Below are 72,089 nucleotides of genomic sequence, written 5' to 3' on the forward strand. Positions count from 1 at the left end.
CCATAAAATGAGTGTCTTGCAATTACGGGCCCCTCATTTACACAAGACCAGTAGTAGTACATATAATGAAGTGCTAATACAGCGAGTTTGAAAAAGTTTGTATGGGGGGATAATATTTTTATAATGGCCCAAACATGGCCCGATAATCAATTTTTGATAGAAATGGCAAAAAGACCTACTTTGCCCCAAAAAATGAGTGTCTTGCAATTACGGGCCCCTCATTTACACAAGACCAGTAGTAGTACATATAATAAAGTGTTAATACAGCGAGTTTGAAAAAGTTTGTATGGGGGGAAGATATTTTTATAGTCGCTTAAACATGGCCCGATAGTCAACTTTTGATAGAAATGGCAAAAAGACCTATTTTGCCCCAAAAAATGAGTGTCTTGCAGTTATGGGCCCCTCATTTACACAAGACCAGTAGTAGTACATATAATAAATGGCTAATACAGCGAGTTTGAAATAGTTTGTATGGGGGGAAGATATTTTTATAATCGCTTAAACATGGCCCGATAGTCAATTTTTGATAAAAAATGGCAAAAAGACCTAGTTTCCCCATAAAATGAGTGTCTTGCAATTACGGGCCCCTCATTTACACAAGACCAGTAGTAGTACATATAATAAAGTGTTAATACAGCGAGTTTGAAAAAGTTTGTATGGGGGGAAGATATTTTTATAATCGTATAAACATGGCCCGATAGTAAATTTTTGATAAAAAAAATGGCAAAAAGACCTACTTTGCCCCAAAAAATGAGTGTCTTGCAGTTATGGGCCCCACATTTACAAAACACCAGTAGTAGTACATATATTAAAGTGTTAATACAGCGAGTTTGAAAAAGTTTGTATGGGGGGAAAATATTTTTATAATGGCTTAAACATGGCCCGATAATCACTTTTTGATAGAAATGGCAAAATGACCTCTTTTGCCCCAAAAAATGAGTGTCTTGCAGTTATGGGCCCCTCATTTACACAAGACCAGTAGTAGTACATATAATAAAGTGTTAATACAGCGAGTTTGAAAAAGTTTGTATGGGGGGATAATATTTTTATAATCGTATAAACATGGCCCGATAGTAAATTTTTGATAAAAAAAATGGCAATAAGACCTACTTTGCCCCAAAAAATGAGTGTCTTGCAGTTATGGGCCCCACATTTACAAAACACCAGTAGTAGTACATATATTAAAGTGTTAATACAGCGAGTTTGAAAAAGTTTGTATGGGGGGAAGATATTTTTATTATCGCATAAATATGGTCCGATAGTCAATTTATAAGAAAAATGGCAAAAAGACCTCTTTTGCCCCAAAAAATGAGTGCTTGGCAGTTATAGGCCCCACATTTACAAAACACCAGTAGTAGTACATATAATAAAGTGCTAATACAGCGAGTTTGAAAAAGTTTGTATGGGGGGAAGATATTTTTATAATCGCTTAAACATGGCCCGATAGTCAATTTTTGATAAAAATAGCAAAAAGACCTAGTTTCCCCTTGAAATGAGTGTCTTGCAATCACGGGCCCCTCATTTACACAAAACCAGTAGTAGTACATTTAATAAAGTGTTTATACAACGAGTTTCAAAAAGTTTGTATGGGGGGAAGATATTTTTATTCTCGTTTAAACATGACCCGCTTGACAATTTATGATAGAAATGGCAAAAAGACCTCTTTTGCTCCAAAAAATGAGTGTCTTGCAATTACGGGCCCCACATTTACAAACGACCAGTAGTAGTACATATAATATAATGTTAATACAGCGAGTTTGAAAAAGTTTGTATGGGGGGAAAATATTTTTATAATGGCTTAAACATGGCCCGATAATCACTTTTTGATAGAAATGGCAAAATGACCTCTTTTGCCCCAAAAAATGAGTGTCTTGCAGTTATGGGCCCCTCATTTACACAAGACCAGTAGTAGTACATATAATAAAGTGTTATTACAGCGAGTTTGAAAAAGTTTGTATGGGGGGATAATATTTTTATAATCGTATAAACATGGCCCGATAGTAAATTTTTGATAAAAAAAATGGCAAAAAGACCTACTTTGCCCCAAAAAATGAGTGTCTTGCAGTTATGGGCCCTTCATTTACACAAGACCAGTAGTAGTACATATAATAAAGTGCTAATACAGCGAGTTTGAAAAAGTTTGTATGGGGGGAAGATATTTTTATAATCGCTTAAACATGGCCCGATAGTCAATTTTTGATAAAAAATGGCAAAAAGACCTAGTTTCCCCTTAAAATGAGTGTCTTGCAATTACGGGCCCTTCATTTACACAAGACCAGTAGTAGTACATATAATAAAGTGCTAATACAGCGAGTTTGAAAAAGTTTGTATGGGGGGATAATATTTTTATAATGGCCCAAACATGGCCCGATAGTCAATTTTTGATAGAAATGGCAAAAAGACCTCTTTTGCCCCAAAAAATGAGTGTCTTGCAGTTATGGGCCCCTCATTTACACAAGACCAGTAGTAGTACATATAATAAAGTGCTAATACAGCAAGTTTGAAAAAGTTTGTATGGGGGGAAGATATTTTTATAATCGCTTAAACATGGCCCGATAGTCAATTTTTGATAAAAAATGGCAAAAAGACCTAGTTTCCCCTTAAAATGAGTGTCTTGCAATTACGGGCCCTTCATTTACACAAGACCAGTAGTAGTACATATAATAAAGTGCTAATACAGCGAGTTTGAAAAAGTTTGTATGGGGGGATAATATTTTTATAATGGCCCAAACATGGCCCGATAGTCAATTTTTGATAGAAATGGCAAAAAGACCTCTTTTGCCCCAAAAAATGAGTGTCTTGCAGTTATGGGCCCCTCATTTACACAAGACCAGTAGTAGTACATATAATAAAGTGCTAATACAGCGAGTTTGAAAAAGTTTGTATGGGGGGAAGATATTTTTATAATCGCTTAAACATGGCCCGATAGTCAATTTTTGATAAAAAATGGCAAAAAGACCTAGTTTCCCCATAAAATGAGTGTCTTGCAATTACGGGCCCCTCATTTACACAAGACCAGTAGTAGTACATATAATGAAGTGCTAATACAGCGAGTTTGAAAAAGTTTGTATGGGGGGATAATATTTTTATAATGGCCCAAACATGGCCCGATAATCAATTTTTGATAGAAATGGCAAAAAGACCTACTTTGCCCCAAAAAATGAGTGTCTTGCAATTACGGGCCCCTCATTTACACAAGACCAGTAGTAGTACATATAATAAAGTGTTAATACAGCGAGTTTGAAAAAGTTTGTATGGGGGGAAGATATATTTATAATCGCTTAAACATGGCCCGATAGTTAATTTTTGATAGAAATGGCAAAAAGACCTAGTTTCCCCATAAAATGAGTGTCTTGCAATTACGGGCCCCTCATTTACACAAGACCAGTAGTAGTACATATAATGAAGTGCTAATACAGCGAGTTTGAAAAAGTTTGTATGGGGGGATAATATTTTTATAATGGCCCAAACATGGCCCGATAATCAATTTTTGATAGAAATGGCAAAAAGACCTACTTTGCCCCAAAAAATGAGTGTCTTGCAATTACGGGCCCCTCATTTACACAAGACCAGTAGTAGTACATATAATAAAGTGTTAATACAGCGAGTTTGAAAAAGTTTGTATGGGGGGAAGATATTTTTATAGTCGCTTAAACATGGCCCGATAGTCAATTTTTGATAGAAATGGCAAAAAGACCTATTTTGCCCCAAAAAATGAGTGTCTTGCAGTTATGGGCCCCTCATTTACACAAGACCAGTAGTAGTACATATAATAAATGGCTAATACAGCGAGTTTGAAATAGTTTGTATGGGGGGAAGATATTTTTATAATCGCTTAAACATGGCCCGATAGTCAATTTTTGATAAAAAATGGCAAAAAGACCTAGTTTCCCCATAAAATGAGTGTCTTGCAATTACGGGCCCCTCATTTACACAAGACCAGTAGTAGTACATATAATAAAGTGCTAATACAGCGAGTTTGAAAAAGTTTGTATGGGGGGAAGATATATTTATAATCGCTTAAACATGGCCCAATAGTCAATTTTTGATAGAAATGGCAAAAAGACCTATTTTGCCCCAAAAAATGAGTGTCTTGTATTACGGGCCCCACATTTACAAAACACCAGTAGTAGTACATATAATAAAGTGTTAATACAGCGAGTTTGAAAAAGTTTGTATGGGAGGAAGATATTTTTATAATCGTATAAACATGGCCCGATAGTCAATTTTTGATAAAAAATGGCAAAAAGACCTACTTTGCCCCAAAAAATGAGTGTCTTGCAATTACGGGCCCCTTAATTTACACAAGACCAGTAGTAGTACATATAATAAAGTGTTAATACAGCGAGTTTGAAAAAGTTTGTATGGGGGGAAGATACTTTAATTATCGTTTAAACATGGCCCGCTAGTCAATTAATGATAGAAATATACTGCTATCAGATACAAATATACGCAAAAATTGTTCGGATGGCCGCACGGAATGTATCAGCATGACGGCTTTGGACCACCCTGGTCTACCTCATTGAAAAACTCCCGACTTCGCTGACCACTGGATCGTTGAAATGCGATCGCGGAATTGTTCATTAGTCCAATACTTGAAAAGGGGCAAAAAGCGATAGAAAAAGGGTTTGAATCTCGGGATCCCAACCCCATTTGTAATAGCTAAAAAAAACTCAAGAAAGTTCCTCCATTAGATACAAATATACGCTAAAATTGTTGTGTGAGCCGCACAGAATGTATCAGCATGACAGAGTTTGGACCACTCTGGTGTATCTTATTAAAAAACTCCCGACTTCACTGACCACTTGATCGCCGCGTCACATAGTGTAAATAGTTCATTGGTCCAATTGTTGAAGGGCAAAATTTTTTTTTAAAACAAATATGCAGCAACAAGGAGAATACTAGAAAGAAAAAACAACAACAATTTAAGAAAACGACTCATTGGCCCATTTCGTGTCCAGTAAATAAGTTTCAGTGTTTCTTTTTAATTTAGAAGGTTAATATGATACTTGCATATGTCCAACGTTGACTTTGAAATATTGAGCTCCAATACCAATTTCCGAAGGGATTGGTTCACATCGGACATTATAAATACCGCATCGCTGATTTTGTCATCGCAGTACCCGAATGCTGACGGCCTTCAAAGCACGACACTTTATACCACAATATCTGGCCCAAAGGTCTACGCTCCTTTCAAAAAGTTTATTCAAATTTTGTTCGTGCATGATAATCACTGGGTAGCTGCGTCAAACATATTTTCTTTCAATCAGAATACCATTCAAATCTATGATAGTTCGTACTTGAAATACACAGAAAATGACAAATATGCTATTTCGCTTCTCATGCGGCCAACATTAGGAACAAACAAACTACAGATTGAATTTCCTCCCGTCCAGCAACAAACGTTAGGTGCATCTTGCGGACCATTTGCAATAAGTTTTTGCATAGCTTTATGCGCAAGAATTAGACCAGAGGATATAGTTTTCGATGAGATAAATCTGCGAAAAAATATTTATGATGGCATAAGTTCTAAACGATTCTCACCAAATTTTAATATCGGCCGAAACCACAATAAAACCAATACGAAATTTATGGATATTCAGATATTTTGTAACTGCCGACTGCCCTACATACAAAATCAGACTATGATAGAATGCACTTCATGTTTGGAATGGTACCACCCGGAATGTTGCAATACTCCTGTGCCAACTGAGGCACTGGAAGATTGCAAAATTGAATGGCATTGCGAGAAGTGCAATCGATGCTAAATTTTTTCGTTATATATTCACCATATGCCTAACTCCAATTATTTTTCAGATCCATCGGCTTCATGGACACACAAATGATCAGTCTATTTTACCTTTTGCAATATATGCCAAAGTTAAGGGTTTTCTCTCTCGATCGTCGCCAGTTTTGAGATGAAAACCATCACGATAGTTGGCACCTTGACGTGGTGTGGTGGCTTACTACTAAGACCAACTAATTATCCAATGCAATAAGTGTGTCTACTACCCAAAGTGTAAATGGGGGACCCTGATTATAAGACATATTTTTTAAGGGCGAACTATGTCATTTTGCCATTTCTATCGTAAATTGACTAGCGGGCCATGTTTAAGCGATTATAAAAATATTTTCCCCCCCCCCATACAAATTTTTCAAACTAGCTGTATTAACACTTTATTATATGTACTACTGCTGGTCTTGTGTAAATGAGGGGCTCGTAATTGTAAGATACTCATTTTTTGAGACAAATTAGTTTTTTTTACCATTTCTATCATTAATTGACTAGCGGGCCATGTTTAACCGATTATAAAAATATCTTCCCCCCATTCAAACTTTTTCAAACTCGCTGTATTAACACTTTATTATATGTACTACTACTGGTCTTGTGTAAATGAGGGGCCCATAACTGCAAGACACTCATTTTTTGGGGCAAAAGAGGTCTTTTTGCCATTTTTCTCATAAATTGACTATCGGGCCATGTTTATGCGATAATAAAAATATCTTCCCCCCATACAAACTTTTTCAAACTCGCTGTATTAACACTTTATTATATGTACTACTACTGGTGTTTTGTAAATGTGGGGCCCATAACTGCAAGATACTCATTTTTTGGGGCAAAAGAGGTCTTTTTGCCATTTTTCTCATAAATTGACTATCGGGCCATGTTTATGCGATAATAAAAATATCTTCCCCCCATACAAACTTTTTCAAACTCGCTGTATTAACACTTTATTATATGTACTACTACTGGTGTTTTGTAAATGTGGGGCCCATAACTGCAAGACACTCATTTTTTGGGGCAAAAGAGGTCTTTTTGCCATTTTTCTCATAAATTGACTATCGGGCCATGTTTTACCGATTATAAAAATATCTTCCCCCCATACAAACTTTTTCAAACTCGCTGTATTAACACTTTATTATATGTACTACTACTGGTCTTGTGTAAATGAGGGGCCCATAACTGCAAGACACTCATTTTTTGGGGCAAAAGAGGTCTTTTTGCCATTTTTCTCATAAATTGACTATCGGGCCATGTTTATGCGATAATAAAAATATCTTCCCCCCATACAAACTTTTTCAAACTCGCTGTATTAACACTTTATTATATGTACTACTACTGGTGTTTTGTAAATGTGGGGCCCATAACTGCAAGACACTCATTTTTTGGGGCAAAAGAGGTCTTTTTGCCATTTTTCTCATAAATTGACTATCGGGCCATGTTTTACCGATTATAAAAATATCTTCCCCCCATTCAAACTTTTTCAAACTTGCTGTATTAACACTTTATTATATGTACTACTACTGGTCTTTTGTAAATGTGGGGACCGTAATTACAAGACACTCTTTTTTTGGAGCAAAGATGTCTTTTTGCCATTTCTATCATAAATTGACAAGCGGGTCATGTTTAAACGAGAATAGAAATATCTTCCCCCCATACAAACTTTTTGAAACTCGTTGTATAAACACTTTATTAAATGTACTACTGTTGTTTATGTATAAATGGAGAGTTATGATTGTAAGACACATCTTTTTGGAGGCAAAGTAGGTCTTTTTACCAATTTTATTAAAAATTGACGACTGGGACAGGTTTAAACGATAGTAAGTATCTCTTCCATCTATCCAATATTTGTCAAACTCGTTGTGTTTACTTCCCATTATAAACACTTATACTTGTCTTTCTTATACTAAGCGGATATATTTGTGAGACACTTATATTTTGGGGAGAACTGTGATTTTTTGGCATTTATTCACAGTTTTTATGATTAATCTGGCAACGCATAAAGCATCAGCTGATTTTGCATCGATGCCTTTTTCGTAAACTCTCGCATCGCTCAATTGAAATCTGAGTTCTGGCAACAGTGATCGGGGCGTTCAAAAACGAGAGAGATGTCTGCTGAGAGATGTCTGCTAGGGTAACTTTGGTCTCATTGGTTAGGGTTAGGACAAAATTTTGTTCTGATTTTTCACATAGTTCTATTATGAGTTCGGGGACTGTCTGTGTTAGCCAAGTGAATAGTCCCTTTGCACAACTTGATGGGCCGCGGCCCGTAGCCTGATGGGCGAGGCCCAATTCGATGGGCAGTGGCCCCGGCCCATGGGCCGTAGAGGAGTCACCACTTCCACTCCCATCATGCGCACTGCTGCAATGTGCACCCTTTTATTAGATTGGCATCAGGATTTCGATTTTAGCAGTTCAGTGGTTGATAAACAAATTATATGACAGTGCAACATCAACGGAACAGATTTAATTCAAGGAAAACATTGGTTACCGTACTGTATCGTACCGTAGGCGTACCGGTAGCGTAGCGTAAATAACTACGGTACAGAACTAACTATTGGGCGAATACGGTACCAAACACTTACACGGTACCGGTATCGAATCATGTGTTTTCGTGATAGCCGATAGGACATCGCCGATAGAAAGGAACATGTTTGAATATACAGATATATTGTAAAATATCGCGGTATTAAGTAGACTAATACTGTAATAATGTTACATTGTTAAGAGTTAAGACTTCAACAACTATTACTGCATTAATTTATGTGGGTCACGGTACAGCGGTATGTAATGAAGCAGTTTTTGAAATGCATTCAATTCAAGTGTTAATGATGAGAATTTTTAAAACTCATGCAGTCATGCATGGCAGCATGGCAAGGAGAAGTAATGAAAAATTGAGAAACAATCTTACTGGCTTATGACTTAGCCTACAGACTTATTATGTTATTTTTGTTGACAAGGCCATAACTGAATAAATAAAAATAGGCCTATAGGCTATGTGCATTGACTTGTATGGCAGTATAGTGGAATCAATTCGGCAAACACAATGGAATTTGCATATTTATAATGGATGTAGGCCTATATCATTTGATTTTTAAGTAGGCCCAATCAACATTCAGACATTGTGAAAATAAAAGGATAACAGAAGCATGACATAGTGAATCTCAGCTGACTCTGTAACTATACAGACAGCAAGGGCAGAAGGGTGATTCAAAGTTGTACACCAGATCCATAATTTACACAGTTATATGAGTAGGCTATATCAGTCCTGCAGCATATAGATACCAACATTATAATCTTATAATAAACAGGTTGTTTATTTCTAAAGATTAAGATTTTTATCTTGATATCAAAAACAGCAGCCAGACAGAATGCTCAAGATAATCCTACAATTAGCAACCATTGTTTATATCTGTGCAAGATGTTCGGGAATGAATAATGGAGTTGCACGTACACCTCCTATGGGCTGGTTGGCATGGGAAAGATTTCGATGTGTCATAGATTGCAAAACATATCCTGACTCTTGTATAAGTGAAAAGCTCTTCACAGACATGGCAGACAGGTTAATAATTTGTTTATAGCATTTCGGAGATGAGTTCTATACATTTTATGAAGAAAGACTCCCTTGAAATTTCAAATCCAATTTTCAAATTTTCTGATTTGAAATTTATGCTGGGATGTGCACTAGACGTCAGGCAATTTTTGGGAATGCTTTGGGAATAATAAACAGTTCAGCATTGAATTATGATTAACCCTGTATTCGGTATGATGCGCGATGGCTTATTGGTTGAAGTACTATAGCCTACTTAACTGGGTTGGCATCTCAGGTTCGAATTCCATGTCCACCACATCACCCAGGGTGTAATAAATTGTGTAGGCAATGCTGAAAATAATAGCTCCTGACTCGGGCTGGGAATTTCAGGGACATTTTAATAACCGTTAACCGGGTAAAATTACCCAGCCCTACTCCTGACACATTGTTAGATATCATATTAGATATATATGCTCGTACAAGGCTCTGTACTGCTACAGGAGTGGTGACTCCTCTACGGCCCATGGGCCGGGGCCACGGCCCATCTAATTGGGCCACATGGGCCATGGCCCAAAGCTTGATGGGCCGCGGCCCATCAGGAAAAATTCAATTATCTTAACAAAATTTTCAATTTTTACCAAATTGTCAATATTCGAACCAAAAAAATATACTCCTGTAGTATGTGTACCAGGTTAGGGTTAGGACAAAAAAAATTCAGATTTTTTACATTATAGTTCTATTATGAGTTCGGGTACTGTCTGTGTTAGCCAAGTGAATAGTTTCTTTACACAACTTGATGGGCCGCGGCCCATAGCCTGATGGGCCGAGGCCCAATTCGATGGGCCGGGGCCCCGGGCCATGGGCCGCAGAGGAGTCACCACTCCCACTCCTGTACTGAGCATATATAAGCATTGAAAAAAAATGGGGCGTACTTTATTCTATTCGATAAACTAACAACGAAGTTTGTTTATCTAGGTTGGTGGAAGATGGTTGGAAGGATGTTGGATATAAACTTGTCAATATAGATGATTGTTGGTCGTCTAAGCAAAGAAATGACGTAAATGAATTGGAGCCTGATCCTGAGAGATTTCCATCTGGAATTCCATATCTAGCAAATTATATGCATATGAGGGTATAATCTTCATATTTTTAAAGAAATTGGAAGTGAATTCATTTGTATAACATTTTATCAGTAATGTAAGACCCATCTCAAATCTCTCTTGTATGAGTGGTTATGTTTTGTTAAAATGAGCATTAGATCTGTGTCATTGCAAGCATTTAAAGTTTAAAAACAGTTGAATCGAATTTGTAGATTGGCCTGGACTGTCTAAAAATTAAGTTGAACAAAACCAAATTCAAAATTATAGTTGTTCATAGGAATTATTTTGCATCCATCGAGGGTTACAGTTACTGTTTCATCCAATTAAAAAATTCAGCCTTACCGTATGTTTATTATGGTGCAAGCTAGTTCTATTTGAATTATTTGAGAAATATTTGGTGATAATCAAAGGTCGAACCTCTCAGTAGAAATTTAAAAAGCATTAATTTGACTGATCATTTTCAACAGCCAATTAAAAAAAGCTTTTATATGTCAAAGTTTTTGTTTTGCTTGTCTTTCAAAACTGGAGTCAAGAGCTAAAATTTCCTTAAACCTGGTCCAATTTTTGGAATGGTTATTGATTCCGCTAGAGCCACATGCAAATGTGGACTCCACATTCCTGTATCCATTGTTAGTACACAAAAAGCTACTTTGCACTAGACAGCCCTAAGTATAAAATTGTTGCTCTAATATATCCCACAGATGGCATTACTAAAGCATTCTTATATTTTTTCAGGGATTGCAGTTAGGTATTTATGGTGATTATGGTACTCTCACTTGTGGTGGTTACCCGGGATCTATGGGTTATGAAAAAGTTGATGCTCAAACGTTTGCAAGATGGGGTGTCGATATGTTGAAGTTTGATGGCTGCTATTCAAATTCAACTCAGCAAGAGATTGGTTATCCTCTCATGAGTAAAGAATTAAATATGACTGGTCGTCATATGATATACTCTTGTAGTTGGCCTGCCTACCAAGGTGGTTTGCCTCCTAAGGTATTTTATTAGAATTGAATTGGTATACTGTTTTTTGTTTTCAAAACATACTTGTTGCGTCATATTGAATTGTTTGTTTATAAAAAGTACCGTACTTATTGTGTGATACAGAAGATCGTGTCAGATTTAAATATTGCGTTTTAAAAAATCAATTTGTATTTATTTATCAATCCAGGTTGATTACAAACTTCTAGGAGAAATTTGCAATCTCTGGCGAAATTATGGTGACATTCAGGATTCTTTTGAGTCAGTAATGACGATTATAAATTGGTGGGGCGATAATCAAGATGTTCTTATACCTGCTGCCGGACCTGGAATGTGGAACGATCCAGATATGTTAATTGGTGGTGACTTTTCCCTTAGTTATGATGAAGCTAGACTTCAGTTTGGTAAGTACCATTAAATTTCAAGGTTTTAGTTCTTGATTGTAGGCGTGTGTGCCTTACAAAGATACAGTTGCTCTTTTTTCCCTGCGCCTGTGTGTTAGTGGATTCGTACTGCAAGGATCAGTTCGGCTATGATGACTAGTTAACTTTTTAAGAATATTAGATTGATCGAATGACGCATTTGAGAATATATCAAATCATATCACATTTGAGAATATAGCAAATATAAAGATATATAAATAGTGCTCAATTGGTACTTATAATCTTATGTAAACATCAGTTATATATTAAAGCATTCTGCTTTGTATTTGCTAAATCCCGATGACAAAGCACAATCTCATTTCCTTTTTACACATTACTCATTGAATGCACCTCAGCTGTGAATTCTCGGAAGTCATATTTAATTGATAATGCTATATGTCGAGTTGCAATCTGCAACCAAAAAAATGTAGCGTTGTTTCACAGTCAGCAGAACCAATAACAATGCATTAACTAACTTGTCAGCATTTACTTGCCATCCGACCTTTTTAATTTACAGATATCTCATTATGGTGTTACACATGATAGATATTTTTTAGAACAATTATGGAGCTATAATCAAAGGCTCCATTTCACATTTGTAACATTATAGTGCTTTAACAATGGAGTTTCTATCATTATTGCTATAATAGGTAATAGCTTTATTCTTATCCTGCTGCTCTAAGTTAGCCCACTCAATTTATGAATGCTAAATGTACAGCACTTGTTAAAATTTGAAAAAGAAATATGCAAGTATTTCAGATATCAGTGAATGGATTTTTTTTACAGGAATGTGGGCGATTATAGCTGCACCATTGTTTATTTCTGTCGACCTACGTACAATGGATCCAAAATTTAGAAGCATGTTGCAAAATGAACAGGTTATATCTGTGAATCAGGATCCTCTTGGTATTCAGGGTCGAAGAGTGAAAATGGATAAAACTAATGTACAGGTTGGAATAAGGACGATTTTATTAATATTTAGATTGTAGAATAAAATAACGGACCTCCTGAAGTATGCGCACCAAGATGGCGCACTACCTGAACCCAAGTTGTGTACCAGTTTAGGGTTCAGGTTGTGCGACATCTTGGTGCGCATACTTCAGGAGCACCAAAATGTCAGTATGTGTACCAGGAGTGTGGAGTCTGTGGTAATTTACACTCAACCCCAGCCACATATTCATTCAAAAACAAATTCGACTTCAGCTTTGAGAAGCCAAATTTTTGAAAACTTTGATTTCCTCATTTGTCTGTTGGGAATGCGTAGTCAACTCAAAGTTTTTTGAATTTCTGTGAGAAATTTTTATTATCCTAATTAAAAGTCCGAAACCCTGACTTTTGACTCCGCAAATTTGCAATTCTGATTCTGTGAAGATGAAAACACAACCCTGGCTTATTGCGAGAATAAGCTTTGCAATTCAAATCTCGTTTTTTCAACTACTTTGGAGAATCATTCCTGTCCAAAATAGGAGTTAGACTATGATCTAATGAAAGCTCATAAATATACTTGATATTTCATGGAAAAAGATTGTTATTCTTATTTATCTTTATAATATTATCTCAGTCAAGCATCCTTGAGGTAACTGACACATACGGGTACGAAGTAGAAAGTAAACAAGGAGAAAGAACTTGCATTGCAGTTCAATACACAATACCCTAGTACACCCCTCATAATTATTGTCTGCAAATGAGACCGCACTAATTTTGTTTTATTATTGTTATGCTTTCATGAACCTACTTTTGTTTCAGCTCTGGGTGAGACCTTTGGTTGGCGAAGAGCAGGCTATAGCAATATTTAGCACAAGAACAGATGGTGTTCCATATGAATACTACTTCACATTGTCAGATCTTGGTATTCAAAAGCCAGCTTCTGAGTACTTGATGACAGATATTTTAGATGGAACAGAGCAAAAAGTTGTTGAATATACTGACACATTATCAGCTGACGTTAATCCAAACGGGATTAGAATGTTCCGTGCTATTCCGTTAAAGTGAAATTCTTGACCGCTTTCATATTACGATTGTATATTAGGAAATATGGATGACCAAAACTAATCGCTTGAATCGATTCAAAATTATTTGTTATTAATAATTGAGAAATGTTTCATTTCAAAAATTTGCTTCATTCATTTTTTGAAACCATTAAAAATAAAGCATTGATCAAATCACTGTTTTTCTTAAATTCCAAATCCAACCCATGCTTAAAGCGTATTTCACACGCACTCACTCAGAAATAAAAGACATTGATCTCTGAGCGAAATTACCGACAATCACAAGTGCCAATAGCTACTGAGTACTGAGGCTAAAAAGAATTACAGTGTAGAATCGTGCATTAGTGAATACTCATTCCCATAAGACTTACAACAGTTGGTGTCGATTCCACATGACTGAATTTTTTTAGAAAATACTTTAATACCTAAAAAATGCAAGTGCCCAAATAAACTTTGATTTTTTTCCAGTATTGTGCAATACTAAAATATTTTTCATGCGAGTAATTATAAGTTCATGCAACATGCTTTGAAATTGTCTATTTCAATGTTCTTCGTTAGTTCTGCATTGTTCAACTGTATCTAAAAGTGTAGTTGAATTTAATCTGTACTGGAATCCTATTTTTGATTCTCCGCTGTTCAAACATATGTTATATTGCAGGTATTTACAGCTCAAATTGTAGTTATTGTTATTATTTTGTAGTTTTCCAATATTCGTTCAAGGTCAAAAATTATTTGAAATGATGAAATTGCAGGTTTCGCAACAATATCAAAATCTTGATGTCATAAAATTTGCAATATTTTTTTGATTTGCCATATGTTGCTAGTTGTGCTACCTTTTTATATTATTTGAGTAGGTTTAGATATTTGAGACAAGAGGAACACTAAATTGTATAACTATGGATTTTCCTAGTTAAATATTAACAATGTGGATCACATGAGGATTCAGGACGAATAAGCGGCACAAGCTGGTACCAGGAATGCTTTTATAGCTTATATTGTATTTATTAGTAATTACGGTATTTATACAAATATATATTTGTATTTGTCAAAGGGACTGTCATATTACTGTTACAGATTATAAAAACTGACTATTGCTATCAGTTGAGTGCAATTTGGACTCGCCGTCATTTGTTATAAAAATGTTTTTATGAAGTCTGTAGTGAATCAAGTATGGTTTGTGTTATGTTCATGTGAAGTATGACAGTTTGAAGCATATGTCAAGGATGTCATTACTGAATTTGATACATTTTTGTTGTTCAGTTCTATCGAAGTGTATTTATTTTTAAAATAATAAGAGTTTGCTTACAGCAATAAAATTTTACTTTCAAGTAGAATTTATAGAATGCCTGTAATGGAATAAGTAAATTTTGCTCTGTCATTTTTAAACTTGATTTGGGTTAGGTATTATACTTGTTGCCTGGTTTATTTAAATCAAAATTATAGTACAAATGCCTAATTTCTTATCAATAAGCTCAAATCAGAAAACATTGATAGATTCGTTTCTAAACCATTGTTATTCATTTTTGTTTCTCAATTTTTTTGCTTTTGAGAGTGGTCTAATGCAGCAAAATTATTATTCATTTAAATTACAGTAAAAAAATTCTAGGTATCCGTATTAGAAAAAAAACAACTTTAGAATGATAAACTTTCAGAATTATGTAACACCAATTTTATGCAATTGATTTTTGTATTCGATTTATTGCTAGTTATATTTTGCAGTATGACATATGGGAATAATAAAAAAATTTTGATTTTCATATTAAGATTATTTTGAGAGTAGGAGTCAATATGGCTTTATCTCATATAATTATTATAACTTCAATGTTGCTCTGTGCACATGTATCTGCATTGGAAAATGGCTTAGCACGTACTCCACCCATGGGCTGGCTGGCATGGGAAAGATTCAGATGTAATACTAACTGTGCTGCATACCCTGATAATTGTGTAGGCGAAAAATTGTTCATGGAAATGGCTGATGTGTAAGTATATGGAATCCATTTTATGTATATTGCTTGTACTATTCTATAAATTCGTAAAGTCATTTTCAAATCAAAATTGTTTTGTGTCCCATTATTACTATCAGCAATTTAACAAGGCTGATCCAAAATTTGTTTATATTCAAAACTGCATATATTTTTCTAGGACAAAACATACTATCCTAATATTTGGAGGCAAACTTTCTGGAAATGTTCAATCGTATAATTTAATTTCACAGATTGGCCATATTTTATGCAAAAATATTCTCATATACTGTACATCTGATGATATTATTAATTTCCAAATTTAGTTTGTTTGGTCTCAACATGCCATTTTGTTACGCATTCAGTTTCATGTGTTCCACATCGAACACTCTTTGTATTATATATTTTTTAAAATAATGTTGAAGCTCTAGATAAGCAGATATATAGAATTACTTGTTTCTATTTCACTGTATTCTGGTGTTGGTCAGAAAGATGTTCAGGAATCAAGCTTCCATCCCTCGGAGATTTATCATCATTGGCAGTGATACAGATTGAATCCCTTCTGTCTTAGATTGCTGGAGTCCTTGCTGTCGTAAGGTGGTCCTTTCATCTGAGACCAATAATTGATCAGGGTAACTATTCGAATTCCCAGCCTAAACTGATAAATGGACGAGAGGCTTCAGTTTGCTGTATGATTAAGTTGACTCATCATTGGCTTTCCGCTCCCCTGGGATAAATATGACAAATCCTATTCTAGATAACAATCTTTCTCATGACAGAATGGTAAGTGGTGGATGGAAAGATGCCGGGTATAAACAAGTGAATATGGATGATTGTTGGATGGCAAAACAAAGAAATTCTCAAGGTGAAATATATGCCGACCCTGGAAGATTTCCTAGTGGAATAAAGGTTCTGGCAGATTATTTACATGCAAAGGTATTCAAATTTCTTGCCCTTGAACACACGTCTAGTTAGGTGCTGTAGAACTCTAACCATGACTGAAGTCATACATTGTCTTGAAATCTAACTTCTCAGCTTGACTTGGGCAATTTATTATATTCGGAATGTATCTTTTTTTGTCTAGTCTTGATCTACTTCATGCTTTGTTAAAAGGCCAAATAGCTTCTTGCAATAGCTTTATTGGCAACTCGCAACTCTGGCTCATGACTCTGACTTTGAATCGAAAAGAAAATTTGTGCTGTGACACCAATACCACATTCCACATTAGGAAAAATTTTATATGAATGGAAACACTTGTTAGTGAAATGTTCATTTCTGAATCCAAATGGGTTTAAAAACTTTATTTTATCATACCAGGATCTTAAACTTGGAATTTACGCTGATTTTGGCAACTACACTTGCTCTGGTTATCCAGGGACCATGGGCCATGAAAAAGATGACGCACAAACTTTTGCTGCATGGGGTGTAGACATGTTGAAATTTGATGGTTGCTCATCAACTAGTGATGAAAAGAAAGTTGGATATCCTCTTATGAGTAAAGAGTTAAATGAAACTGGAAGACCAATTATATTTTCATGCAGTTGGCCTGCTGAAGATGGTCATGTTCCACCAAAGGTAAGTAATAGTAGTGTTTTCAGTAGGTTTAGATATGGCTTTGGATACACAATGCCAATACAAAACATTAAAAGTAGCATTTGGTTATGTTTTGTCATTTTTATGGGGCACTCCACACTTTATGTACTGACTTTTTAGGAGGACCAGATTCTTTGTTGGTGGGTGTTAAGTTTGAGCTTGAGTTTGAATAACATATCAATTATAGTTTTTCGTTTGTTTTAGATGACATTTTACACTTTTCCTCCTAACTAGGTTTTGGACAAATTGTCTCACTAAATGTGCAAAGCTCCAGAATATTTGGTTCTTGGTTGGTATAGTCTGTCCAATTTGTTATATACTAGGGTGGTATGATATGAGTATAAACCTTATTTTTTAAACAGCATTTTTATCATGCTTTTTGCTCAGAACAAAGCTCAGTACATGCATCAACTAATATAAAAAGAGATGATATTTTGTGAAATGTCCATAATCTATTTTTCTGTTTTGGTATTGTCTACCCAATTTATCACGGTCTGTGTGCGCTGGTTGGCAAGAGGATTGAAAACCTGCGAAGTAAAAAGTTAATTTCAACAATTTACCTAACCAATATAATAGAATGCTGATAGTCGTCTTGATAATGTGGTGAAGAACAATAAAATATTTTGAGATATTTAATTATCATACTCAGCTGCATATCAGAACAATTTTTTTTATTTTACAGATCAATTTCACACTAATGGCAGAGATTTGTAATCTTTGGAGAAATTATGATGACATTGGAGATAATTTTGAGGATGTGATCAAGATAATTAACTGGTTTGCTGACAATCAAGACGTTCTAATACCTGCTGCAGGACCAGGACATTGGAATGATCCTGATATGCTTATTGGTGGAAATTTTGCTCTGAGTCCTGACCAAGCTAAGCTACAGTTTGGTAAGTTTTGTTATTACAACAAACAGCAGTTTTTTTAAATTGTTATTGCATTATTGAAGGCAAAGCCATTGAGATATTATTATCTTACAGTTATGTTTAAACACGGACAAGTGGCATATAAAAAAGTATTGTGAAATTAGAATCACTTTTGCAAATATTAAATTGGATTACAAATTTTTTCTGACGACTACAGTGTTTTATAGTAGCATTATTACTTATCGATCTTAAGAGGATAATTATGTCGTATAATTAGCGAGTTAGTAATTAATTAGGGATGGGACACGCAGTGTCACTATAGAGTCATGAATCGAAACCGCAGTTTCGGCCAATAAGTCTTCGGGCTCCGACCGATATTCTCGTTTCATACTTGTGAACTCATGAGTCATGATCAATACATAAAAGGTAATAATCGCCCAGTTTAATGCAATATAAGTTAGGACTGAAGCAAATAAACGCCAGATCATTGTATACTGTATGTGCACACTAAATGATGAGATCTATTACTTCAGGATTATTTGGATGGGGATCATTGCAAAATTGTTTCAAATTTGTTTCATCATCGGTGTGATATTCAAATTAATGAAACCTGTAGTATATATATTTTTGTATTATTACTGAGGCTTACGCCTATTTCAACATGATTAATGCATAGTAAACCTTCTTAGAACAATTGAAATCAACTGAATCCACTCATCAATAGGCTACATTTCCATTTACACAGGTATGTGGGCTATGTTAGCTGCACCATTATTTCTTTCCGCTGATCTGAGAGCAATTGCTCCAGAATATGTGAAAATATTACAGAACAGGCAAATTATACAAATCAATCAAGATCCACTTGGTATGCAAGGTCGCAGGGTTAAAACTTCAGGACCATTCCAGGTATGTTTTTTATTCAAACCACAGATTCTATGAATCATTATCTCCTATTTAGAAAATCATGCGTATCTCATCTATTGATCAGCAAATATGCTTTTCTCTCTCTTTATCTGCTGGACCAATTGTTTTCAAGTTTTCCATATATCGAAGCGCCCGGGATATGCTTTCATATTTCCCCTTGCCTTTCTGGGATGTCATTGTTTCTCAATTAAAAAAGTTACTAGTAATGAGGCTTTTCGCTCATGCTCAGTTGATCACTTCCATGCATATCTTTTTGCCTAGTTATAGTATTTTTTCACTTACGCAGCTATGGGTTCGCCCTATGTGGGGAGCAGAACAAGCGATTGCTGTTTTCAGCACATCAACTGGTGGTGATGTGGAACACTTCAGTTTTACAATGGCAGGCTTGGGCATTGATAAACCAGCATCAAAGTATGAAATCTACAATATTGATAACGAATTTGAAACAAAGGTTGTCGGTCTCAATGATATGATCACTGTCGCAGTAAATCCTCAAGGCATTACGATCTATAGGGCAAAACCAGGAACAACTAAGATTCCTCATTTTGAGTATGAAGTAAAAGAAGAATTGACCTTCGATATACTTTAAAAGTTCGTTCACAACATATATGCAAATTCTCTCAGCAATTCTTCATTGTTTAATGCCACCATGCTGTTGATATGTCTTATACTTCAAAAAGTTTTCAAGTTCTTTGTTTACCAGACATTTTCTGAGATTTATAATCAAGCATTATTTAGTTCGTTTATAGCCTTTTTGGAATCATGACAATGGTGCTTATATTTTTGATTGAAAGAAGCATTAATTTTAACAAAGCTTTCTGACAGTCTGTAATAATGTGTCATGAGCGCTTGGACTCATTCAACTCAACATGTTCCAAACAAGTGGCAACTCAAAAGTACCATAATCCTAATGAGAAATTTCTTCATTGTGTTTGTTGTATGATAAGACTATCAACTAATTGTTTTCCACTTTGATTTAACGTATATGCACGAAATTTTTTCACTCATGCTGTATTATGTTTACCAATAATATGATTTGACTAAGCATAGATATTTTCGAGTCTTGTCTTTTTTTGTGTGCCAAGCGAAACATAATAAGAAGAACTGTCAGTCAAGTAAAATTGGGTGTGATAAGTTATCACTGATAAGATGGGAGTCCAAAAAAATCTGAGGAGGACTTAGAGTTTGTTGAGGTCATTAGACTTGGATGATGGAAGCGAAGTCATGCCGCAGTGTCTAGCGATCTTACTGCACACTATCACTTACTTAGGTTATTCTGCAGTACTAATGATCTATTTACCTATCAACATTTTGCTAGTAGCCGATTAGAAGAGCAGATTGCTGGGCATCGGGGCAGTGCTGTAGTCTCACACTGAGAATGCTGCAAGGTGTTCTGAATCTTTAATGCCTTATGCCGATGTTTAGGCTTAACATAACATCGGACAATTTCATGAAATACATTTATTTAGTATTTGATTAACATATAAGCAACCACAAACATTTAACATGTACTAAATATACTTACTCTAATAATGAAAACATCTGTTCTGAACCACTTTGTGAATAATAATAATACATTATGTTAGTTTAAATTAAGCAGCACGTTTGCTAGGAAATTTTGATGAATAGCATTTTCAAATACAAACTAAGAATGAAGAAATAAGCCGTATGAAATTTGAGATGAAAAGATTCGTTATTATAAGAGCATCCCCTAACCCTATAAACGTAACTGTTTTAATCACAAATACTTGTTTTTACAGCAAAAAGCTCAAGCTCTTTCCTATACATGGTAATGACTATCGTAAACAACTAATATGGTGTCCACCTCAGAAACTCGATAGGTGTCCAATTTTTAAAGTAAATAGCACAAGAAAAAAAAAGATACAGATGGCAGCTCAAAAACAAATAACTTTCATCAATATTTAGTTTCCAATGGTAAAAATTATCACCATGCGTAAAATTATAACTTGTTTCTATAGTTCATCATCAACTCGAACCAGGCACTAGATGTCTGGTCAGAAAATACATGAATACTGGTTGCACAAATGATATTGCAAGAGTAAGATAAAGTCGTCGTTTTCCACCGTGGCCTTGCGTGAAGTCATCAGTGGAAGCAGTATGCGGTAATATTTTCAATCGAAGAGTCTTCACCTGGAATTATTACATAAAGTTGTTGATGTAAATTCATGCATAAAGTAGACGCCTAAACCAAGAAATCTCGAAGTATCAGAGACGCATTTGAAGAATATAGAACCTATTTAACTACTGAAATCTCTTTGGTAAATAGATAACATGAAAAGTTAGATGTAGCAGGCTCCCAATGAGCTAGTTAATCAGGTGTGAGATGGGGCTGAATTGAAGTCTCTAATTTGAGTTCCAACAACACTCTTAGATTAGACTATTCTCTTTTCATTACTCCAGCAAAAAACTGCTGGTTTACCCAATGTTTGCACTACTTTTGCTATATCTTCTGTCACTTACCAAAAAATAAGCTATGGAGAGACTCATATAGCCCAGTGCAGCCCAATAACCAGCCGATCTAAACACCAATCCAGCAGCCATTATTACAATCATCCTGAAGAAGAAATAGAATATGTGAAGCAATCAGTTTTGAATTGCTTTTTATAAAAACGTTGAGCATAAACAATGACAGATGTAGATAAATGTAATCTTAATCACAGTAACACTGTTTATGGTCAGTTCCAATAAATAAAGTTTCATGGCGAAAGTCATTTTCCAAGATCTTATTAAGCATGTATGACTACATCAGAACTGTTTTCTTCATGGTATTGACTTGATCTGCTTCTTCGTACTAATCTGCATTTGCTGGCATGTAATGCACTACCATGAATATATTAGTTCCAGGAGCTCGGGGCATTCAAGTGGTCACTCACTACCTGCTCAGAGATGAGTCTCCTTAATTACTGAGGGAGTGTGTGCGACCTTGCTTTGCCCAAATTCAATTAAAAAGTGACACAATGGATTGCAAAACGAAAGAAAAATAGGACGAAACAACACTGGACAGCCTACCACGCCTCTCTTATATTTCACTGCAAGATCCATATAAATTTTCGAAAGAATTCAATAAACAATACCCAAAATATTTGTATCCACAAAATGAAACAACATCCCATGTGCCGAGGTCTGTTCGAACATTAACGAGATACAAACTGAACATGATCAATGCTATTTCAATAGCCAACCACACAAAGGCACTACTAGCTTGAATACCCAATTCTTCTGGACTGAACCTAAAATAATAAAAATGTGTAATCTTGATTTGGTACTCCTGAAATGTGTACCAGGTAAGGTTTAGCCAGACAATGAATTAGGGATTTCAGATATGCCATAAAAACAATAGAAACAGTGTAATTCATGTATCGACAATATCAGCAATATAAGGACACACAATATTATGATGTTTTAAAAAGCATTAGGTCCATAGAAAACTTGAAATATCAAGCCGAAAAAACAACATCCTTATGATAAAAACACAAACTTACTTGTCCAAAATACCTAAGGAAATTCCAGAAAAGAGAATGTAGGTGATATATGCCATGACTGAAAAAGAAACACAAGAGTAAATTAGCAAAAACTATGGATGAAAAACAAAAAGGGAAAATTTTACTAAAGAACAACATACCAGGAATGTATAAATCTGGAGCATTGATATCAAAACGAGGTGCGACAGGAGTGTCTTGTTGATATTGCACTCCCCATTCCTGAAATTGTGTGAAATAATAGTAATTTGTAGCAATGGCTTATAAATTTGCAAGTTAGTGTTATTCATAGAAATCGAATTTTATGTTTAGGTTCAAATAAATGTTTGTTTACATTGTCAGAAGCTAGATGGAGTCTAGCCAAAACTATTGAAATTTCCAAATGAAAATATTTCAAATTATTCTTTAAAGAATAGTTCCCAAATTTAATATATATACAATTCGTTTTAGATTTCACGAAAATAACAAAATTAGCATTTCGACATACCTGATGAGTGAATGGGAAAGAAAGAAGGGCAAGTTTTTTGGCAACATATGTTGTATCAACAGCAAAGTAATATTTGAGTTTCGACACGGAGATGTAACGATCAACCTGTATATATGAACTTTATTTAATGAAAATGATATCAAATTAGCTAGACTGAAAAAATACTTTCAGAACTCAGACTTACAAAATAGGTGTGTATAGGACAGGGGGTGTGCAACATGTTCTGTTGGCGGGCCATACAAAAGTTTAGTTTCTCAGTGTACACATAGTCATATAGTCATAGTCAAGTTTATTTTTTCCAACCAGTAAAATAATGAATGATGCAAAAAATAAGCAAAAATTCAAGAACATAATTTTACTGGGGAAGGGAAGCCGTGGGGAACCAAAGTTGGTTATCTAGCAGCGGCACCCAAGATTCAACTATCTAATTAACATATAATTTTAGTAGATCAATATAGCATAGTATAGTTTAGCCGTAAATATATACTAATACGGTTTTAACGAGAAATGGTGAGAGCCACGCAATACATCAGATAGTAATTTGGGGTATTCCCCGTTTCGTAGCTTACAGGCAGTGAATAAAAGCGTGTTATGGGGAAATATTCGGGAAATTGTAGTGGCTCAGTTATCACAACCAAATTATGATAATCATCAGTTGTAGTGGACTGGACAACGGGAGACAATGAAGAAAGAACAGGTATAAATGACATAAATCTATTGAAGCAGATGTTTAACATGCCGCACAGTACCGTACCGGTACTCGAATATGAAATACCGTACGGTACCGGTAACGTGATGAATAATATTCTATCGTCTGTACAGACGCACTGGACTGCACAATATAACAAAAAAGAAACAATGTGACTAGGTGTTGAAGTGTCATTTCAAGTGTGTAATAAAAAAAGTTACTTTCAACAACTTTGCAATATATCTGTATATATATAATACAAAGTTCATAGCTACTGAACTACAGCAATGACCTGAGAACCCATATCTAGTTCAAGTTAAGGGGAGTGGGAATCAAATGAAACGAGTATATTTCGGTAAATCTGGCATGAGATTGACATGTTGTAAAAAAAATAAATAAACACAAATAGTGTTAAAAATTTGTTAGACAATGAACCATCAGAAGTACATACTAATATTATGGACCGAGTTAATAGCTCATATTATGTTGAATTGATTTCAGGGTTTGGAAAGACCTCAAGGAATATGAATTAACTATTGTCATCATTCGAGATACTTGGACCAAAGAAATGCGAACAGCGAATTTATTATTACGTCACAATATAATGTGGTAAACAAGCGTTATTAAAGTCTGCAGCAATGAAATTAGGGAGTAGGGACATCCAGATAAAAAGAGGATGCGGCTATTGCTTGAATTAACTATTGTCATCATTCGAGATACTTGGACCAAACAAATGCGAACAGCGAATTTATTATTACGTCAAAATATAATGTGGTAAACAAGCGTTATTAAAGTCTGCAGCAATGAGATTAGGGAGTAGGGACATCCAGATAAAAAGAGCATGCGGCTATTGCTTGGCCTTAAAGTAATAAAGACGCCAAGCAAAACGGTGAAAGATTGAACGCAGTGACAAGAGCAAAAAAACAATTATGTACAATATTTTTACCCACGTGAACGCCTTTTTAAACATAAACTTTCAGATTAGGATATTTTGCTTGATGGGGATAAATCTGAGTGTTGACAACGGGCACTCTAAATGGCTTGCCGCCTGTTCTGCCACCGCTAGTTACGAGGGATGCTATAGTTTGGAGTACCCCGAATTTTTCCATTCAGACATTGCCTAATGCTTACCAAATTTACTACACCATGGGAATGAGATTTGAACCAGCGATGTCATCATAATTAAGTCTCAACGCTTTGACCAAAAAATAAATGAACTGACATTTTTCTCGAGTAATTCTTTTCCTTGTCCAGCCAGATTTTGGCCATATTGCATCGCCATGTTCGCCATTGGATCAGCGAGGATATTGGCCCCAGGAAACTGTTGTTGAGGGTTCATTCCATATGGGGCTTGTTGTGGAGGCATCATTTGAGGACCGCCGTATTGAGCATAACCCTGTCCTGCTCCACTTGTATCCTCAAACAGCGGCATTTCTTGTTGTTGTTGATTCCTTTGTCTATTCTTTGAACCTGAAGAAGAAATTTCAATATGGGGATTAAATGGTCTTTAAACAAATTTGATTTTGCCTTAAATGTCAGAATATCAAAATGAAATTAATTTTATCTAAATTGTAATTAAAATTTCTGAAATGAAACAATTTGTCATTCAAATATGTTAATAACTCGTATATTAGATGAAATATCAGAATTCAGTTCAATAACATTCATGATCAAGTTTCACCAATCAAATATATTGAGTAATCTTAAAAATATCATTGTTTACCTATGTTATATGAAAAATAAATAAAAATATCAGATTTTGATTTAAAGTGTTCGACAACAATCTAAAAAAAAAAGATTTACCTTTTCGGAAATGGCCTTGACCCTCCATTTTATACAAAGCGAGTTTGACAACAAATAGAGAAAGATATTATAAATACGAATATACTTTTAATATATCTATTATATAACAATTTTACAACAATCTGTAGAAAACAAGAGTAACAGAAAAATAATTAAAAAAAAAGTAAAAGGCATGATTGATATAATGAATTTTTTGGGATTTTCACAACAACAAAATACCATATCAAGGTCGTTCTCTAAATCGTAACAACGTTATTCTATCAGTGTTACAACATAATTCAAACTGATAAGTATCATATAGCAGACAATGAAATTACGTAATCAAGTAGCTAAGTAACACTAAAACTGACATAATGAGTTGAAGTGTGTCATTTCAGTGATTGCAAATACATCATATATATTGGAATGAATTTCTACATGGGTTGCATTTTGCTTGAATAGGCAATTTATAATGTTCTGACATTTTTTCAATCCAAATAGGCTCGTACTGTCGGTTAAATATTTCAAATTCCAATCTCAAATGCAAATAAGTAGGTTACACTGTGCCATAGAAATTTGACGTCGTTAGGTTCCTGTGGAGCAGAAGAAGTAAAAACCGTGAACATTATGAATATTTAAACTGTTTCAATGTAAATATACAGCTCCGAATAATGGAATATATCAATACATGAATCCACAGGAAATTCGACTATCAACAAGTCTATCAATTTTCAATACATTATTGAAATACCCACAATGTAGAGAACCAATTCACTTTTTCTTTTACCCATCTATACAAAGATGTATGGAATACAGGAACATGCCCTAATGCAATGCCATGCAGCAAATTCCTTGTTTATGTGATCTACACTTCTATTTACGTATTAGTGACAAACAAATGATGGAAAGTATGTCAGAAGGTTAATACTAGAAATCTCAGGCATTGTCAATCTTGTGTTTTGACAAATAGTTGTGAAAAGTAAAACCTTAAACAATCAAATTGCCCTGCTTTTTATATTGTAATTTGTAGTCACTAGTATAAACTTTCGAACTACATTGTTTCACAGCTAACAAATGGATTTTGAATATTCCTATGGATGGCATTACAAAGATCCTTTACAACGGGTACATAACAAAGTCCTGGCAAATACAGATTACTCAAATGTTAATCGAATCAAGAGACTCCCAGCTTATTCAGTTCGTCAAGAATAGAAGAACTTTGAAGCGATAAAATTCGAAGAATATTGTCGGGAATCTTTGTGGGCGCTATTAACTAGTGGATAAAGCATTTGACCTAAGTGTGTTGTCATTGCAGGATCACTTAGGTTCAAATTCCATGCCTGGCAGTCCACTAAGATGTAATAAATTAGGTAGGCAATGCAGAACCAAAAAGAATAGTGGCCCCTTAGATATCAGTAGATGCTCAGAGCCAATTTTTCCATCAAATGATTACATTATGTATATCACTGCACTATACATATTGCTCAAAAAACATTAGTCTGAATCAGATCCAGATGAGTCACTTTCACTTCCAAATATTTCTTGAGCTTGACGATTCTCTCCTTCCTCTTCTCCTTGTTCATTTTCATCACTTGAAGAAGCTGATGATGATTCTGCCTTCTTTTCTTCAACTTCCTCTTCACTGTGCTCACTTGCATCTTCTTCCTCTTCATCTTGTGTAGTGGTTTCTTTTTTATCTTCACTTTCTGATTCCGAGGATCCTGCTGCTTCTTCTTCTTCTTCACCCTCTTCTCCACCTTCCTCTTGAGATTCTTTCTCTCCCTCTTCAGCTGAAGATTCTCCTTCTAATTTTTCATCTCCATCTTCTTCTTCCAGTTCATCATCCTGTTTCTCATCAAAATCTTCATCAGCTTCTAATGGTTCCAACTGCATCCTTCGCATTTCTTGAGCTGCAAGTTCTTGGTCGTTTAGTTCACGATGGTGGACAGCAAGGACTGCATTTGTAGCAGATTGCAGTCCACCTCCTCCCTTTGCTCTTCGTTTACTAAGTCGCACTCTCGTTTCTAATTCATTGTAAAACACACCATCTTCTCTCATTACAAAATAATAGTTTTCTTCGTAACCTTTTGATGCTTTATTTTTAACATTCCAGTTATATTCCCTTGCAAGTTTATAATCGTAGAGCTCTTCTGGATTGTAATCCATGCCTTCTTCATTGTCTTGTTCTCGTTTTTTCAGAGTACCACTCGTTGGCAAGAAATAAGCGACAAATTGATCTCCTTCTTCATCTACCATACCTCTGATCATAGCCTGTGACATTTCTTGGATTTGCTGCTGCGGAGAACTACCTTTTACAGCAGGATCAGTATCAAATATAACTTGTGCACTGGGATGTTGCCACATTTTGAAATCTGGATAAATAGGAAGAACGTCAACAGGATATACATTCGGCTTACTATAATGCTTTTTGATATCAGTTTTTGCATCTTCAAACGTTTTCTGAATAGCCGCAATTTGACTATCCCTGTCTTTATACAAATCATCGTCTTTAAAGAGTTCCTTTATACCGGCCCCTAGCCGCGTTTCCACATTAGTGTTATTGGCTCCGTATCGATTAAACTCTTGTGAAATGTACTCACTTCTTCTCAACCAAGAAACATTGATGCTGTGTTGTTTAGAACGTTTTGAATCCTGTGGAGCCGGAAGATCTTCTTCCAGCAAAGCCTCATCAGCTGGATCAAGAGTATCTTTCAAATCAACTTTATATGTATCGGGGTTTATTAAATCAATCATCACACCCAAGTCATGATCAGTATGAAGATCAATTTTATGAAGTTTTTCTAGTGTTGTTGGTTTGTATTCAACGAATCTATTTGCTTCAAACGGGTAGCATATGAATTTGGGATCAAAAGGAATATCTGGTAAATTGTTACAATATTTAACTCTTGTAACCAGTCCAGTTCTTTCTATTGTTCCACCACGCCCACTTCTTCCATCCTGCTTTCCCTTCTGATTCTGAATAGTAGGCACTGGAGCCATTATGTTATTGTTACAACATATCGATATAAGGAAAACGTAGATGGCTGTATAATATAAAACCATGACAAAATTTTAGTGAATAATACAGTATCATAGTCCTAATATTTTCTGACTGTACTTTATTAGTAATATTTTTTATTTTTTTTTGTATAGGATGGAATAGTATTTTCATATTTATGCAACAAAAAGTGAAGATGATAGGCTTACTGTGATAAGATGGCTTAATCATACAGAAGACCACAGCCCTTGTACAGTTGTACTTTATGGTTGTCAATTACTGAAATAAGGTCAGGTATGGGGAATAGGTATGGCATGTATGGTAATTCAGTAATTATTTCCACAAGATTTCAACCTTACAAAATATGTTTTCGATGAATTAAAGATAAATATTTCATTAATTTCCATCTCCTATTACTCTATTAAATTTCCAATCAAATCAATTCAAACAATAAAATATTGAAAACTTCATAATAGGGCTTACATATCAATACAAATATTATGTTATTCCACTATATTATTACAACTGCAAAAATTCTGAAATTAGGACTGATAAAAATCATACCAATAGCTGAATTCTGCAACACCATTCAGTTAACATAATCCAGAATGTTCATAAAAAAAAGGTAATGCATTCAGGCGCCATTCAGTCATTGGCGCACTGCACTGCGCATGCAAGTCATGATAATATTCACAAATGCAGAAATACTTGAATCTGTGAATGGCTATATGAAGATACCCAAGTAGTCTACTGAAGTAGGCAAACTTCACTAGTTAAAGGGTCCCTCATCCCGTTTTTCACTTACAGACTTGGGATATTCTATGCAGCTATAAGATTGACATTACAATGTCTGAATGTACGGTACCGGTAGCCTAGCGGCGGTGTGGCTCAACGGGCTAAGCGTTAGGAATACGCTCGCCACCGCACCTCCAATTCGCAGGTTCGAATCCCATGCAGGGATGGTGGTATGTGCGAGAGGATTGCTGGACTCCTCGCTGTCGTTGGGTGGTTCACGTAACCGCTGGTCGGTTACGGCTTCCTCCACCACCAAACCACTGTGAATCCAGCGGAATTTCAGCGGAAAAATATTCTGCAGTTTTCAACCAGTTCCCATGCGGAAAATAATCTCTTATTACAATATTTATAAGGGATAAATGGATCCTATTTGAAATAATATGTTCCGAAGGGAACAACTCAGACTAAAATATAAGTTTAAGCACATTTAGCAGGTAGTGGTAATTACAACATACATAACTGTATATCACATAAAACAGAAAAACTAAAACGTATTAGAATATAATTGCAGAATGAAAAAAAATACAAAATAAAAATAGGCTACATTTGATGGGAACACAAAAATATCGGACAATATTTTTTTCAATTTTACATGCAAACTCTAGGGTTCGAGACCAAATGCGAATATGATCCGCAAAGTGCCGACAATTTTTAACAGTAATTTTGATTAGTACCAATAGTGATGAGTATTATATACAAAAGTTGAAGGTAACAAAGCGGGACTTTATGATTATTGGGGCTTCAAATACAGGCCAAAAACAAGATTTTCTAAAATTTGATGTGTACTCGACATATCAATGCCGAATTCGAATATGATCCGCAAAGTGCCGACAATTTTTAACAGTAATTTTGAATAGTAATATTAGTGATAAGTATTATATATAAAAGTTGAAGGGAACAAAGCGGGACTTTATGATTTATGGGGCTCCAAATACAGGCCAAAAACGAGATTTTCCGAAATTTAAGGCGTACTCGATATATCGAGGCCGAATTCGAATAGGTTGCTCAATATGCCGACAACTTTTGACAACAATTTCGATCACATGTATAAATCAAGTGTCTAACACCAAAGTATGATCAACAGCGGAACAAAACTTAACAAAATATCGCCCTTCAAAAATAGACGAAAAATTTGATTTTGCTGATTTTCGTGCGAACTCAATGATTCGATGCCGAATTCGAATATGATCCGCAAAGTGCCGACAACTTTTAACAGTAAATTCGAATAGTACCAATAGTGAAAAGTATTATATATAAAAGTTGAAGAGAACAAAGCGGGACTTTATGATTTATGGGGCTCCAAATACAGGCCAAAAACGAGATTTTCTGAAATTTTATGCGTACTCGATATATCGAGGCCGAATTCGAATATGTTGCTTTATATGCCGACAACTTTTGACAACGATTTCGATCACATGTATAAGTCAAGTGTCTAACACCAAAGTATGATCAACAGCGGAACAAAACTTAACAAAATATGGCCCTTCAAAAACTGACGAAAAAACAAATTTTGCTGTATTTCGTGCGAACTCAATGATTCGATGCCGAATTCGAATATGATCCGCAAAGTGCCGACAACTTTTAACAGTAATTTTGAATAGTAATAATAGTGAAAAGTATTATATATAAAAGTTGAAGGGAACAAAGCGTGACTTTATGATTTATGGGGCTCCAAATACAGGCCAAAAACGAGATTTTCCGAAATTAAGGCTTACTCGATATATCGAGGCCGAATTCGAATATGTTGCTTAATACACCGACAACTTTTGACAACGATTTCGATCACATGTATAAGTCAAGTGTCTAACGCCAAAGTATGATCAAAACCGGAACAAAACTTAACAAAATATGGCTCTTCAAAAATTGACAAAAAATCAGATTTTGCTGTATTTCGTGCGAACTCAATGATTCGATGCCGATTTCGAATATGATCCGCAAAGTGCCGACAACTTTTAACAGTAATTTTGAATAGTACCAATAGTGAAAAGTATTATATATAAAAGTTGAAGGGAACAAAGCGGGACTTTATGATTTATGGGGCTCCAAATACAGGCCAAAAACGTGATTTTCCGAAATTTGAGGCGTACTCGATATATCGAGGCCGAATTCGAATATGTTGCCTAATATGCCGACAACTTTTGACAACGATTTCGATCACATGTATAAGTCAAGTGTCTAACACCAAAGTATGATCAACAGCGGAACAAAACTTAACAAAATATGGCCCTTCAAAAATTGACAAAAAATCATAATTTGCTATATTTCGTGCGAACTTAATAATTCGATGCCGAATACGAATATGATCCGCAATATGCCGACAACTTTTAACAGTAATTTTGAATAGTACCAATAGTGAAAAGTATTATATATAAAAGTTGAAGGGAACAAAGCGGGACTTAATGATTTATGGGGCTCCAAATACAGGCCAAAAACAAGATTTTCTGAAATTTGATGCGAACTCGATATATCGAGGCCGAATTCGAATATGTTGCTTTATATGCCGACAACTTTTGACAACGATTTCGATCACATGTTTAAGTCAAGTGTCTAACACCAAAGTATGATCAACAGCGGAACAAAACTTAAAAAAATATGTACCTTCAAAAATTAACAAAAAGACAGAATTTGCTATATTTCGTGCGAACCTTATAATTCGATGCCAAATTCGAATATGATCCGCAATATGCCGACAACTTTCAACAGTAATTTTGAATAGTATCCATAGTGAAAAGTATTATATATAAAAGTTGAAGGGAACAAAGCGGGAATTTATGATTTATGGGGCTTCGAATACAGGCCAAAAACAAGATTTTCTGAAATTTGATGCGAACTCGATACATCGAGGCCAAATTCGAGAATGTTGCTTTATTTGCCAACAACTTTTGACAACGATTTCGATCACATGTTACAACTTAATAATTCGATGCCAAATACGAATATGATCCGCAATATGCCGACAACTTTTAACAGTAATTTTGAATAGTACCAATAGTGAAAAGTATTTTATATAAAAGTTGAAGGGAACAAAGCGGGACTTAATGATTTATGAGGCTCCAAATACAGGCCAAAAACAAGATTTTCTGAAATTTGATGCGAACTCGATATATCGAGGCCGAATTCGAATATGTTGCTTTATATGCCGACAACTTTTGACAACGATTTCGATCACATGTTTAAGTCAAGTGTCTAACACCAAAGTATGATCAACAGCGGAACAAAACTTAAAAAAATATGTACCTTCAAAAATTAACAAAAAGACAGAATTTGCTATATTTCGTGCGAACCTAATAATTCGATGCCAAATTCGAATATGATCCGCAATATGCCGACAACTTTCAACAGTAATTTTGAATAGTATCCATAGTGAAAAGTATTATATATAAAAGTTGAAGGGAACAAAGCGGGAATTTATGATTTATGGGGCTTCAAATACAGGCCAAAAACAAGATTTTCTGAAATTTGATGCGAACTCGATATATCGAGGCCAAATTCGAGAATGTTGCTTTATTTGCCAACAACTTTTGACAACGATTTCGATCACATGTACAAGTCAAGTGTCTAACACCAAAGTATGATCAACAGCGGAACAAAACTTAACAAAATATGGCCCTTCAAAAATTGACAAAAAATCAGATTTTGCTGTATTTTGTGCGAACTCAATGATTAAATGCCGAATTTGAATATGTTATTTTATTTCCCGACAATTTTTGACAAGATTTCGTTTACACGTATAACCTAAGTATCCAACAACAAAGTAGGATCACCAGCGGAATGAAAATTGAAAAAATAATGCCTTTCAAAATTGATGAAAATCAGATTTTGTCATATTTATTGTGATCAACTATTCGACCCCGAATTCGAATATGTTATTTTATTTTCCGACAATTTTTGACTATGATTTCGTTTATATGTATACCTCAAGTCTCCAACAACAAAGTATGATGACCAGCGGAATTAAAATTGAATAATTATGGGCCTTCAAAAATTGATAAAAATCTGATTTTGTCATATTTGGTGCGATAACGATTATTCGACCCCGAATTCGAATATGTCATTCTTTGTTCCGACAACTTTTGACAACGATTTCGTAGACATGTATAACTAAAGTGTTCACCAACAAAGTATGATCACCAGCGGAATGCAAATTAAAAAAATACGGGACTTCAAAAATGGGTAATAATCAGATTTTGCCATATTTTGTGCTATATCAATTATTCGACGCCAAATTCGAATATGTTAATCTATTTTCCGACAACTTTTGACAACGATTTCGTGAACATGTATAACTAAAGTGTCCACCAACAAAGTATGATCACCAGCAGAATGAAAATCCAAAAAATGTGGGCTTCAAAAGTTGTTTGAAAATCAAATTTTGTCAAATTTGGTGCGATATCGATTCTTCGACGCCAAATTCGAATATGTTATTCTAGTTTCCGAAAACTTTTGATAATGATTTCGTTTACATGTATGACTCAAGTGGTCAGCACCAGAGTGTGATCACCAGCGGAAATTTTTTTAAATTGACTTGATAAACGTATAGCATGTATATATAATTCTAGAGTGTTAACGGATTAAGCCGTTATTTCAAAATATCAGCCAACTGTGGGCTCGGTGATGTTCGCCTGGGATCGATTTATAATTGATAATTACACGGAAGCAGAATTTGAATTATTTAAATATGAATAAGTAACTTCTTAGTATATATTTTTTTTATATTATATTAGTATATTAGGTAGAAAGAAAGAACATTTGTAGTTTTCAAGCAGATTTTAAAAGCATACTATGTCGCTATTTGTTCTGCTAATTCTGTTCCGCATTTGTATTAGAAGGTTCATGACGAGTAAAACAACATAAAAATTCAAAGTCGCTGTATGAATCGAATCATTGAGTTCGCACAAAATAAAGCAAAATCTGATTTTTCGTCAATTTATGAAGGTCCATATTTTGTTAAGTTTTGTTCCGCTGTTGATCATACTTTGGTATTAGACACTTGACTTATACATGTGATCGAAATCGTTGTCAAAAGTTGTCGGCATATAAAGCAACATATTCGAATTCGGCATCGATATATCGAGTACGCATCAAATTTCAGAAAATCTTGTTTTGGGCCTGTATTTGAAGCCCCATAAATCATAAAGTCCCGCTTTGTTCCCTTCAACTTTTATATATAAAACTTTTCACTATTGGTACTATTCTAAATTACTGTTAAAAGTTGTCGGCATATTGCGGATCATATTCGTATTCGGCATCGAATTATTAAGTTCGCACGAAATATAGCAAATTATGATTTTTTGTCAATTTTTGAAGGGCCATATTTTGTTAAGTTTTGTTCCGCTGTTGATCATACTTTGGTGTTAGACACTTGTCTTGTACATGTCATTGAAATCGTTGTCAAAAGTTGTCGGCAAATAAAGCAACATGTTCGAATTCGGCCTCGATATATCGAGTTCGCATCAAATTTCAGAAAATCTTGTTTTTGGCCTGTATTTGAAGCCCCATAAATCATAAAGTCCCGCTTTGTTCCCTTCAACTTTTATATATAATACTTTTCACTATTGGTACTATTCAAAATTACTGTTAAAAGTTGTCGGCACTTTGCGGATCATATTCGAATTCGGCATCGAATTATTGAGTTCGCACAAAATACAGCAAAATCGGACTTTTCGTCAATTTTGAAGGGCCATAATTTGTTAAGTTTTGTTCCGCTGTTGATCATACTTTGGTGTTAGACACTTGACTTATACATGTGATCGAAATCGTTGTCAAAAGTTGTCGGCATATTAAGCAACATATTCGAATTCGGCCTCGATATATCGAGTACGCCTCAAATTTCGGAAAATCACGTTTTTGGCCTGTATTTGGAGCCCCATAAATCACAAAGTCCCGCTTTGTTCCCTTCAACTTTTATATATAATACTTTTTACTATTGGTACTATTCAAAATTACTGTTAAAAGTTGTCGGCACTTTGCGGATCATATTCGAATTTGGCATCGAATCATTGAGTTCGCACAAAATACAGCAAAATCTGATTTTTCGTCAATTTTTGAAGGCCCATATTTTGTTAAGTTTTGTTCCGCTGTTGATCATACTTTGGTGTTAGACACTTGACTTATACATGTGATCGAAATGGTTGTCAAAAGTTGTCGGCATATAAAACAACATATTCGAATTCGGCCTCGATATATCGAGTACGCATCAAATTTCAGAAAATCTTGTTTTGGGCCTGTATTTGAAGCCCCATAAATCATAAAGTCCCGCTTTGTTCCCTTCAACTTTTATATATAAAACTTTTCACTATTGGTACTATTTTAAATTACTGTTAAAAGTTGTCGGCACTTTGCGGATCATATTCGAATTCGGCATCGAATTATTGAGTTCGCACAAAATACAGCAAAATCGGATTTTTCGTCAATTTTTGAAGGGCCATAATTTGTTAAGTTTTGTTCCGCTGTTGATCATACTTTGGTGTTAGACACTTGACTTATACATGTGATCGAAATCGTTGTCAAAAGTTGTCGGCATATTAAGCAACATATTCGAATTCGGCCTCGATATATCGAGTACGCCTCAAATTTCGGAAAATCACGTTTTTGGCCTGTATTTGGAGCCCCATAAATCACAAAGTCCCGCTTTGTTCCCTTCAACTTTTATATATAATACTTTTTACTATTGGTACTATTCAAAATTACTGTTAAAAGTTGTCGGCACTTTGCGGATCATATTCGAATTTGGCATCGAATCATTGAGTTCGCACAAAATACAGCAAAATCTGATTTTTCGTCAATTTTTGAAGGCCCATATTTTGTTAAGTTTTGTTCCGCTGTTGATCATACTTTGGTGTTAGACACTTGACTTATACATGTGATTGAAATGGTTGTCAAAAGTTGTCGGCATATAAAACAACATATTCGAATTCGGCCTCGATATATCGAGTACGCATCAAATTTCAGAAAATCTTGTTTTGGGCCTGTATTTGAAGCCCCATAAATCATAAAGTCCCGCTTTGTTCCCTTCAACTTTTATATATAAAACTTTTCACTATTGGTACTATTCTAAATTACTGTTAAAAGTTGTCGGCATATTGCGGATCATATTCGTATTCGGCATCGAATTATTAAGTTTGCAAGAAATATAGCAAATTATGATTTTTTGTCAATTTTTGAAAGGCCATATTTTGTTAAGTTTTGTTCCGCTGTTGATCATACTTTGGTGTTAGACACTTGTCTTGTACATGTCATTGAAATCGTTGTCAAAAGTTTTCGGCAAATAAAGCAACATGTTCGAATTTGGCCTCGATATATCGAGTTCGCATCAAATTTCAGAAAATCTTGTTTTTGGCCTGTATTTGAAGCCCCATAAATCATAAAGTCCCGCTTTGTTCCCTTCAACTTTTATATATGATACTTTTCACTATTGGTACTATTCAAAATTACTGTTAAAAAGTGTCGGCACGTTGCGGATCATATTCGAATTCGGCATCGAATCATTGAGTTCGCACGAAATACAACAAAATTTGATTTTTCGTCAATTTTTGAAGGGCCACATTTTGTAAAGTTTTGTTCCGCTGTTGATCATACTTTGGTGTTAGACACTTGACTTATACATGTGAGCGAAATCATTGTCAAAAGTTGTCGGCATATAAAGCAACATATTCGAATTCGGCCTCGATATATCGAGTACGCATAAAATTTCAGAAAATCTCGTTTTTGGCCTGTATTTGGAGCCCCATAAATCATAAAGTCCCGCTTTGTTCCCTTCAACTTTTATATATAATACTTTTCACTATTGTTACTATTCAAAATTATTGTTAAAAGTTGTCGGCACTTTGCGGATCAAATTCGAATTCGGCTTCGAATCATTGAGTTCGCACGAAAATCAGCAAAATCTAATTTTTCGTCTATTTTTGAAGGGCGATATTTTGTTAAGTTTTGTTCCGTTGTTGATCATACTTTGGTGTTAGACACTTGACTTATACATGTGATCGAAATGGTTGTCAAAAGTTGTCGGCATATAAAACAACATATTCGAATTCGGCCTCGATATATCGAGTACGCATCAAATTTCAGAAAATCTTGTTTTGGGCCTGTATTTGAAGCCCCATAAATCATAAAGTCCCGCTTTGTTCCCTTCAACTTTTATATATAAAACTTTTCACTATTGGTACTATTCTAAATTACTGTTAAAAGTTGTCGGCATATTGCGGATCATATTCGTATTCGGCATCGAATTATTAAGTTCGCAAGAAATATAGCAAATTATGATTTTTTGTCAATTTTTGAAAGGCCATATTTTGTTAAGTTTTGTTCCGCTGTTGATCATATTTTGGTGTTAGACACTTGTCTTGTACATGTCATTGAAATCGTTGTCAAAAGTTTTCGGCAAATAAAGCAACATGTTCGAATTTGGCCTCGATATATCGAGTTCGCATCAAATTTCAGAAAATCTTGTTTTTGGCCTGTATTTGAAGCCCCATAAATCATAAAGTCCCGCTTTGTTCCCTTCAACTTTTATATATGATACTTTTCACTATTGGTACTATTCAAAATTACTGTTAAAAAGTGTCGGCACGTTGCGGATCATATTCGAATTCGGCATCGAATTATTGAGTTCGCACGAAATACAGCAAAATTTGATTTTTCGTCAATTTTTGAAGGGCCACATTTTGTAAAGTTTTGTTCCGCTGTTGATCATACTTTGGTGTTAGACACTTGACTTATACATGTGAGCGAAATCATTGTCAAAAGTTGTCGGCATATAAAGCAACATATTCGAATTCGGCCTCGATATATCGAGTACGCATAAAATTTCAGAAAATCTCGTTTTTGGCCTGTATTTGGAGCCCCATAAATCATAAAGTCCCGCTTTGTTCCCTTCAACTTTTATATATAATACTTTTCACTATTGTTACTATTCAAAATTACTGTTAAAAGTTGTCGGCACTTTGCGGATCAAATTCGAATTCGGCTTCGAATCATTGAGTTCGCACGAAAATCAGCAAAATCTAATTTTTCGTCTATTTTTGAAGGGCGATATTTTGTTAAGTTTTGTTCCGCTGTTGATCATACTTTGGTGTTAGACACTTGGTTTATACATGTGATCGAAATTGTTGTCAAAAGTTGTCGGCATATTGAGCAACCTATTCGAATTCGGCCTCGATATATCGAGTACGCCTCAAATTTCGGAAAATCTCGTTTTTGGCCTGTATTTGGAGCCCCATAAATCATAAAGTCCCGCTTTGTTCCCTTCAACTTTTATATATAATACTTTTCACTATTATTACTATTCAAAATAACTGCTAAAAGTTGTCGGCACTTTGCCGATCATATTCGAATTCGGCATCGAATCATTGAGTTCGCACGAAATACAGCAAAATTTGATTTTTCGTCAATTTTGGAAGGGCCATATTTTGTTAAGTTTTGTTCCGCTGTTGATCATACTTTGGTGTTAGACACTTGTCTTGTACATGTCATTGAAATCGTTGTCAAAAGTTGTCGGCAAATAAAGCAACATGTTCGAATTTGGCCTCGATATATCGAGTACGCATATAATTTCGGAAATTCTTGTTTTTGGCCCGTATTTGGAGCCCCATAAATCATAAAGTCCCGCTTTGTTCCCTTCAACTTTTATATATAATACTTTTCTCTATTGGTACTATTCAAAATTACTGTTAAAAGTTGTCGGCACTTTGCGGATCATATTCGAATTCGGCATCGAATCATTGAGATCGCATGAAAATCAGCAAAATCTAATTTTTCGTCTATTTTTGAAGGGCGATATTTTGTTAAGTTTTGTTCCGCTGTTGATCATACTTTGGTGTTAGACACTTGATTTATACATGTGATCGAAATTGTTGTCAAAAGTTGTCGGCATATTGAGCAACCTATTCGAATTCGGCCTCGATATATCGAGTACGCCTTAAATTTCGGAAAATCTCGTTTTTGGCCTGTATTTGGAGCCCCATAAATCATAAAGTCCCGCTTTGTTCCCTTCAACTTTTATATATAATACTTATCACTATTAGTACTATTCAAAATTACTGTTAAAAATTGTCGGCACTTTGTGGATCATATTCGAATTCGGCATTGATATGTCGAGTACACATCAAATTTTAGAAAATCTTGTTTTTGGCCTGTATTTGAAGCCCCAATAATCATAAAGTCCCGCTTTGTTCTCTTCAACTTTTATATATAATACTTATCACTATTGGTACTAATCAAAATTACTGTTAAAAATTGTCGGCACTTTGCGGATCATATTCGCATTTGGTCTCGAACCCTAGAGTTTGCATGTAAAATTGAAAAAAATATTGTCCGATATTTTTGTGTTCCCATCAAATGTAGCCTATTTTCATTTTGTATTTTTTATTATTCTGCTATTATATTCTAATACGTTTTAGTTTTTCTGTTTTATGTGATATACAGTTATGTATGTTGTAATTACCACTACCAGCTAAATGTGCTTAAACTTATATTTTAGTCTGAGTTGTTCCCTTCGGAACATATTATTTCAAATAGGATATATTTATCCCTTATAAATATTGTAATAAGAGATTATTTTCCGCATGGGAACTGGTTGAAAACTGCAGAATATTTTTCCGCTGAAATTCCGCTGGATTCGCAGTGGGTACTATTCGGTACCTGAACTAACGGCGCTTTTTTTTTCTTTTCTAACTTTGCGGATCAGAAATTTTTTCAAACTCGGATCAGTGTCTTAGAGACACGTCATATCCGAGCCATAGAGGTATATCGCCTCGTAAGCATATTACTGCTCAGTGGCGATAATGAATACCCTCCATTACTGCATGCAGTAATCATCTACTTCTGGAGGCTTCGGTATGTGCCATGCACCAAAAGAGCACAGACTTTCGCCCCGGGGTTTTTGTATATGCTATGTGTAGCACAGCATAACTTTCACTCAAGGATTCCGCCTATGCCATACGGGGCACAGTACAACTTCCGCCACCCGGCTCCCGTACATACCGCGTACGGGACGCGGCATGACTTCCACCGTTTGGCTCCGGATTCATCACATCCGCTTATATTGGATGGTATTAGCAAGGCTAAAAATAGGCGGTTTCGCCATTGTGTCCGGTCTACCATTTGTGGTGGCTGGAGAAACGCCATCATTCTTTAAAATGTTACGTCGAGGAATACCCGTTTAGTATTTCTTTCCAATTTGTCCTGAGTCCGAGAAATTGTATATCTTTGAATTTGTTATCCATTATAAAAAAGAATTCTGCAATTTTTAGTGTTATCGCTGTTACTATATTTTTATCAGTACCTGTTTACCAAATACCAAATACCTGTTTCCTTTGTCTAGCTGGACCTTCTGTTTTATTACAATGTTTTTTAGGATGACAAAACATTTTGTAACCAGTATTCTGTGCAAACCATTGTAGCTGTTATAGTATATGTGCTCCTTTGACACCGTGATGGAATTGCTAAGAAGGCTGTTCAGGATCTCGGTACTTTCTGCAATATATGCCGTTATTATACTACATTGGAAAAATAGGTGGTTGGTGCTATCAGACGCAATTTTCCAGTTGGTCCAAATCTAAGAGTTGTTCCTTTTAATCTATCCCCAAAAAAATAGCCTTCCCGTGCAATTCGATAGGAGCAGACTCGTTCCGCGTTTGTATAATAGGAACGATCATCTCTTTGTAAAAGATGAATCTCCTCCCAATTGATGGTATCTTGTCGCTGGTCTAAACAGTTTTCTTTAAGTTTTAGATAAATGTCTCTGTGTTTGGCTATTTCCCATTCATCGTGCGAAAAATTCACCGATCGAAAAATTTCTAGTAGGTATGTCCAATATGCAGGTACTGAGATATCGTGAGGCATCGAATTACTGTACAACTCCTTATTTACGATCTTTATTTTTGAGCCCAAAGAATACAGGGCTTCGAAATGCCAAAATTGGTCAAGATTACTACCGCTCACGAGTGTCTTCATTTTTTCTACAAGACAGGCTTCTACTTTTGCTTTCATGTTAGTCATGTTAATTCAACCCTGATTCCAAGGTAATTGCATCTTCTTCCTATTGATTGATTCTATTTTTTCCGGGAACCACAAAAATTTGAAAATTAATTTTTGAAATGTTTTTATATTTACCATTGGCATTGTTTTCACCTTCGCGTGGAATAGTATTACAGACATGATTAACGAGTTGATAACCACCGATTTTCCATACCACGTCATCCGCCGAGATTTTATATAGTTTAGTGTCCGAGATAATTTACGTTCGAGTTCGTCCCACATTTTGGCCGGTCGCTTTTGTCCAAAGTTTACCACCAATATTTTGACGTCATCTTTAATATATTGTCCATATGGAGAGTTGCACATTAAAATTTGAGAAGGTTTCGTAATACATAGGAACTCGGTTTTCTGTTTGTTAATTTTTTGACCGGATGCGAGCTGAAAATTGCGTAGTTCCTGGAAAATTTCATTTATTGATATATGGTTTGCTACTGTAAAAGTTAAATCGTCAGCGTATTAGTCTAATTTGTGTTCGTACTTACCCAGTTTGATACCGTGGATGTTTGTATTCATCTGCACAGATCTTGCCAGGGGCTCGACGCTTATTGCATAGAGCAACATACTCAGGGGACATCCCTGTCTTATGCCCCGCTTTTTTGGTGATTGCATTTGTCATCTTGCCGTTTAGATCGATACAGGATTTATTATCAAGATACCCTAACGACGCTTTATTCACGACCCGATCGTCACACTGAACTTTACTATCTTGCGACCAACTTCCATGGGTTATACTAGTCGTGTATGCCAATGAGATGATTCAATCGTACGTCGACAAAACATGATTGACAAGTCACAAGTCTTGTGACAATATGATGCTGATCCGTATGAAGTGTTTTCTTCAACATTTTATAGTAAAAGCGATGCCAAAGATTACGTACTAACTGCGTCCTTTGCAACTTCATTAAGTTGCATTTGAGATAAGCTCAATTTTGGGACTATACGATGAATTAAAGGGCATTTGGCAACGCTAGCTACGACAAAACATTTCATGGCTCTAAAATAGTTTGGAAGGGATTACACTCACTGAGCGACTTATAATTTGACTTTTCAGCCTTCTCAGTCACGTAAAGGAAATTTGTATGTACAACAGAATATGGCAGAACATTCGTTGAAATTGACTAAGCGTGCAAATGTTTTATTATTTCCTCATCGTTTTGCCTTGAACGAAAATATAAGCGACATTGAATGAGTTTCTGAAATTGAACTCAGGCATGTCGATATCGAATGACCTTTCGAAATTTTAAAAACAGTCACCTCAAACCCGACGCCATCAATAGCTTAATTAGTAGCACATTTTTAAGTCACTCATTATGGTTATTGATTACCAATTGAGATTCCAGCCTACATTTACGAATGCCGTCAATCATGTTTTGTCGACGTACGATTGAATCATCTCATTGGCATACTCGACCAGTATAACACATGGAAGTTGGTTGCAAGATGGTGGAGTTCTTTTTGACGATCTAGTCGTGATTGTAGCGCCGTTAGGTTAGGGACTGAGTGGTATAGCGTCGTAGGTCGAAGATAAGTAACTTGATGGCGGTCCGACAGTGGGTCGAAGGTGGGAAGTTTTAGGCGGATAGTGCAGTGGATGATGGAAAGAAAAGTTGAAGGAGATATGGCAATGAGTTGAGGATAAAGAGGTTGAAGTGGATAGGAAGTTTGGGGGAATAGGACAGTCGAAGATAAGTAACTTGATGGCGGTCCGACAGTGGGTCGAAGGTGGGAAGTTTTAGGCGGATAGTGCAGTGGATGATGGAAAGAAAAGTTGTAGGAGATATGGCAATGAGTTGAGGATAAAGAGGTTGAAGGGGATAGGAAGTTTGGGGGAATAGGACAGTGGATCGAGGATAGGACGGTTGAGGGAGATAGGGCGGTGGATCGAGGATAGGAAGGTTGGCTCTGAAGTCTAAACCCGAGGTCAGCAAACTTTTGTCGTTTGCGTGCTAAAAGTACTCCGTTAAACACTTAAAACTGTCCTCGACCCACTGCCCTATCTCCATGGCACACTGCCCAACCTCCCTCAACTTTCCTATCCTCGACCCTCTGCTCTTTCTCCCCAACTTTCACGAACCACCGTTTTATCTCCCTCAACCTCTCTCCTTTCGACTTACTGTCCTATCTCCCTCAACCTAGCTATCCTCAGACCCACACCCCTATCTGCCACAACTTACCTATCTTCGACCTACGGTGCTATACTATTCGGTACCTGACCTAACGGCGCTTTATTCACGACCCGATCGCCACACTGAACTTTACTATCTTGTGACCAACTTCCATGGGTTATACTGGTCGTGTATGCCAATGAGATGATTCAATCGTACTTCGACAAAACATGATTGACAGCATTCGTATATGTAGGCTGAAATCTCAAATATTAAACAATAACCTTAATTGGCAGTTTAAAAATGTTTTACTAATTGGGCTACTGATGTTTTTTTTGTTGGGAATAACAGTTTTCTAAATTTTAACAGGCCGTTTTATGCCCTTAATAATTGTCCATGTTGTGAGTCTTGTGACAGATATGATGCTGATCCGAAATAAGAAATAGTGCTCCGATCAGTATAAAGTATTTTTCTTCAACATTTTATAGTAAAAGCGATGCCAAATATAACGTACTCACTGCGTCCTTTGCAACTTCATTAAGTTGCAGATAAGATAAGCTCAATTTTGGGACTATACGCTGAATTAAAGGGCAGTTGCATGGCTCTAAAATAGTTTGGAAGGGATTACACTCACTGAGCGAATTATATTTTTTGACTGTTTTTGACTTTTCAGCCTTCTCAGTCACGTAAAGGAAATTTGTATGTACAACAGAATATGACAGAACATCGTTGAAATTGCCTAAGCGTGCAAATGTTTTAATATTTCCTCATCGTTTTGTCTTGAACGGAAATACAAGCGACATCGAATGAGTTTCTGAAAATGAACTCAGGCATGTCGATATCGAATGACCTTTCGAAATTTTAAAAACAGTCTCCTCAAACCCTAGGCCACCAGTAGCTTAATTAGTAGCACATTTTTAAGCCACTCATTATGGTTATTGATTATCAATTGAGATTCCAGCCAGGGATGGGAAATAGGACAGTGGGTCGAGGATACGACGGTTGAGGGAGATAGGGCGGTGAGTCGAGGATAGGAAGGTTGAGGGAGGTGGAGCAGTTGGGCGAGGGAGACAGGGCAGAAGATCGAGAATAGGAAAAGGCAGTGGGTGGTGGATTTGTGATGGGATGAATGTTTAACATCACTGGCTCTGAAGTCTAAACCAGAGGTCGGCAAACTTTTGTCGTTTGCGGGCCAAAATTACTCCGTTAAAGACACTTAAATCCCACTGCCCTCCCTCCATCTACTTACTTACCTATCTATACTCGACCTACTGCCCGACCTCCCTCAACTTTCCCATCCTCGACCTACTGTCCTAGCTCCCTCAACCCACCTATCCTCGGACCCACTGCCCTATCTGTCACAACTTACCTATATTTGACCTACGGTGCTATACTATTCGATACCTGACCTAACGGCGCTTTATTCACGACCCGATCGCCACACTGAACTTTACTATCTTGCGACCAACTTCCATGGGTTATACTGGTCGTGTATGCCAATGAGATGATTCAATCGTACGTCGACAAAACTTGATTGACAGCATTCGTATATGTAGGATGGAATCTCAAATATTAAACAATAACCTTAATTGCAGTTTTTTGTTGGGAATAACAGATTTCTAAATTTTAACAGGCCGTTTTATGCCCTTAATAATTGGCCATGTCGTCAGTCTCGTGACAAATATGATGCTGATCCGAAATAAGCAATAGTGTTCTGGTCCGTATAAAGTATTTTTCTTCAACATTTTATATAATTTGTTGGGAATAACAGATTTCTAAATTTTAACAGGCGTTTACTGCGTCCTTTGCAACTTCATCAAGTTGCAGATAAGATAAGCTCAATTTTGGGACTATACGCTGAATTAAAGGGCAGTTCGTAACGCTATCTACGACAAAACATTTCATGACTCTAAAATAGTTTGGAAGGGATTACACTCACTGAGCGACTCATATTTTTGACTGTTTTTGACTTTTTAGCCTTCTCAGTCACGTAAAAGAAATTTGTATATACAACAGAATATGGCAGAACATTCGTTGAAAATGGCTAAGCGTGCAAATATTTTATTATTTCCTCATCGTTTTGTCTTGAACGGAAATACAAGGGACATTGAATGAGTTTCTGAAAATGAACTCAGGCATGTCGATATCGAATGACCTTTCGAAATTTTAAAAACAGTCACCTCAAACCCGAGGCCACCAGTAGCTAAATTAGTAGCACATTTTTAAGCCACTCATTATGGTTATTGATTACCAATTGAGATTCCAGCCTACATTTACGAATGCCGTCAATCATGTTTTTTCGACGTACGATTGAATCATCTCATTGACATACTCGACCAGTATAACACATGGAGGTTGGTCGCAAGATAGTAGAGTTCTTTTTGACGATCTAGTCGTGATTGTAGCGCCGTTAGGTTAGGGGCTGAGTGGTATAGCGTCGTAGGTCGAAGGTAAGTAACTTGATGGAGATCGGAAAGTGGGTCGAGGGTGGGAAATTTGAGGCAGATAGTGCAGTGGATAGAGGAAAGAAAAGTTGAGGGAGATATGGCGATGAGTCGAGGATAAAGAGGTTGAAGGGGATAGGAAGTTTGGGCGAAATAGGACAGTGGATCGAGGATAGGACGGTTGAGGATAGGAAGGTTGAGTGAGAAGGGGCAGTAACTTCACTGGCTCTGAAGTCTAAACCCGAGGTCGGTAAACTTTTGTCGTTTGCGTGCCAAAAGTACCCCGTTAAACACTTAAAACTGTCCTCGACCCACTGCCCTATCTCCATGACACACTGCCCGACCTCCCTCAACTTTCCTATCCTCGACCCTCGGCTCTTTCTCCCCAACTTTAACATTCTCGAAACACCGCTTTATCTCCCTCAACCTCTCTCTTTTCGACTTACTGTCCTATCTCCCTCAACCTAGCTATCCTCAGACCCACTCCCCTATCTGCCACAACTTACTTATCTTTGACCTACGGTGCCATACTATTCGGTACCTGACCTAACGGCGCTTTATTCACGACCCGATCGCCACACTGAACTTTACTATCTTGTGACCAACTTCCATGGGTTATACTGGTCGTGTATGCCAATGAGATGATTCAATCGTACTTCGACAAAACATGATTGACGGCATTCGTAAATGTAGGCTGGAATCTCAAATATTAAACAATAACCTTAATTGGCAGTTTAAAAATGTTTTACTAATTGGGCTACTGATGGTTTTTTTTTGTTTGGAATAATGGTTTTCTAAATTTTAACAGGCCGTTTTATGCCCTTAATAATTGGCCATGTCGTCAGTCTCGTGACAAACTCTCTCCTTCCGACTTACTGTCCTATCTCCCTCAACCTAGCTATTCTCAGACCCACTCCCCTATCTGCAACAACTTACCTATCTTTGACCTACGGTGCTATACTATTCGGCACCTGACCTAACGGCGCTTTATTCACGACCCGATCGCTACATTGAACTTTACTATCTTGTGACCAACTTCCATGGGTTATACTGGTCGTGTATGCCAATGAGATGATTCAATCGTACTTCGACAAAACATGATTGACAGCATTCGTATATGTAGGCTGGAATCTCAAATATCAAACAATAACCTTAATTGGCAGTTTAAAAATGTTTTACTAATTGGGTTACTGATTTTTTTTTGTTGGGAATAACAGTTTTCTAAATTTTAACAGGCCGTTTTATGCCCTTAATAATTGGCCATGTCGTGAGTCTTGTGTCAGATATGATGCTGATCCAAAATAAGCAATAGTGCTCTGGTCGGTATAAAGTATTTTTTTTCAAAATTTAATAGTAAAAGCGATGCCAAAGATAACGTACTAACTGCGTCCTTTGCAACTTCATTAAGTTGCAGATAAGATAAGCTCAATTTTGGGACTATACGCTGAATTAAAGGGCAGTTGGTAACGCTATCTACGACAAAACATTTCATGGCTCTAAAATAGTTTGGAAGGGATAACACTCACTGAGCGACTCATATTTTTGACTGTTTTTGACTTTTTAGCCTTCTCAGTCACGTAAAAGAAATTTGTATACACAACAGAATATGGCAGAACATTCGTTGAAAATGACTAAGCGTGCAAATGTTTTATTATTTCCTCATCGTTTTGTCTTGAACGGAAATACAAGGGACATTGAATGAGTTTCTGAAAATGAACTCAGGCATGTCGATATCGAATGACCTTTCGAAATTTTAAAAACAGTCACCTCAAACTCGAGGCCACCAGTAGCTAAATTAGTAGCACATTTTTAAGCCACTAATTATGGTTATTGATTACCAATTGAGATTCTAGCCTACATTTACAAATGCCGTCAATCATGTTTTGTCGACGTACGATTGAATCATCTCATTGACATACTCGACCAGTATAACACATGGAGGTTGGTCGCAAGATAGTAGAGTTCTTTTTGGCGATCTAGTCGTGATTGTAGCGCCGTTAGGTTAGGGGCTGAGTGGTGTAGCGTCGTGGGTCAAAGATAAGTAAGTTGATGGAAGTCCCACAGTGGGTCGAGGGTGGGAAGTTTGAGGCAGATAGTGCAGTGGATGAAGGAAAGAAAAGTTGAAGGAGATATGGCAATGAGTCGAGGATAAAGAGGTTGAAGGGGATGGGAAATAGGACAGTCTGTCGAGGATAGGACGGTTGAGGGAAGTGGAGCAGTTGGGCGAGGGATCGAGATTAGGAAAGGGCAGTGGGTGGCGGATTTGTGATGGGATGACTGTTTAATTTCACTGGCTATGACGTCTAAACCAGAGGTCGGCAAACTTTTGTCGTTTGCGGGCCAAAATGACTCCGTTAAAGACACTTAAAACCGTCCTCGACCCACTGCCCTACCTCCATCTACTTACTTACCTATCTATACTCGATACTGCCCGACCCCCTTCAACTTTCCTATCCTCGACCCACTGCCCTAGCTTCCTCAAACATCCTATCCTCGACCCACTGCTCTATCTCCCCAACTTTCACATCCTCAAACCACCGTTTTATCTCCCTCAACCTCTCTCTTTTCGACCTACTGTCCTATTTCCCTCAACCTACCAATCCTCGGACCCACTGCCTTATCTGCCATAACTTACCTATCTTTAACCTACGGTGCCATACTATACGATACCTGACCTAACGGTGCTTTATTCACGACCAGATCGCCACACTGAACTTTACTATTTTGCGACCAACTTCCATGGGTTATACTGATCGTGTATGCCAATGAGATGATTCAATCGTACGTCGACAAAACATGATTGACAGCATTCGTATATGTAGGCTGGAATCTCAAATATTAAACAATAACCTTAATTGGCAGTTTAAAAATGTTTTACTTATTGGGCTACTGATGGTTTTTTGTTGGGAATAACAGATTTCTAAATTTTAACAGGACGTTTTATGCCCTTAATAATTGGCCATGTCGTCAGTCTCGTGACAAATATGATGCTGATCCGAAATAAGCAATGGTGTTCTGGTCCGTATAAAGTATTTTTCTTCAACATTTTATAGTAAAAGCGATGCCAAAGATTACGTAATAACTGCGTCCTTTGCAACTTCATTAAGTTGCAGATAAGATAAGATCAATTTTGGGACTATACGCTGAATTAAAGGGAAGTTGGCAACGCTAGCTACGACAAAACATTTCATGGCTCTAAAATAGTTTGGAAGGGATTACACTCACTGAGCGACTTAAATTTTTGACTGATTTTGACTTTTCAGTCTCCTCAGTCACGTAAAAGAAATTTGTATATACAACAGAATATGGCAGAACATTCGTTGAAAATGAGTACGTGTGCAAAAATTTTATTATTTCCTCATCGTTTTGCCTTGAACGGAAATAAAAGCGACATTGAATGAGTTTCGGAAAATGAACTCGGGTATGTCGATATCGAATGGCATTTCAAAATTTTAAAAACAATCACTTCAAACCCGACGCCATCAGTAGCTTATGTAGTAGCACATTTTTAAGCCATTCATTATGGTTATTGATTACCAATTGAGATTCCAGCCTACATTTACGAATGCCGTTAATCCTGTTTTGTCGACGTACGATTGAATCATCTCATTGGCATACTCGACCAGTATAACACCTGGAGGTTGGTCGCAAGATAGTAGAGTTCGTTTTGACGATCTAGTCATGATTGTAGCGCCTACGCTGAGTGGCGTAGCGTCGTAGGTCAAAGATAAGAAACTCGATGGAGATCTGAAATTGGGTCGAGGGTGGGAAATTTGAGGCAGATAGTGCAGTGGATAGAGGAAAGAAAAGTTGAGGGAGATATGGCAATGAGTCGAGGAAAGAGGTTGAAGGGGTTAGGAAGTTTGGGGGAAATAGGACAGTGGATCGAGGATAGGACGGTTGAGGGAGATAGGGCGGTGGGTCGAGGATAGGAAGGTTGAGGGAGAAAGGGCAGCTCCTCACTGACTCTGAAGTCTAAACCCGAGGTCGGCAAACTTTTGTCGTTTGCGTGCCAAAAGTACTCCGTTAAACACTTAATTAAAACTGTCCTCGACCCACTGCCCGACCTCCCTCAACTTTCCTATCCTCGACCCTCTGCTCTATCTCCCCAACTTTCACATTCTCGAACCACCGCTTTATTTCCCTCAACCTCTCTCCTTTCGATTTACTGTCCTATCTCCCTCAACCTAGCTATCCTCAGACCCACTCCCCTATCTGCCACAACTTACTTATCTTTGACCTACGGTGCTATACTATTCGGTACCTGACCTAACGGCGCTTTATTCACGACCCGATCGCCACACTGAACTTTACTATCTTGTGACCAACTTACATGTGTTATACTGGTCGTGTATGCCAATGAGATGATTCAATCGTACTTCGACAAAACATGATTGACAGCATTCGTATATGTAGGCTGGAATCTCAAATATTAAACAATAACCTTAATTGGCAGTTTAAAAATGTTTTACTAATTGGGCTACTGATGGTTCTTTTGTTGGGAATCACGGTTTTCTAAATTTGAACAGGCCGTTTTATGCCCTTAATAATTGGCCATGTCGTCAGTCTCGTTACAAATATGATGCTGATTCGAAATAAGCAATAGTGCTCTGGTCCGTATAAAGTATTTTTCTTCAACATTTTATGGTAAAAGCGATGCCAAAGATTACGTACTAACTGCGTCCTTTGCAACTTCATTAAGTTGCAGATAAGATAAGCTCAATTTTGGGACTATGCGCTAAATTAAAGGGAAGTTGGCAACGCTAGCTACGACAAAACATTTCATGGCTCTAAAATAGTTTGGAAGGGATTACACTCACTGAGCGACTTATATTTTGACTGTTTTTGACTTTTCAGTCTCCTCAGTCACGTAAAAGAAATTTGTATATACAACAGAATATGGCAGAACATTCGTTGAAAATGAGTACGCATGCAAATATTTTATTATTTCCTCATCGTTTTGCCTTGAACGGAAATAAAAGCCACATTGAATGAGTTTCGGAAAATGAACTCAGGTATGTCGATATTGAATGGCATTTCAAAATTTTAAAAACAATCACCTCAAACCCGACGCCATCAGTAGCTTATGTAGTAGCACATTTTTAAGCCACTCATTATGGTTATTGATTACCAATTGAGATTCCAGCCTACATTTACGAATGCCGTCAATCATGTTTTGTCGACGTACGTTTGAATCATCTCATTGGCATACTCGACCAGTATAACACATGGAAGTATGTTGCAAGATGGTGGAGTTCTTTTTGACGATCTAGTCGTGATTGTAGCGCCGCTGGGTTAGGGGCTGAGTGGTATAGCGTCGTAGGTCGAAGATAAGTAACTTGATGGAGACCAGAAAGTGGGTCGAGGGTGGGGAGGGTGGGAAATTTGAGGCAGATAGTGCAGTGGATAGAGGAAAGAAAAGTTGAGGGAGATAGGGCAATGAGTCGAGGATAAAGAGGTCGAAGGGGATAGGAAGTTTGGGGGAAATAGGACAGTGGATCGAGGATAGACGGTTGAGGGAGATAGGGCGTGGGTCGAGGATAGGAAGGTTGAGGGAGAAAGGGCAGTACTTCACTGGCTCTGAAGTCTAAACCCGAGGTCGGTAAACTTTTGTCGTTTGCGTGCCAAAAGTACTCCGTTAAACACTTAAAACTGTCCTCGGACCCACTGCCCTATCTCCATGACACACTACCCGACCTTCCTCAACTTTCCTATCCTCGACCCTTTGCTCTTTCTCCCCAACTTTCCCATTCTCGAACCACCGCTTTATCTCCCTCAAACTCTCTCCTTTCGACTTACTGTTCTATCTCCCTCAACCTAGCTATCCTCAGACCCACTCCCCTATCTGCCACAACTTACATATCTTTGACCTACGGTGCTATACTATTCGGTACCTGACCTAACGGCGCTTTATTCACAACCCGATCGCCACACCAAACTTTACTATCTTGTGACCAACTTCCATGGGTTATACTGGTCGTGTATGCCAATGAGATGATTCAATCGTACTTCGACAAAACATGATTGACAGCATTCGTATATGTAGGCTGGATTCTCAAATATTAAACAATAACCTTAATTGGCAGTTTAAAAATGTTTTACTAATTGGGCTACTGATGGTTTTTTTGTTGGGAATAACGGTTTTCTAAATTTTAACAGGCCGTTTTATGCCCTTAATAATTGGCCATGTCGTCAGTCTCGTGACAAATATGATGCTGATCCGAAATAAGCAATAGTGCTCTGGTAGTATTTTTCTTCAACATTTTATAGTAAAAGCGATGCCAAAGATAACGTACTAACTGCGTCCTTCGCAACTTCATTAAGTTGCAGATAAGATAAGATCAATTTTGGGACTATACGCTGAATTAAAGGGCAGTTGGTAACGCTAGCTACGACAAAACATTTCATGGCTCTAATATAGTTTGGAAGGGATTACACTCACTGAGCGACTTATATTTTTGACTTTTCAGCCTTCTCAGTCACGTAAAAGAAATTTGTATATACAACAGAATATGGCAGAACATTCGTTGAAAATGACCAAGCGTGCAAATATTTTATTATTTCCTCATCGTTTTGTCTTGAACGGAAATACAAGCGACATTGAATGAGTTTCTGAAAATGAAATCAGGCATGTCGATATCGAATGGCCTTTCGAAATTTTAAAAACAGTCACCTCAAACCCGAGGCCACCAGTAGCTTATTTAGTAGCACATTTTTAAGCCACTCATTATGGTTATTGATTATCAATTGAGATTCCAGCCAGGGATGGGAAATAGGACAGTGGGTCGAGGATAGGACGGTTGAGGGAGATAGGGCGGTGAGTCGAGGATAGGAAGGTTGAGGGAGGTGGAGCAGTTGGGCGAGGGAGACAGGGCAGAAGATCGAGAATAGGAAAAGGCAGTGGGTGGTGGATTTGTGATGGGATGAATGTTTAACTTCACTGGCTCTGAAGTCTAAACCAGAGGTCGGCAAACTTTTGTCGTTTGCGGGCCAAAATTACTCCGTTAAAGACACTTAAACACCCACTGCCCTACCTCCATCTACTTACTTACCTATCTATACTCGACCTACTGCCCGACCTCCCTCAACTTTCCCATCCTCGACCTACTGTCCTAGCTCCCTCAAACATCCTATCCTCGGCCCACTACGCCACCTCCCTATCCTCGACCCACTCCTCTATCTCCCCAACTTTCACGTCCTCGAACCACCGCTTTATCTCCCTCAACCTCTCTTTTTTCGACCTACTGTCCTATCTCCCTCAACCCACATATCCTCGGACCCACTGCCCTATCTGTCACAACTTACCTATATTTGACCTACGGTGCTATACTATTCGATACCTGACCTAACGGCGCTTTATTCACGACCCGATCGCCACATTCGATACCTGACCTAACGGCGCTTTATTCACGACCCGATCGCCACACTGAACTTTACTATCTTGCGACCAACTTCCATGGGTTATACTGGTCGTGTATGCCAATGAGATGATTCAATCGTACGTCGACAAAACTTGATTGACAGCATTCGTATATGTAGGATGGAATCTCAAATATTAAACAATAACCTTAATTGCAGTTTTTTGTTGGGAATAACAGATTTCTAAATTTTAACAGGCCGTTTTATGCCCTTAATAATTGGCCATGTCGTCAGTCTCGTGACAAATATGATGCTGATCCGAAATAAGCAATAGTGCTCTGGTAGTATTTTTCTTAAACATTTTATAGTAAAAGCGATGCCAAAGATTACGTAGTAACTGCGTTCTTTGCAACTTCATTAAGTTGCAGATAAGATAAGCTCATTTTTGGGACTATACGCTGAATTAAAGGGCAGTTGGTAACGCTAGCTACGACAAAACATTTCATGGCTCTAAAATAGTTTGGAAGGGATTACTCTCACTGAGCGACTTATATTTTTGACTGTTTTTGACTTTTCAGCCTTCTCAGTCACGTAAAAGAAATTTGTATATACAACAGAATATGGCAGAACATTCGTTGAAAATGACTACGCGTGCAAATATTTTAATATTTCCTCATCGTTTTGCCTTGAACGGAAATACAAGCGACATTGAATGAGTTTCGGAAAATGAACTCAGGTTTGCGATATTGAATGGCATTCCAAAATTTTAAAAACAATCACCTCAAACCCGACGCCATCAGTAGCTTATGTAGTAGCACGTTTTTAAGCCACTCATTATGGTTATTGATTACCAATTGAGATTCCAGCCTACGTTTTCGAATGCCGTCAGTCATGTTTTGTCGACGTACGTTTGAATCATCTCATTGGCATACTCGACCAGTATAACACATGGAAGTTGGTTGCAAGATGGTGGAGTTTTATTTGACGATCTAGTCTTGATTGTAGCGCCGTTAGGTTAGGGGCTGAGTGGTATAGCGTCGTAGGTCGAAGGTAAGTAACTTGATGGAGATCGGAAAGTGGGTCGAAAGTGGGAAATTTGAGGCAGATAGTGCAGTGGATAGAGGAAAGAAAAGTTAGGGGAGATATGGCGATGAGTCGAGGATAAAGAGGTTGAAGGGGATAGAAAGTTTGGGCGAAATAGGACAGTGGATCGAGGATAAGACGGTTGAGGATAGGAAGGTTGAGGGAGAAGGGGCAGTAACTTCACTGGCTCTGAAGTCTAAACCCGAGGTCGGCAAACTTTTGTCGTTTGCGTGCCAAAAGTACCCAGTTAAACACTTAAAACTGTCCTCGACCCACTGCCCTATCTCCATGACACACTGCCCGACCTCCCTCAACTTTCCTATCCTCGACCCTCGGCTCTTTCTCCCCAACTTTCACATTTTCGAACCACCGCTTTATCTCCCTCAACCTCTCTCCTTCCGACTTACTGTCCTATCTCCCTCAACCTAGCTATCCTCAGACCCACTCCCCTATCTGCCACAACTTACCTATCTTTGACCTACGGTGCTATACTATTCGGTACATGACCTAACGGCGCTTTATTCACGACCCGATCGCCACACTGAACTTTACTATCTTGTGACCAACTTCCATGGGTTATACTGGTCGTGTATGCCAATGAGATGATTCAATCGTACTTCGACAAAACATGATTGACAGCATTCGTATATGTAGGCTGGAATTTCAAATATTAAACAATAACCTTAATTGGCAGTTTAAAAATGTTTTACTAATTGGGCTACTGATGGTTTTTTTGTTGGGAATAACGGTTTTCTAAATTTTAACAGGCCGTTTTATGCCCTTAATAATTGACCATGTCGTCCGTCTCGTGACAAATATGATGCTGATCCGAAATAAGCAATAGTGCTCTGGTAGTATTTTTCTTAAACATTTTATAGTAAAAGCGATGCCAAAGATTACGTACTAACTGCGTCCTTTGCAACTTCATTAAGTTGCCGATAAGATAAGGTCAATTTTGGGACTATACGCTGAATTAAAGGGCAGTTGGTAACGCTAGCTACGACAAAACATTTCATGGCTCTAAAATAGTTTGGAAGGGATTACACTCACTGAGCGACTTATATTTTTGACTGTTTTTGACTTTTCAGCCTTCTCAGTCACGTAAAAGAAATTTGTATATACAACAGAATATGGCAGAACATTCGTTGAAAATGACTAAGCGTGCAAATATTTTATTATTTTCTCATCTTTTTGCCTTGAACCGAAATACAAGCGACATTGAATGAGTTTCGGAAAATGAACTCAGGTATGTCGATATCGAAAGGCCTTTCAAAATTTTATAATTTTATTTATAAAACATGGAAGTTGGTTGCAAGATGGTAGAGTTCATTTTGACGATCTAGTCGTGATTGTAGCGCCGTTAGGTTAGGGGCTGAGTGGTATAGCGTCGTAGGTCGAAGGTAAGTAAGTTGATGGAGGTCGGAAAGTGGGTCGAGGGTGGGAAATTCGAGGCAGAGGCAGTGGATAGAGGAAAGAAAAATTGAGGGAGATAGGTCAATGAGTCGAGGATAAAGAGGTTGAAGGGGATAGGAAGTTTGGGGGAAATAGGACAGTGGGTCGAGGATAGGAAGGTTGAGGGAATTAGGGCGGTGGGTCAAGGATAGGAAGGTTGAGAGAGGTGGAGCAGTTGTGCGAGGGAAACAGGGCAGAGGTTCGAGAATAGGAAAGTCGAGGGAGATAGGGCAGTGGGTCGAGGATTTGTGTTGGGATGACTGTATAACTTCACTGGCTCTAAAGTGTAAACCAGAGGTCGGCAAACTTTTGTCGTTTGCGGGCCAAAATTAAAGGTTGCAAGTCATTGGCGGGTAGCACGTATTTTGGAAAGTTAAAAACCAAAGAAATGGCCAATGAATCACATTTTTTCACCCAGAAATTTCAAGCAGTGCGCGAAGACTGATCCTTTGAATATTTTCAGCGTCATTAAACCATTTGCGCTCAGCATCTACTTTTTTGCGTTCTGTTGCCATTTCTCTAATTATAATCAATTATAGGCTCAATAAACGAGTGATTGTGAATTATATACTTGTTAGGTTATAGTATAATTTAGTTTCTCAAAACAATTTTTGCCACGTAAAGAATATATTCGTCCATAAAGCTGTTTTGTTAATATAATTCAGTGAGGCGTCGCGGGCCGAATTCGTGAAATTTCATTTTAAGAACTATTATTATTCTGGGTAAGTTACTATGATAATGATATTGTTGAGTTTAATGGGCATTTTGACATCGCATTCCCGCGGCAGCAACATTCTGTTTTAGAGCACCAAAGCATATCGATTGTGCAGATAAATAAATGTTGAGTGTAACCTGTGAAGGATTGTGAGAAGCACATTAACAAAATTGGATGTTCACCTGCTATTTCTTTTTGAGTAGATAATGAGAAAAATTGTTTTAAAAAGCTTAATATAAAATGAATCTAAAGCAGCTTCATAATTCTATTTTGACAATGCAGTCTATTACACGTTATTTATATTTTCAAACATAGATCTGAGCCTAAAGAATTCGTGATCGCACTTTTCAAAACCAAGGAAACAGCAACATATCGAGGATATCGTGAGTTCTCAGTTGTTAAACACTATCTGATTTATTAGTTGTAAATTGGAACTATTTCTAAAAATACAGAAGACGCAGATCATAGAGACTCTCGAGTTTCTTCGCACGTCCATGACACAGCAGCTGCGCAAGAAGGTATTGTGTTATTTTCAAAAGGAATTCATCAGGATATCACGGCGATTATATACATGTTCGAAAGCAGCAGATAGTGGTAGCTGAAAAATGAGCTTTTTTCGTGAATACAGCCTTGCGTGGAAGTAAGTATATATGTGAAAATGTGGCATTGGGCCAACAGACGAGATACTAGAATTTTCGATTTATAAAAAAAGTAACTATGCACTGGAATCCATTTTTAGCAAAAAAGCAATATCTGATATCTAATAAACTAAGCAAGTCATTAGTCAACGAGGGCAGTGTTGAAAAATAACATTTTATAATCTGATTGATTCAATATTTCTATATAGTGTGATCAATTACTTCGATTGTTATCACTATGGTTGTAACAAAACCGTTTGTATAATCCATGTGTGTACGGTTACAGTTGAATCTATTGAAAAGGGCGACACGGAGATCACGGTTGCAACCGATTATTCAACATACATCGTTTGTATTGATTGTATTATTTTTGAAGGTAATTTGTTTATGATTTGGAGATGGCAAGAAACGAATTAGCTTTTTATTCATACACAACCGTAGGTATATGAAAACGAGTTAAGCAACTTATTTGTAAATTAACTGTTTCAAGTTACAGCAAATGCGTTAACTGAAATCGAAGTATAACTTTGGAATGTGGTTTTGAGTATTGTGCTGCCGGGGAAATCAGACAAGCGTGACGTGAAATGGTATCGCATTTATTGTTGATTATTTCATACAAATATCAAACATGTCCTATTTCAAATTACAATGTCAATAACATCATAGATAATATCTTGCAGGGATTCAGTGGATCGGAGTCGCAATCGCTTAATTGTGAAAGTGGAAATAAGTTGAGAGCCAACAAACGAAAGTCGAAAACTCGGTAGAAATAACAAAATTCGTCGCAATACCACAAGTAGCCTACAGTAGATGTGTATATATTATAATTTTTTAATATTAGGTAATGCTTTTGTGTTTTGCCCTCTGGCAATAATGAATTTCCAGCCTGTAAAGCATCAGATATAATGTTTAGAATCAGAGGTTGGTGTACGTTACCTTGTATAAAGTGAATTATCGCGGATTCTTTTTGAGCAACGAGGTGGGGTTAATTTTCAAACAAAATTGATATTTTTGTTGTTCTTACCTAATGGATAAGTAGTTAGTTTTAATGTTGGATGAATGAATAAATATTTCGCCCAACCGCCCTTACTATATGACTACACGAGGCCGATCAATTCGCTGTACAATACTTGAATCATACATTTTTCGGTAGGTACTCCTGTAATATGTGAACCAAGATGGCGGACACCGGAACGTAGTATTCGTACCAGATTAGTGTTAGGCCATAATTTCAGGCACAAATACTACGAGAGTCGCTTGGCTAGTCACCGAACTTGGAATAGAACTAAAATAAAGAAAATTGGAATGAAAATATGGCAGGACCCTAACCTGGTACACATATTGCGTTCCGGTGCCCGCTATCTTGGTTCAGGAGTACCCATTTTTTTCTTTCTAATGTCGACAACCTAACCGACAACCGACAACGAAGTGCAGATTGAAGACAATTATATAGATTTAGGTGCCATTCTTGTATCGCCTATTAAAATGTTTCTTTGTTCTCAATTAGTCCAGTGAGATGACAATAGTGATAAAACTTCTACTTCTGCTGTACGTGTGTATGGCGCACGGATACATGTGGGGACCAGAAGACACTGCGTGTGATTTCATGAAGCCGCTTTTACCCCCTTTTGCCAAGGATTTTGCAAATCTTCGATATTATCGAATTGTTGTGAATAAATATAGATTCTTACCGGGAGAAAAACTTTACAGTCAGTATTAGTGTTCAATATTCAAAGATAACTCGCTTTTTTAATGCGTATAATGCAATCTCTGCAAACCGACACGGTACCTCATATGTTAATCCTTGAACTCTTTCTAAATTCAAATACTTCATTATTACTATTGTGATGTAGACGTGTGAGAAGTATGGCGAAATCGCTTTAAAATTTCTTTCTAATGTTTACAGTCTCTAGATAACATTATCAGTCGGTAACTGCTAATTATTTTGTTTTTCCATAGTTCGAATCCAAGGAAAAACTGGCGATGACAGATATACATACCAGGGGGCAATGCTAACGATGAGGCTTTAAATATTTATTTTAAGAATAGTAGGGTGATAAAATAGAAACATTAGTTTTATTGATAACTCAACAGCCAAGTAAAATTTTGACAAAACCTGCGGTCATTAAGACGGTAAATATTTATAGCCTGATTTCTAGCTGATAAATTTTGATATAGAACGGTTCTTAGTAACAATAAATTTCTTTATGAATTTTCATGTGTGCGAAATATCTGATATCAAAAGAGGTTGAGTATTGTTCATAGTGATATCAAAATGACCTTTTAAAATATGTATAAGTCAGGAGTGTGTAAACTGCGGCCCGCGGACCAAATGCGGCCCGCAAGGAAAAATTGTGCGGACCGCGGAGAAGTGCCGATTTTAAATAGTGTGTTCGCGAAACGAGTTTTTAGTTTAGTTAATCTGGTATGTGCGAGCAATTCTAATCTCTTTGCGGCGCAAAGCTAATACCAGTACTTGACTGCTACTGTCATATTAGCAAAACTAGCTAGCAAAATCCTGTTCCAAAAACAAACAAAAAAATGTTATAAAAACATGTTTCTTATACTGTATTCGTTTAAAGTCGGTGTGATAATAAATTTGAATATCTGTTTTCATTAGAAATCTATGCATTTTAACTCAACATTTCTGCTAGAACCCCTAACAATGCCATAAGATCAATAAAAAAGTTGTGCTTGCAACTACAGTATAAACTCTATCTACAAAATTTATTCGTTTCGTAAATTCCTTTGTAGGTAGAAAGTTCCGTAAGTAGGGACACAGTTTACCTGTAAATGCCCTAACGGTCTAAGCCCCTACAAAATGGACATAACATTTGTATAAATCATAATAATGGTTGGAACCCGCAACAAATACATGTTAGACTTAAATTACTGCATAACAAATAAAGAAGGTACATATGGAAAAAAGAAAAAACAGAGAAATACCGAATAAAAACACTACGAACGGTATGTTTGTTTATCTTTGGCGTTGGGTAGACTAGGCTACGCTAAACGAAGACCGCAGAGAGTGGGAGGAGGCGGCAAAAGCTGACCGCTGAGAGAGAACGTAATTTTCGATAATGAGCACACACACATGCAATTCAAATTTTTTTATTGTATCATCGTCTTCTCACTAAATTTCGCTATGCCCGCGGGGAAAAAAACGGGTCAATAATTGTAAAATATTTCAAATCAAAACGTGGACGACGGCGCTAGGATATGTGCGCCATATTCGATATTCTTATAAACACGAAAAACGATATTCGAAGGTCGCGATATTCGATTTTTAAATTCGAATTGGACATTGCTTATTCAAGCACTGCATTAAATTTTTCTAAGATAAACAAATATCACTGCACATATTTTTAAGTTTTCGGCCGTTCGTATGTAGAAAATCTTACGATAGCCGTAGCAATATTTTTACGATAAAAATTATCGTAATTCGGACTTTTCGTATCCAGAGCCTTTCGTAGGTAGAGTTTCTAGGTGCGGCCCGCGGCTTCACCCAGTTAATTGTACCTGGCTCTCCTGTAATAAAGGTTGCACACCCCTGGTATAAGTGTACAATCAGTTTCTAAATTAATACAGTTTCTGTATATGCATGGTTCAATGTTGATTTTTTGTCTGCGGTAATAAAGACGGTAAATATTTTTAGCTTGATTTCTAGTTGATAACTTTTGATATAGAACAGTTCTTAGTAACAATATATTTGTTTATAAATTTTCTTGTTTGCGGAAAATCTGATATCACAACAGGTCGAGTACTGCTGAGAGTGTATAGCCAGTTTCTAAATAAGTAGGCAGATACTGTATGCACGGTTCAATGTTGATTTTTCGTAAAACTTGCATAGTTTTTGCAATACAAATTTAATATGTGTCAGTTCAAGGAACAGTATACCAAATTTGAAAAAATAAAAGAAAAAATTCATATTGTATAAAATATATATATACATTGAACAAACATGACAGGTACTGACAGCGCCGGATTAGCCATTAAACAATATAAGCACGTGCTTAGGGCATCAAGCAAGGAGGGGCATAACAGAAATTTTAGAGCAGAATTTTATATAGTTTATCGGTATTTATTAAAATATTACGAGTTCAACAGACGACTCAAACTTCAAAATGTTCGCTTATTCTTTGTCTTCAAGTATCATATTAACCTTCTTTACTAAAAAGAAACCATGAAACTTATTTATTGGACACGAAATGAGCCTATGAGTCGTTTTCTCAAAATGTTGTGGTTTTTGCTTTCTAGTATTTACCTTGTTGCTGCATTTTTATTTTGAAAAAATTTCTATTCTCTTCAACAATTGGACCAATAAACTATTTACACTATGTGGCGGTTCCACGATCGCATTTCAACGATATATTGGTCAGCAAAGTCGGGAGTTTCTTGATAAGGTAGACCAGGGTGGTCCAAACTCTGTCATGCTGATACATTCCGTGCGGCTCACAGAACAATTTTAGCGTATATTTGTATCTAATGGAGTAACGTTTTTGAGTTTTTTTTTTAGATGGGGTTGGTATCCCGAAATTCCAACCCCTTTTCTAACGCTTTGTGCCTTTATTTTAGTAAAAACACTCGCGTCGGCCATGTGACAGTAGTGACGAAACGCAGAGCCGACTTAACGCCGCGTAATCCAGTTTTTTCAGCTAGGTCCCGAAAACCAACGTAGTCTGACTTGGTTGGTATTTGACGATGTCTTATTTTATTTTAAAAAAAGAATTTTCATCGGCCTTACATATCAAAGCACTGTCTATAGGTTTGAGTTATGGAATGTAAAGCCATTTGCTTGCGAGGTCGAAACCATATGAAAAGGTAGAAATCGAGCGATTAAAGAATTGTTGCGAGTCTTAAGTAAATATAAAATAAGCCGTGCCAGAATGTCGAAATGAAACGTTTGTTGTTGCAGAAATTCATCAAAATTATAAGATAATCCAAAGAAATTATTTTAAAGTGCATAAGGAAGTGAGAACAGGTACGAAGTTATAAGTCGCACAAGGTATTCCGGGTCAGGGCGTAGATTGAGTTTTTCTTGAAAGAATATTGTGAATAAACAGACAAACATATGGGTTTATAAATGATTTTAAGTTAGAGATAGAAGGCTCTGCTGCCAAATACACATTGTTCGACTGAATTTGTTATTTAAATCATTTTGTTCACCTTAATGCTTATTACAAATAATTTTATTGTTCGATTTGGAATCCGAGTTTAATTTTTATTTTCAAACCATTTTCAATTTACCCGAATTCAGATTTTTGAGTAGAAGTCTATTAAAAGCCAAACCTTTTCAAAGATTTGTGTCTTTATGTGTTTTAATGAATAATTAGGATTATGATATACTTTAATTATGATTATGATATACACAGCAGGTGAAGTTTAAATATGTTTTGACATATACATATATACTAATTAAATTGTTACTTATGCAGAGTTTATATCTAGAGTACTAACATATGAAAAATACCTAATCGGTACCTTCAACACTTTACCGTTTATGTCTACCGCCTTTTGAATGTAGCTGAGTAGTGAATAATAATCACCTTATGTTATGACTATACCTAACATTTCCTTAAACTCGACAACGTAGTATATATACAGTATAATAGCAAATAACTTTGAAAAGTTCGCGAATAAAAGAAAATGATATTGTTTTAGAAGATAAAATGTGTTGTAACTTCATATATTTTGATTATTGAAATTCACCTATAATTTAAAAACCACGTAAATGCAAATTATAGAGAAATTCGTGGTTGTATAAAAAAGTGTGTCATCAGCATTTATCTGATGCATACAGCATTGAGTGATGGAAGATGTTCATTTATATACCCGTTCTTAGTGGTACTTTAGGACACAGAGAGCAGTTTAGAATTAGGCTGTACATCAATACGTCTAATTACTATAATATGTTAAAATGGAATCTATAACATCTATACAACAACAAACCACCCATGTGGTCTCCAATCGTAATGGTAGTATACATTCAAAAACCGGAAGCTTTAGAAAAAGACGACTTCAAAGACAGAAAATGTCGTTCAAAGAAGAACCGGAATCCGAAAGTCAAAACTTTTCATTCTTTCTTCTATATATAAAGAACGAAACGCAACTGAAAGACATGGATACCAAACGGAATTATATGGCCATGGAAGGTTAGATGTTTCGCAAACAATTTTCTCTTATTCGAATATATCTGGCCTTACTTTGTTTTAACGTCACATCTCAATATCCAAAAACGCCTAAAATTTTTCCTGGTTTAAGTCTAGTATGAATAAGTATGTTTGTTCAAAATTCGAAAGATATTACAGATAATCATCCCTAGTGTCGTCATTAAAATTATTTTGTCATCAATGTAACAATTGTTCATACACTGGTACAAATATCTAAGAAAATATTGATATTCTGAACCTCACCTATATATAAATGGATATGCAACGGGTAATAACGGATGACCACCATAAAACGGGTCTAAACTAGAGATGTACCGATACCACTTTTGTCACCGATATTTCAGATTGAAAAAAAGATATATCACATAAGAAATTGATGTTTGGTATCCGAATGCATTAACTGATTCGGATGCATTGTACACTGACGCTAGTAATCTCGGTGTCCAATTAGAAAACTCATATGCCGAGATGTCCAATTCCAATTTATTATTAATATCGCGACCTTCGAATATCGTTTTTTGTGTTTAAAAGAATATCGAATATATGCAAATATTTTATTTTGTGTTTAATCGTGATCGTCGCGACAATTACAGCCAAAATTAAAGGATATCAATCAGTGCCGACTAGAAATACCTATACCACGTATGATACTAGGCGGCCACATCAATAAATCTATAAAGAAATTGTGTATTTGAACAAAATTAAAATTACTATAATCACAATATTTAATACCTGTGTAGAGAGATAATTGCGTCGGAATTTAGCCTAACGATGTCCATGGACTGAATGACACTCGCGCTTGACGATAAACAGAATTTATAACTGTGCCAAACAGTGCATGTCCTGTAAAAAGAACTTCGATTCCACTGTATGATTTAAAACTGAGCGCCTAGTTGCTCTCTTTTCTGTGTCGTGTTGATGTATTTCTTCATAATTAATATGTAATATGTATTAAAAATGTCAATATAAAAAGTTGGCAGCAAAAAAAAAGTCAAATTAGATGAGCTGGTTCTGCTAGTAAATATTTAAAAACAGGCGAATCATATTCTCGTTACCACTCGCGGGGGTGTAGACATGCATGGCTCATAGTTCCCGATCTGTCTGGACAAAAAAATAAATTAAAAAGTAATATTTTAACTTACCTTTTAAAACATTCTGGATCATATCTAAAAGGTTAATATATCGGAAAAATCGGTATTAATTCAGCCGATACCGATACATGACCGATACCGAAAAAATAGCCGATATTGCCGATACCGATACCGATACATCGACTCTAAACTGGTAGAGGAATCGATTAGGTAATAGATTAGATTTTATAGCACCATACGTACAAGCGAGCAATGTGCTATTTTTGAAAATAAATAAAAGCCACTCTATAATCGGTCCATCGGTATTTGAGAAAAATCAAGATGGATAGATTTCAATCATCAAACTGTTATAATTTCTCTTCAAAAAAACATGAATCATAGACAAAGCGCCCACTAATTTGGCGACTGTATACGGACTCGACTCGAATTTGCGAAATACAATGCAATACTAGTTGTCGAAAAGTTTGGATCGATAGATGCATTATCACTGAATAACGACAAGTTGAGGGGAAAGGCTATTTACTCTCCATTTAACTCGATATTTTGTATTATAAATTAGGCAAATTACTGACTGGAACTTAATGATGAGAGACTTGATATTAAAGTTAATCATGAGCTACAACGTTTTGTTTGGGTACACCTGGTGATAAAAAATTTAGTTTGGCGGGACTAATGCATAGTGGGGTAAATGTAGATTTTATTCAGCGAATAAGAAATTCTCTTGCGACACACATCTTACTACCAAAATGCTTTGAAAAACGTCTGTTAAGTGTCCCACTGTACCCCACTTGTGGGGCACATTCGGTCAGACCCTGGGGCACAGTGGGTCAGTCTGTCAAAATTTAACGAAGTGAGCCTTTAAAAATAAGCAATTAATCTGCATAATCGTCTAACGAACAGGGAGACTTCAAATTTGAAGATTTAATATTTTTGAAATCAATGTTCAACTGAAATAGTTCAAATATTTTGACAAAAAAATTCGCAAACAAATTTGAATATTTCCTTCCTCGAATCTAAATCTGAAAATATTATTGAAAAAATGAAAAATATCAGACGGTGGTTTGTCATGTTGGAAAAGCTAAGGTAGAAAAAAAACTGGAACCGTGAAATTTTAGTTTCAACCTCCCAAAACCAATTTCACCTCATAACTTGCGCCGCTCTACCCGTCCGTTGTCCGTTCGCGGGGACGTTGTAACTGACCGATGGGCGGATTGAAACATCGAACCGCGGACAGGATTGCGGATATAGTATCAGTGCGAGAGCTGATTTTCCACTGTGCCCCATGTCCCAACGTGCCCCATCTTCCCCTGCAATATTGGTTATATTCACACTCAAATTTATTTATTAGCACATTTGATCTGTTTCTGGAACTAAGCAAAAGCATGTTCCGGCCACGGAAATGGGATGATTAAATGTCCTTCAAACTAAAAAATCTTATTTTCACGGTGACTCACTCCGAATAATAGTAATTTGTAAAATGAAACTTCACAGCACCTATTGGATCAATTGTAAAATTTTTATTATTTAAAAATGGATTTTCTCTTGTATCGACCTCCAACAACAGGTTCTACGGAACGCCAAATATAATCGTAATCGTTAACTACGGTGTTGCATTTGTTTAACGTCTAAAACAAGAACGCGTTCATTTCAATAACGGGTTCGCACGAACCCGCTGAATCGTATCACAAATTTTAATTGCAATTATGTTTTCGGGTTTCCACAAGATATATTGCTTCGAGGTCCCACTTTACAAAACTAGGCTCCAAAATCACAACTGAAAGAATATTATTTTAGATATTTCAATATGCTTTGTATAAATAAAAAAAAGCGTAATATTATGACGGTATACAATTGGCACGGATATAAGTTAAAGGAAAACTCAGTCACGCCGTGAAAAATTTTGTTTCATTCCTGAAGCTAATTTTATTTTAACCATAATATATGAGTTTACTCATTTCCTCGGACTAAATTAATTCATAACGATGTCAATAACTTTCGAGATAAAAGCTGTCAATGTTCATATATCTCAAGTTTAGTAACGTTTCATGTCAGACATCTTTTTATATAAAATATATTGTTGACATATCATTAAAAGTTGTATATTTATATATGGGTCGTAAAAACAATTCCTCGCATAATTTGATGAAAGATATTACAAGGTCTGGTTCAGATTATAATCAAAGGGGTGAAGAGCCTTTTTTAAGCCAAATAGAACAATGATTGCAAATTAGAGCATTTCTTGAACTATTCACTTAATTGCCGCTGTATGAAGTATCGTTACAACATTTGCGTTGGCGTTCCCAGTACTGTTATTAAGCTTCATGACCAATATCTAGAGTTGTAAATATGACTGGTCTCAAACTTGTTTCGGGATGCGTCATTTTTTTCACCAATGAAGTGTTGAGTCACATTGGCTTAAAACTTCGATGGTTAACAGCAGTAGCAGTTAAGGCAACGATTTTTAAATAAATCCATTTTTTCATTTTGTTCCTGATTCTTACAGGACTCGATATTTAACCTAGAACTTTGCTGTTTACTTATAGTAAGACACTTTCTAGTTTATTTTGCACACTTTTCCTCAGTGTTCCTCAAAAATCCCTCATTTCTTGAAAACTTAGCCGACCTTTCGTAAACCAAAAGTCCTGGATAATTAAATAGAATCAAATTCTCGAAAATAAATTTTCTGTGGTAACCTACCTTCAAAATAGATAGTAAATATGGAAAGTATTCTAAACAAAGTTTATCAAACGAACAATAAAATCAATGACCCAAAAGTATTTACGGTGGTAGGTATGTTTCGGATTGTGACATAACGAATCACTGATAATATGTAAAGCATTAATAAGCGTTCCTGCGGCATTGCGACAAATTTTGTTACTTCGTCCGAGGGCTCGACTTTCATTTGATCGCTTTCAACTTATTCCCACTTCCACAATGAAGCGATCGCATAAGACCATACAAAAGTTAAAAACAATGCGTTCCAGGCCTGCCGAAATCTACGTTACTATTCTAAAAGAAACATTCTATCATAGCCTATGTCTGAATATTTATTTGCTACATTGTTCTATAATAAAATGAGTAGATAATTATAAGTCATAAGAACCGTCAGATAATGTAATATTTGCGTCGTTGCATTATTTCGTTGAGAAGTCGGAAGCACTCATAACATCTGAGCATTGAGAATTATTTAGACGTGATGTCACGTTCAAATCAATTAAAGTATTCCCAATGTCATAAAGGTATTTTGCCGATGGATATGGTGTTGGTGTGTACACTTCGATCCACTGAATCCCTACGAGATGTTGACTATGTCATTATTAACATTGTATTTTCAAATAAGCTATAGGATCGGCCTGGTAATAAAGTGGTGCCCTGTGTCATAATTTGGGATTATGGCTAAATTGAATGTATTTTGGGGGGTCAATAATATTTTATAGTGGTCTGCATGTGAACAAAACCAATTTCAAAACTCAAAATGTTTGAGTTTAAATTATCCATGCTTGATCCGAGTGTTCTTAATTACGGTGACGTACCTGTGTCATAATTTGGGATTATGGCTAAATTAAATGTATTTTGGGGGGTCAATAGTATGCATAGTGGTCTGCATGTGAACAAAACCAATTTCAAAACTCAAAATGTTTGAGTTTAAATCATCCATGCTTGATCCGAGTGTTCTTAATTACGGTGACGTCATCATATTTTTTTTAATGTATAATTTTTATTTTGATACAAGATCAATTTTATTTGTATGAATATTTCAAAGCTTAAAAATAAACAAAAAATCTGTTGTTAGTTGAAAACGAAGTAATTTGAACGCGCGAGCAACGTTCTCCGGCTCATAATAAATAAACAAACAAAGATACCAGACAGCACGCGATCAAATGCTCTTCGATAAAACGAATATCACTTCACTTCAAAATCAAATCCCACTCTTGTTTTATTTTAAAGGTGACGTAAAGCTCCAAAAGAAAACTCTTTCTCTAGCATATCAATCACGTGTTGACCAAGCGTTAAAAGTGAAAAACTTTATCTCGAAATTTTTTGAAATTTCTCTCTTCTTACCGGCATACGGTCGAACGCATTTGCGCTACGTAATTCGGGCGCGTTTTAGTGGAAAGCGACGAAAATAAGCTTTTTGAAGATATATTGGGAAATGTACTAGCGTGTTTGATTAACTATTTATGTCATATTATAAAAGGGGTATAAAAAGTCGATTGGGACCAACGTATATAAAGGGTACCATATGGCGAACCACGGCCTCTCGTCCGGTTTCCATTCCATGTCGGGTATGTGATTAGTTAGTTATTTGTCTTCGGTACCATGGACTTGCTGGTGGAGGAAGGCGTATCCGATCAGCGGTTACGTGAATCACCCTACGGTGGCGAGGAGTCCAGCAATCCTTTCGCACATAACTATCCCCGCATGGTATTCGAACCTGCGAACCCATACAGAGTAATTAGAGATGCGTTGGCGAGCGTATTCCTAAAGCTTAGGACGATTAGTAACTCACCCATAATAATAATAATTCTTAAAATTTTGCACTGCCTTCGAGGTCATTTTGTGATAATTTTTATCACCTGACAACTTTCGAAAATACTTCATTTGATGATTTGAACGAAAGATACCAATCTGAAGATGGAGTCTATTATGGAGTATTGTTGCCACATTTGTGCTGGTGCTCCCTGTACTGTTATTAACCTTCATGACCAATATCAAATGAGTTATTAATATGATTGGTCTCAAACTTGTTTCGAGGTGCATCATTTTTTTCACCATTGAAGTGTGGCCTCATAAGCTCATAACATAGATCAGGGTTGTCCAACCATTATGGACGAAGAGCCACATTTAGTTTACGAATGATTGCGCGGTCCACTTGACATGGTAGTTATATTCTAGTTTCACCGACTACAGATCAAAGAAAAAACAAACAAAGCACCTAAATTATTAGAACAATGAAAATACGAATTTACAGTAAAGTTAAAAGTTTTAACCACACATAAATATTTATGGGAAGTATGGCACTGCGTTTATCCAACAAGTTTGTCAATCATAGGTGCAATGGACGATGTAGAAATGCGGAACGGATTTTTCACGAGGCTGTCAGAAATTAGTCTCACGGAGGATTTTCCTTAGTTCATCCTTGAAAAAAAATTGCTCGTAGAAGTGAATGCTGTCAAATATTGAGGTCATGAAACTGCTTCTTCTAGCTTCACAGAAAAAAAATACAGGAAAACAGATTGAAATACATGGCAGACGATAAAAATAAATTCAAACATGTCTCACTAGCAATAACGACCATAAATGGACATAAAAGAAGCTTTCGATAGCTAGGTGGTGCTTCTCGTGCGTTTGAACGACATTTTTTATTAGAAGTTTCAATAAAGGCTCAGATTTGTGAAGGACATTGCGATTCGAATAATACCACGCGGGCCACTGGGTTTGACGACTCTAACATAGATGGTCAATGGCAGCAGCCAGAGCAGCTTTATTGAATTTATTCATTTTTCCCCCGATTACTATGGGACCCTATACTTCACCTAGACCTCGACCATTGCTGTTTAAATATAGCAAGGCACTTTCTAGTTCATTTCGCACACTTTTCCCTCAGTGTTCCTTAAAATGGCATTACTTGGAAACTTGATCGACTTTATGTAAACCAAAATTCCTAGATAATTGAATAGAATCAAATTCTTTGAAATATGGAAAGTAGGCTATTCTAAACGTCCTGTCACTTGGACTCCCAAATAAAAGTCTTCATGCAATATCTTCTGGCATTCTGAACATCTTACAATCTCGCATCACACTGAATATGATGTGAGCATGTAGGCAGCGCACGATGCTCTCTCCAAGGGCGGTACATTTACGTTGGAAGTAACTTTACTATGTACACAGCTTACAAGCCAAAAAGAAACCCCAAACTAATTACACAATCAGCATTTCAGAACCCACTCTCCTACAAAAACGTACTTCACATCTATGATATATATTGTAATATGCGTCCTTACGTGAATTACTTTCTCTCTTTTCTCTCCACCTACCTACGCGAAGAGAAGCTTCAATCAAATATAGAAAATAATGGTACCTTACGACGACATATATATAACTGGAATCAAAGTTTGGGATCGGACTCTGCTTCCAGCGTCATCTAAGATCAGCTCGGTTTATTGAAGTGGCTGTAATCGATTTCTGCTGATTCAAACCCTATAAATAATGCCATGAAAACTAAGCCGATTTTATGTAAATGTTAATTTTTCTTTACCGTTTAAATAGACAAAAATACAGATAGAGAGAGCTGACAGAAAATAAAGAAAGTATATTATGCACTGTGTAAAACGATTGGTGACTCAAAGGCAAGTGGGCTCAATAGAGTCCCTGGTGTATCATAGCTAGTAAAAGCAGGAAAAAGGGTTTTAATAAATTTATTTGCCACAGGTCTCGTGTCTCAGCGTTCCACTTTTGTTTGATAGAATTCCACTCATCTCTAGTTCCACAGAGAAACAAATTGGTCAGATTGAACGAGAATGAAAAACAACTTTTTTCTCTGAAATATGCAGAAGTCTTCGTTTTTATTCTAAAAAAGTATTTATTATTTATTCCATTTTGAGAGAGCAATGTCCGAAGATGGGTACGAATGTACAATGACTAACAATGACACAGTACCCGTAGCTCACGGTGTCTAAAAATGCCGTTTTCTAATTTGTGCCATTTTAGGGCATTTGTCTCACATTTACCAAATTCCCACTATTCCAACTGAACTGTTACCATATAGGTTATAGAATATATATATATATATATATATATATATATATATATATCTTGGAGCAAATGATTACGGTATTCACATGAGGTGACAATCATACTATTGGGACACGAATTATTTTGACACGTAACTCACCACAAAGTTCGTTATCTAATCATTCAACATTTTCAATTCCAAATAGCAAATCAAGTCTCAACGCGAAGCAATCCACATCGGTGGTATCGATAAGAATATGTAATGAAGTTGCCTTGACTGAGGCTGCTTCTGTTGACCACACCCAAATTTTTGACCGATGACCCTCAATGATTTTGCTCTCGATGTCTTTGTTACAGTGTATATAAAATAAGTTAAACGAAGTCACACTTTATTGATTTGAAAGATGATGCACTCCGAATAAATTTTGACCAATAATATTCATAACCACTGCGATTCATTGATTTGTTCAAAGTGGATTTCTTATATATATTTCTTCTCCTTATTCGGGTACAAGGGGGAGAAAAAGGTCCGGCACTACTTTGACAATGATTTGAACCACACTTTGTGATATCTCTCACCAATTCATGCTACGAATTGTTTTTTTGCAATACATATAAAACTTTTGATATGTCAAGAGTATGTATTTCACACAAATATTTACTTAACTCAATTCCAGATATATATATGAACTTACTTTGAAAGCTTTATTGCCTTTATCACAAATTTTAATAAACTCGTGATGAATTAGCTTTAGTTGAACAAATGAGCAAACATATATATGCTTGAAGTAAAATTAGCATTAGAAATGCAACAGAATTTTCCACGGCGTAACTATAGGTTTTATATCCGTGCCAATTG

At 36.4% G+C, this 72,089-nt stretch overlaps 4 protein-coding genes across 4 annotated transcripts; 2 read left to right on the top strand and 2 right to left on the bottom strand.

Annotated features, from left to right (window-relative positions):
* The first annotated feature begins 8,741 nt into the window (after positions 1-8,741).
* On the top strand, positions 8,742-15,567 carry LOC120336670 (alpha-N-acetylgalactosaminidase-like). Its single transcript, XM_039404402.2, has 6 exons — positions 8,742-9,344; positions 10,290-10,446; positions 11,150-11,407; positions 11,583-11,796; positions 12,601-12,764; positions 13,561-15,567. Exons 1-6 carry the CDS (start codon positions 9,154-9,156, stop codon positions 13,804-13,806), a joined length of 1,230 nt encoding a protein of 409 aa, XP_039260336.2. The 5' UTR covers positions 8,742-9,153; the 3' UTR covers positions 13,807-15,567.
* LOC120336669 (alpha-N-acetylgalactosaminidase-like) lies at positions 15,452-20,203 on the top strand. Its single transcript, XM_039404401.2, has 6 exons — positions 15,452-15,781; positions 16,543-16,699; positions 17,081-17,338; positions 18,039-18,252; positions 18,974-19,134; positions 19,439-20,203. The coding sequence occupies exons 1-6, from the start codon at positions 15,591-15,593 to the stop codon at positions 19,739-19,741; spliced, it is 1,284 nt and encodes a 427-aa protein (XP_039260335.2). The 5' UTR covers positions 15,452-15,590; the 3' UTR covers positions 19,742-20,203.
* A 395-nt stretch (positions 20,204-20,598) lies between these two features.
* On the bottom strand, positions 20,599-25,763 carry LOC120336672 (protein YIF1B-B-like). Its single transcript, XM_039404404.2, has 8 exons — positions 25,631-25,763; positions 25,050-25,297; positions 23,140-23,244; positions 22,796-22,874; positions 22,656-22,713; positions 22,248-22,403; positions 21,634-21,727; positions 20,599-21,303 (listed from the first exon to the last, which is right to left on the bottom strand). Exons 1-8 carry the CDS (start codon positions 25,656-25,658, stop codon positions 21,139-21,141), a joined length of 933 nt encoding a protein of 310 aa, XP_039260338.2. The 5' UTR covers positions 25,659-25,763; the 3' UTR covers positions 20,599-21,138.
* On the bottom strand, positions 25,752-28,706 carry LOC120336668 (RNA polymerase II-associated factor 1 homolog). The gene has a single exon (XM_039404400.2). It carries the CDS (start codon positions 28,670-28,672, stop codon positions 27,104-27,106), a length of 1,569 nt encoding a protein of 522 aa, XP_039260334.2. The 5' UTR covers positions 28,673-28,706; the 3' UTR covers positions 25,752-27,103.
* Between the last annotated feature and the right edge of the window lie 43,383 nt (positions 28,707-72,089).

Source organism: Styela clava, chromosome 2, assembly GCF_964204865.1.
Source record: "Styela clava chromosome 2, kaStyClav1.hap1.2, whole genome shotgun sequence".
NCBI classification, from domain to species: Eukaryota; Metazoa; Chordata; class Ascidiacea; order Stolidobranchia; family Styelidae; genus Styela; species Styela clava.

Excerpts from the sequence above, each read along its gene's own strand:
- LOC120336670 (XM_039404402.2), top strand. The coding sequence starts at position 9,154 with ATGCTCAAGATAATCCTACAATTAGCAACCATTGTTTATATCTGTGCA. Across the intron at positions 9,345-10,289 it reads TTCACAGACATGGCAGACAG|GTTGGTGGAAGATGGTTGGA; the intron begins GTTAATAATTTG and ends TTGTTTATCTAG. Across the intron at positions 11,408-11,582 it reads AAGGTGGTTTGCCTCCTAAG|GTTGATTACAAACTTCTAGG; the intron begins GTATTTTATTAG and ends TTATCAATCCAG.
- LOC120336669 (XM_039404401.2), top strand. The coding sequence starts at position 15,591 with ATGGCTTTATCTCATATAATTATTATAACTTCAATGTTGCTCTGTGCA. Across the intron at positions 15,782-16,542 it reads TTCATGGAAATGGCTGATGT|AATGGTAAGTGGTGGATGGA; the intron begins GTAAGTATATGG and ends TTCTCATGACAG. Across the intron at positions 19,135-19,438 it reads AAACTTCAGGACCATTCCAG|CTATGGGTTCGCCCTATGTG; the intron begins GTATGTTTTTTA and ends TCACTTACGCAG.
- LOC120336672 (XM_039404404.2), bottom strand. The coding sequence starts at position 25,658 with ATGGAGGGTCAAGGCCATTTCCGAAAAG. Across the intron at positions 22,875-23,139 it reads CTTTCCCATTCACTCATCAG|GAATGGGGAGTGCAATATCA; the intron begins GTATGTCGAAAT and ends ACACAATTTCAG. Across the intron at positions 21,728-22,247 it reads TGTGGATACAAATATTTTGG|GATGATTGTAATAATGGCTG; the intron begins GTATTGTTTATT and ends TTTCTTCTTCAG.
- LOC120336668 (XM_039404400.2), bottom strand. The coding sequence starts at position 28,672 with ATGGTTTTATATTATACAGCCATCTACGTTTTCCTTATATCGATATGT.